This window comes from Scyliorhinus torazame, chromosome 2 (assembly GCF_047496885.1).
Source record: "Scyliorhinus torazame isolate Kashiwa2021f chromosome 2, sScyTor2.1, whole genome shotgun sequence".
NCBI classification, from domain to species: Eukaryota; Metazoa; Chordata; class Chondrichthyes; order Carcharhiniformes; family Scyliorhinidae; genus Scyliorhinus; species Scyliorhinus torazame.
Genome location: NC_092708.1, coordinates 80,322,909 through 80,394,997, shown reverse-complemented (window position 1 = coordinate 80,394,997; position 72,089 = coordinate 80,322,909). Strand labels below are relative to the sequence as shown.

At 43.6% G+C, this 72,089-nt stretch overlaps 1 protein-coding gene across 1 annotated transcript; it reads left to right on the top strand.

Moving 5' to 3' along the window:
- The first annotated feature begins 65,044 nt into the window (after window positions 1–65,044).
- LOC140388616 (homeobox protein engrailed-1-B-like) lies at window positions 65,045–69,372 on the top strand. Its single transcript, XM_072473063.1, has 2 exons — window positions 65,045–65,915; window positions 68,641–69,372. Exons 1-2 carry the CDS (start codon window positions 65,411–65,413, stop codon window positions 68,958–68,960), a joined length of 825 nt encoding a protein of 274 aa, XP_072329164.1. The 5' UTR covers window positions 65,045–65,410; the 3' UTR covers window positions 68,961–69,372.
- Window positions 69,373–72,089: the final 2,717 nt, after the last annotated feature.

The window sequence follows — 72,089 nt, the reverse complement described above, 5'->3', positions numbered from 1 at the left end:
ATAAAACATGCTGTCTTCAATCGAATCTCAGAGCGCAGTGCACTGGCTTTGCAGCTGGAACACTCTCTCTCCGCAAATATATTTGTGTAAATAAATTTCCTTAAATCGAACCTCGAGGAATTTGTCTTTATTATGATTTCCACGACAGGGTCGGCATTGGCGATGTTTGATCTTGGACCACTATGACCGGGGAACAGGGTGTGGGCATGCAGGCAGGCCCGCTATGCAGATGAAGGTGATAGAGGCTTCACATGTATCAGGTGAAACATGATTTAATAGTGCACATTTGACATTTCCATTGCGACAGGCTGTGACCCCCACCCATCCATGCCCACTCAATTTTCTTGATCTTACGTGGTCTCCTGTTATGTCTAGGTATGTCCCCAGGATGCACCTCAGAGGTGGAGCTAGTCTGCTGCTTCCCATGTCCTGTGGCCTTTGATGCTCTTGGCGGACGTCCTCTGGCGAACCTGGAGTCGGACAGCCCTGGCTGACTTACCGGTGTCTCTGGCGTTGCCATGCCACCCTGTTCTACTCACTGCCCTTGAGATGTGCCAGTGTCAGAAGGGGGGGAAATGGAGGAACTGGAGAGCACTTTCGTCTCCCTGGTGGCAGGCACCGGGTTGCCCTCCAGCCCTTCTCTGGTACTCCGCAGCCTGTCTCGGTCCTTTCACTCCTGTTATGGGCCAATTTATTCTGCGGGGACAGAGTGAGGGTATTGTGAGCCGCACGCTTGATGGATCAGTTCGGTCTACGGCAGGTGGCATGTGTGGGTACCTCAACTGGACATGAAGGGGTTGTGCTGGTGGGTGCCAGGGGGTGCTGAGGAACAAGCGCCAAGATCGGAAGTGGTGAAGTGTCAGCCAGTGATTTGTGTGTGTGTGGGGGTAGTTGGGAATTTGACGAGTGGCAGGCGGAACTGATGCCAGGAGAGAGATGGTAACTTACCCTTGCAGCTCTATAGAGGTCATTGGTCTTAATCATAGAATCTCTACAGTGTAGAAGCAGGCCATTCAGACCATCAAGTCTGCACTGACCCTCTGAAAGAGCACTCTACCTAAGCCTGTCCTCATAATCCCACCTAACTTGTGCATTCTTGGGCACTAAGAGGCAATTTAGTAAGACTAGTCTACCTAACGTGTGTAATGATCTGTACATCTGTACATACATCTGCACATACACCAGGGACTGCAGCACAGATGTAACAGTCACAGCACCACTAGAGGGCAGCATCAGAGACGGGTATAAAGAGTCGAGCCCAAGGTAGGATCCGCCTCTTTGGGAAGCACAGAGCTAGGGAGCAGCAGCACACAGAGACAGCTCAGCATAGGCAGTTTACCTTAGTTTCACTGGTCATATCTCTTGACTGTTGGACATCTAGTTGAGCTCTGGAAGCAGAACGAACGCTTTGAATAAAGAGCTTGTGTTAACTGCAAGTCTTCAGTCTTCATTCAGACTTAGAGAATAACATATGGTACCATATGTTTATGATTTCAGCAAGCTAGCTAGACAACAGCAAGAGAAGAGGACTTAAACCAGACATTCGACCACGGAAGGCCTCACAGCATTCGGACCCTTCAGATACCAATCGGCACGATGGACCCAATCCAACCTCCACTCCTGCTCCAGACCACTGGTAATATGCATTCCAATTGGAAACTTTTTATACAACAGTTCAAAATATATCTAGAAGCTAAGGATCTAACCTCAGCGTCTGATGCCAGGAATATAGCCTTGCTCTTATCCCTGGCTGGACCGCAGGCACTAGAAATATATAATTCCTTTACCTACCTGGAAGGGGAGGACAAGGGCAAGCTGGAAATAATCATCAAAAAATTTGAAACCCACTGTCAATCTGAAGTCAATGAGATATTTGAAAGATTCAAGTTCACCAGGCGTTTGCAAAAACCGGGAGAATCTTTCAGCAGTTTTGTAACTGATTTAAAATTACTAGCTCAATCCTGCAACTTCGAAAACCTCTGTGACTCCCTCATCAGAGACCAGATAGTCAATGGTATATCTGATGAGGGACTTAGAAAATCCTGACTTAAAAGAAAAGACCTAACCCTAGAAACAGCCATGCAAAGATGCTCTACTTATGAAAAAAGTAAAGAAGAATATGAGGAGTTTACTTACCGGGACCAAGGCCTTCACCACGAGGTCGAGCCCGTCAAAATGGTGGCCCAGGCGTCCAGAAGGCGCTCCTCTAGCAGCAATCCCGCGCGCGCGAACCTGGATGCAGGCCATACACATGCGCAGTTCTCCCGAAGATTTGACTCAGAAGAAAGGGCTACTGCGCATGCGCGAGTGTGGAGGGACAGCGTCATCACGTGTCCCTGCTGCAGACATGCCCACTTAAAAGGGCAATGTCCAGCTTCTGGAAAACGATGTTTAAAGTGTGGCAAATGCAATCACTTTGCCTCACAGTGCAGAGCTGCACTGCTAATGAAGACAACTAGACAGAAACACATGAACTTCAATGTAAAAAGCATAGATTCAATGGAGCACAAAAAACCCAATGATGAGTATTCCTCGGATGAGGACAACCTCGCTTGCGACAACTCGTTTGTCGTGGAAACGATCGAGACAATTGAGGAACATGACGCAACAATCGCCAGGCCTCACCCGGTCAACAGCATTGATTCCAGCAGTGAGTGGACTGCGACTGTGCAAGTCAATGACTTTCCATTCGTCTTCAAGCTTGACACTGGGGCCTCAGCTAATCTCCTCACTAGCAAGGATCTCCATTCGATTCCAGGAGACCATGAAATAATACCCGCTGCATGTCGGCTGAAGGACTACAACGGCAATCAGATCGCCTCAAAGGGATCGAGCCATCTGCGGGTGGACAGCAAGACGATACCCAAGCAGCTACGATTCGAGATTGTAGACGACAACAAATCATCACTGTTAGGCGCTCAGGCCTGCAAAGACCTGCGGCTGGTACAATGCATCTACATGCACGCCCAGGATCCATCAAGCCTGGAAGCTAAAATCTATAGCATGCTACAAGAATACCCCGACGTATTTAAAGGCACGGGCACCCTACACTGCCAACACAAAATCATGCTGAAGACAGACGCCACACCCGTCATTCAGCCGCTCAGGAGGGTTCCAACTCCACTGCGGGAGAAGTTGAAAGCGGAACTCAACAGACTGCAGTCACAAGGCGTCATATCATGAGTCACACAGCCGACTGACTGGGTTAGCTCCATTGTCTGTGTTAAGAAACCTTCTGGAGATCTTCACATATGCATAGACCCGAAGGACCTGAACCAGAACATTCGCCGGGAACACTACCCCATCGCCAAGCGTGAAGTGATCACGTCTGAGATGGCGAATGCTCGTATCTTCACCAAGCTCAACGCCTCGCAGGGGTTTTGGCAGATACAGCTCGATGAATCGAGCAGATTACTGTGCAAGTTCAACACGCCATTTGGACGTTTCTGCTACAATCGCATGCCCTTTGGCATTTTCTCTGAATCAGAGATCTTCCACAGGATAATGGAACAAATGACCGAGGGCATCGAGGGTGTCAGAGTCTATGTGGATGACATCATCGTATGGTCCACCACTGAAGAAGAACACCTCTGTCGTCTGAAGAAGGTATTTTAGAGGATTCATAAATATGGTTTGGAACTGAACCAGGCAAAATGCACATTTGCGAAGGAGTCTGAAACGTTTTTGGGTGACACCATATCATCTCAGGGTGTCAGCCCTGATGAGGCAAAAATCGCTGCAATTCGGACCATGAAGACGCTACATGACAAGAAGGCGGTGCTACGATTTCTGGGCTTTGTAAACTTCCTTGGCAGGTTCTTCCCAAACCTGTCTGCGCGGACGGCAGCTTTACGCAATCTCCTACGAAAGACCACTGCGTTTGAGTGGACACAACGTCACCAAAACGAATGGGTGGATCTCAAACAGCAACTAACGAGGGCACCGACCCTTGCTTTCTTTGACGCAACCATAAGACCACAAGACCATAAAACATAGGATTGGAAGTAAGGCCATTCTGCCCATCAAGTCCACTCCACCATTCAATCATGGCTGATTTCAACTCCTTTTACCCGCTCTCTCTCCATAGCCCTTAATTCCTCGAGAAATCAAGAATTTATCAACTTCTGTCTTAAAGACACTCAACGTCCCGGCCTCCACCGCCCTCTGTGGCAATGAATTCCACAGACCCACCACTCTCTGGCTGAAGAAATTTCTCCTCATCTCTGTTCTAAAGTGACTCCGTTTTATTCTAAGGCTGTGCCCCCGGGTCCTAGTCTCCCCTGCTAATGGAAACAACTTCCCTACGTCCACCCTATCTAAGCCATTCATTATCTTGTAAGTTTCTATTAGGTCTCCCCTCAACCTCCTAAACTCCAATGAATATAATCCCAGGATCCTCAGACGTTCATCGTATGTTAGGCCTACCATTCCTGGGATCATCCGTATGAATCTGTGTGAACCAGACCCACCAAGATCTCCACTGACGCCAGCCAGGACGGGATTGGCGCCGTTCTCCTCCAACAGGACGACCAGTCCGACTGGGTCCCGGTGGCATACGCGTCCAGGGCCATGATCCCAACTGAGTGCAGATATGCACAGATCGAAAAAGAATGTCTCGACTTTTCACTGGGATTCTGAAGTTCCATGACTATGTGTACGGCCTACCCACGTTCATAGTGGAAACCGACCACAGACCGTTGGTCCATAACATAGACAAGGATCTAAATGACATGACACCTCGTCTGCAGCGCATCATGATGAAGCTGCAAAGGTATGATTTTGCCCTAATATACACCCCGGGAGAGACCTTGCCATTGCCGACGCACTGTCCTGATCCATTGGCACTGACAATGCACCATCAGCCTCTATCAGAGAAATTGAGGACCAAATACAGTTATGCATGGAGAATGTGCCTGCTTCGGATGAGAAGCTTTGCCTAATCCGACAGGAGATGCAGAAAGATGTAACCTTACGGAGGGTGCTGCACCTACTCCAGCACGGTTGGACGAGGGGACAATGTCCACAATTTCAGAATGTCAAGTCAGAACTGATTGAAGTTGACGGCCTCCTGCTATGCAATGCGCAGATTGTGATTCCGGCCACACTCCGCGCTGAGATGCTACGTAAGATTCATGAAGGCCACCTAGGCATTGAGAAATGCAAAAGGCGAGCACGACAGGCTGTGTACTGGCCCGGCATGAATCAAGACATAATGGACCTGGTCATGACATGTGACACCTGTCAAAGACATCAACGCGCACAGTGTAAAGAACCACTGCAGCAACACAAACTCACAAAAGTGGGCATTGACGTATTTCATGTCACAGGGCGTGATTACGTCTTGATCATGGACTATTACTCAAACTATGCGGAGGTAATGAAACTCCATGATCTCACGTCGTCATCTGTCATCAAGGCGTGTCAGGAGACATGGAATCCCGTGAGAGGTAATGTCAGATAATTGTTCCTGCTTCGCGAGCTGGGAGTGGAAAGAGTTCTCAGACCGATACAGCTTTCAGCATGTAACGTCCATCCGCGCTACCCACAGTCAAATGGGAAAGTGGAAAAGGGTGTCCACATCGTTAAACGGCTTATTAGCAGGGCAACAGATTCACGCTCGGACATCAACCTAGCACTGTTATTCCTACCGAGCAACCCCATTGAGCTCAGGACTGTCGCCAGCGCAGATGCTCTTTGGCAGGAACATCCGGACAACCCTACCGGCGATTGAATTCCGAGACCCCGATAACGCTCTGGTACTCGACAAAATGCGGGACTACGGTCCAAACAAAAACAATACTACAATCAACATGTGATCCCACTCAAACCACTGAACATGGGCGACATTGTCAGGATTAGGGACCCAGATGGCGGATGGTCTGAGCCAGCCACGGTGATCAGGCAGGAGGCACCGCGATCCTACATTGTCACGTCGTCGGTAGGAGTACTCTTTCGCCGCAACCGCCGGGATCTGCTAATGCTTTGGCCTATGACGCCGGTGTTTCCCACACTGGACTTGACCAAATCCATTAGTCCACAGGACGTTCCTCGCCACACAACGCCAGACAGTACTCTTGATGACATCAAACCGTCATCCCCACCTCCACAGTTACGACGCTCCAGCAGAAGCCTTAAGGCAACCGACCGGCTAGATTTGTAACAACACTTCAACACACCCACAAGACGAATATGATCATTTCTCACGATGGACTCATAACACTGTAAATTGTTTCTGTATTACGTTATCATTTTCGCAGTGTGCTGATTTACATATTCTCACCACTTGTTATGTACAGTTTTCTTGCGGTCAGTTTAAGAAACATATCAACTCAAAAGGTGGGGGGTGTAGTGATCTATACATCTGTACATACATCTGCACATACACCAGGGACTGCAGCACAGATGTAACAGTCACAGCACCACTAGAGGGCAGCATCAGAGACGGGTATAAAGGGTCCAGCCCAAGGTAGGATCCGCCTCTTTGAGAAGCACAGAGCTAGGGAGCAGCAGCAGACAGAGACAGCTCAGCATAGGCAGTTTACCTTAGTTTCACTGGTCATACCTCTTGACTGTTGTACATCTAGTTGAGCTCTGGAAGCAGAACGAACCCTTTGAATAAAGAGCTTGTGTTAATTGTAAGTCTTCAGTCTTCATTCAGACTTAGAGAATAACATAACGTGCACATCTTTGCCCTGTCTTCTTCCGATAGTGTACTGTGGTCCTCCTAGGCATGCTGCTGACCATTGCTCCTGCCTCCCAGGTGGCCCTGCTTCTCGGTCCTCCAACCCCCTACTGGGAACAGGATGTCCCATCTCACATCCACTGCATCCAGAAGCCTGGCCAGGTTGGTGTCGCCAAAGTGAGGAGCAGCTCTACACAGCCATGCTTGTGTGTTGGTTGGGAGTCTGTGTTGCGTGAGTGTTTAAACGCAGCTCCCTGTTGTTAGTGGGGAGCCGCTGAGGCACAGGTCTGGTGAATCAGACTATGAGAGAGCCAGTAATGGCTGAGCCTGACATCAGTTGCGGGAAGCTTTTAGAAAAGATACTGAGGGACAGGAAAATGCACATTTGTAGGAAAATGTTCCCGTAACAGCCTCCCCGAACAGGCGCCGGAATGTGGCGACTAGGGGCTTTTCACAGTAACTTCATTTTGAAGCCCACTTGTGACAATCAGCGATTTTCATTTCATTTTCATTTTCATTTCATTTCATTTCAAAATGGACTAGTTAGTGACATGCAGCATGGTATTGTATGGGGAAGGTCATGTCTCACCAACTTGATTGAGTTTTTTGAAGAGGTGACAAAGAAATTACATGAGGGAAAGGTTGTGGATGTAGTTTATATGGACTTTAGTAAGGCGTTTGACAAGGTCCCACATGGCAGACTGGTACAAAAACTAAAATCACATGGGATTCGGGGTAGGCTGGCTAGATGGATACAGACCTGGCTTGGTTACAGAAGACAGAGTGTAACGGTGGAAGGGTGTTTTTCTGAATGGAGATCTGTGGTTAGGGCTGTTCCGCAGGGATCAGTGCTGGGACCTCTGTTGTTTGTAGTATATATAAATGATCTGGAGGAAAATATGGGTGGTCTGCTTAGTAAATTTGCGGATGACGCAAAGATTGGCGGAGTTGCCGATAGTGCCGAGGATTGTCAAAGGATACAACAGGATATAGATAGATTGAAGACTTGGGCACAGAAATGGTAGGTGGAGTTTAATCCGGACAAATGCGAGGTGATGCATTTTGGACGATCAAATCTAAGAATGGATTTTACTGTAAATGGCAGAACCCTTAGGAAAATTAAAATACAGAGGGATCTGGGCGTGCAGGTCCACAGTTCCCTAAAGGTGGAACACAGGTGGCCACGGTGATTAAGAAGGCATACGGCCTTCATCAGCTGGGACACTGAGTACAGGGGTTGGGAAATCATGTTGAGCTGTATAAAACCTTGGTTAGGCCGCATTTGGAGTATTGCCTGCAGTTCTGTTCACCACATTATCAGAAGGACATGGCAGCTTTGGAGAGAGTGCAAAGAAGGTTCACCAGGATGTTACCTGGTCTCAAGGGTGTTGGCTATGAGGAGAGGTTTAATAAACTAGGATTGTTTTCATTAGAAAGATGGAGGCTGCGGCGAGACCTAATAGAGGTCGACAAAATTATGAGAGGCACAGACAGGGTGGACAGTCAGAGTTTTTTTCCAAGGGTGGAAGTGTTAATTGCAAGGGGGCAGAGGTTCAAGGTGAGTGGGGGAAAGTTTAAGGGAGATGTGCGGGGTAGGTTTTTCACACAGAGAGTGGTGGGAACCTGGAAAGTGCTGCCAGAGGATGTGGTGGAATCAGGCACATTAGCAACAATTAAGAGGCATCTGGATGTATATATAAATAGAGAGGAAATAGAGGGCTACATACCGAGTAAGGCAGAAGGTTTATTTTAGTTAGGGCAGCATGGTCGGCACTGGCTTGGAGGGCCAAAGGGCCTGTTCCTGTGCTGTACTTTTTTTTGTTCTTTGTTCTCGTGGAGCTCATTTCGGCATTAAGTGTCGTTAGATACAGGCTGCGATCTCACCAACACGTCCGTCGGGAAGTACCTCACCAATAGGGCCCAAAATGACACTTCAAACTTTTTCTGTTTAATCGCGCCCAAGGTTTTGATCAAGCAATGATGAAGGAATGGTGATATGTGTCCAAGTCAGAATGGTGTGAGACATGGAGGGGAAATTGGGGGTGGTGGTAATCCCATGAGACTGTTGTCCTAGCCTTTCTGGGTGCTGTGGGTCAGGGGTGTTGCTGTTCAGGAAGGTTTGGAGATTTGCTGCAATGCATCCTGTGGATAGTGCATACTGCAGACACAGTGAACCAATAGTGGAGAAGTAGACACCTCGGCAAGCAAGATGTGACACTTGATTAAGATCCTTGATAAAAGTACTGGAAGAGAAAGAAAAGCGTGCTTAGTCATGAAAAATGTAAATTCAGTTTTAAAAAACAGAGTATTTATCACCAGGCCTAAAAGAAAAGCAAAGAAAGAACTTGCATGTATATAGTGCTTTGCGTGACATCAGGATGTCCTGAAGCACTTCATCAGCAGCCAATAAAATACTTTTGAATTGTAATCACCATTGTAAAGTAGGGAAACAGTAGTAGAAACTGTAATAACATGTATATACGTAGACAAGTAAAGGGTTAATTATTACATCTCAGTGTACACAACCCCAGAGGACAGCACAAGTTCCCAGTATAAATATAAGAACTCAGGGGATCTTGAGTACTTCTAACCAGGAGAGTCTGGACAGTAGAGTGTAAGAGAGATAGATCACAGCATAGTTAAAGCAGCACATGTAGTTTAAATTAGTTATTACTTAAATATAGATTATTTGATTCCCAGTTACAATTCTGTGGAGTATGCAAACTCAATATTAATCAATTGTTATTCAAGATATCAGTTTTGCTTTAAGTTAGAGATTTGTGGTTTATTTATAATCGCACCATCAGACCATTCTGGATTGCGAAGGTAAAAGTAACAATATATTACCAAAGCGGAATATAACAGAAACGACATGGAACATAGCCAGAATAACATTCACCACAAAGCATCATTGAGATGGGTAGCTTATTAGGGATGGTCATGGACAACAGTCTCTATTGGCTTGCTGCACTCACAGTGCTAGCAGTGAAGGCAGTGCTTTTTCCATGACAAGTTAAGTATGGCAACAAGAGGTTGTACAGTTGGGTTAGCCCATGCATAAATGAGAAAGAAATTTGAACACGAGAATCAGAATTTGAAATTGGAGGTATTGTGGAACAGGGCTCATGCATAAGGTACAGGAAGGAGAGGTCTGTACGAGCTGAGGTTTATAGAGGGTGGAAGACAGAAGACGAGTCAGAGGGACATCAGAATGTACTTAGTATTTCCAAAAATTGAATTTCTGAACTGAACATCTGCTCTACATTGGTTGGATAAGATCTTTGCTGTTCATGGAATGCCTAAAGCTGTTAAGATTCAAAAAGTGCATTACTTAACAATATAGAATCATAACAACTAATTTACAATACACTGAATTTCACCACAGAAGATAACACCACATTGGCAGGAGGCAATGGAAAAGGGGATATATTCATTGAAATGTTAAATAAAGGCAACGCTCGCAGCACACGCTGAAAGGAAAAGATAAAATGAGGAAACTTAATAGAAGCTATTGTGTTATGTCAACTCACACATGAGCATGGGTGAAGCATTTACTGTAACCGTATGCAATCAAACATGAGAATTACTTCTCTGTTATTGGTCAAAATAAAATATAATGAGGCAATTCTGAAAGATAATGCATAATTGAAGAGTAATGTAAAAGAATATGAAGACGGAGGTCAAGCCTCAGAGGACGGCACGGTGGCACAGGGGCGGAACCGTGGCACAGTGGTTAGCACTGCTGCCTCACAGCACCAGGGGCCCGAGTTCAATTCTGGTCTCAGGTGACTGTGTGGAGTTTGCACTTTCTCCCTGTGTCTGCATGTGTTTCCTCCGGATGCTCTGGTTTCCTCCCACGATCCAAAGATGTGCAGATTAAGTGAATTAGTCATCCTAAATTACCCTTAGTATCGAAAAGGTTAGGTGGGATCATTGTATTATAGGGATGGGGTAGGGTTCTTTCAGAGGGTCGGTGTAGACTCGATGGGCCGAATTGCCTCCTTCTGCACTGGAGAGATTTTAGAAGGATGGAAACAAAGGACCAGAATTTCCTGGGGATTTTCAGTGTCACTACAGTGTAATGGATTTAACCCTTTTTATGTCAAAACATCGCTCATGTGAGCCACTCTCAGTTTTTGTCCATTGAAACCCTCTGGTTCTCACTAATATAGTCCCACTCCCCAACTAAAGACCCACAAAAGGATGTTTTTTGCATTTGCACAGTTTCTGATTGAGTGCACATTTTCTCATTAGTTTTGAGAATTATTTTTAAATTTAATTTGGGCTGCGAGGGCTACAAAGAACATTACAGCACAGGAACAGGCCCTTCGGCCCATCAAGCTTGCACCGATCCAGATTCCTTGTTTAGACCTAATACTTATTGCCGAAACAACCTGCATCCCTCCATTCCCCACCCGTTCATCCGTCTACCAAGATACATCTTAAATATTGCTATTGTGCATGCCTCTACCACGTCCACTGGCAACACCCTCTACTTAACAAACCTACCTGCACATCTCCCCTAAACTTTCCCCCTTTCACCTTGATCTTCTGCCCCTTGTAGTTTAATCTTCCACCATGGGAAATAACTTCTGATTATTCACACGGTCTATACCTTTTGTAATTTTGTAGACCTCAATCAGATCTCCCTTCAGCCTCCATCTTTCCAACAAAAACAATCTGAGTATATTCAATCTCTTCTCATAGCTGCACTCTCCAGACCAGGCAACATCATGGTAAAACTTCTTTTCACTCTCTCCAAAACATTCACCCCTTTCTGGTAGTGTGGCGGCCAGAAATGCATCATAGAATCATAGAATTTACAGTGCAGAAGGAGGCCATTCAGCCCATCGAGTCTGCACCGGCCCTCGGAAAGAGCACCCTACTTAAGTCCACGCATCCACCCTGTGATGTTCTTTGTGTTGCTAAATTCAGGATGGTTGACAAAGTGTTCACAAAGACCACAAAATAGCTTGAACTTGAACAAAGCTATACATTTATTAACACTACTAATTTGGATTCTACACGTACTCCTAAAGAAACACAGTTGATTATTAACATATAAACTACACTCATCCATAACTAATCTCTATACTGTTATAAACCAAGATCTGCTCTTACTCGCACTATCTTTACTTCTGTCTGTCTTGAGCTAACTCCTGCAATTCTCTCTCCTCACAAGGCTTAGCATCAATGCCTTATATACTTGTAACTGTAGCTACTTCTAGTGGCTATTCTAGACATTTCATTAACCCTGCAGTTCTTACATTTATGATAATACCACACACCCTATCTCCAGAACCCAGTATCCCCACCAAACCTTTTGGAAACTAAGGGGCAATTTATCATGACCAATCCACCTAACCTGATCATCCTTGGGCTGTGGGACGAATTCAGAGCACCCGGAGGAAATCCACGCAGACACGGGTGGAACTGCAAACTCCGCACAGTCACCCGAAGCCAGACTTGAGCCCGGGTCCCTGGAGCTGTGAGGCAACAGCGCTAACCACTTTGCCACCGTGCAATATCCCAAATGTGGCCTCACTAAGGTTTTAGTAACATGACCTGCAAACTCTTGTACTTAATGCCCTAGCTGATGAAGTCAAGCATGCGGTATGCCTTCTTGACCAGCTTATCCACGTGCATTGCCACTTTCATTGAACTACAGACCTGAACGTCTCAATCACTCTGTATGTCAATGCTCCTTAGGGTTCTGCCATTTACTGTATAATTCACACCTGAATTTGATCTTCCAAAATGCATCACCTCGCATTTGTCCGGATTGAACTCCATCTGCCATTTCTTTGTCCAACTCTCCAATCTATCTATATTCTGCTGTATTCTCTGACAGTCCCCTTCACTATCTGCAACTCTTCCTAAGATTAGTGTTACCTGCAAACTTGCTAATTAGACCATCTACATTTTCCTCCAGATCATTTCTATATATTACGAACAACAGTGTTCCGAGCACTGATCCCTGTGGAACACCACTAGTTACAGATCTCCATTCTGAAAAACTTCCTTCCACTGCTACTCTCTGTCTCCTGTTGCCAAGCCAGTTCTTTGTTCCTACTTTCCCTATATTCTTCAAATGTTTTGTCTGTTTTTAGATGCCTAGACCTCACGAATGCGTCCTTGTTCTTTTTGACAAGTCTCACAAATTCCCCTGTCGGGGCAGCACAGTGGTGCAGTGGTTAACACTGCTGCCTCACAGCGCTGAGGCCCCAGTTTGATCCTGGCCCTAGGTCACTGTCCACGTGGAGTTTGCACATTCTCCCCATGTATGTGTGGGTCTCACCCCCAAAACCAAAAGATATGCAGGCTAGGTGGATTGATCACGCTAAATTGCCCCATAATTGGAAAGCAAGGAATTGGGTACTCTAAATTTATTTTTTAAAGAACAATTTCACCTGTCATCCATGGTTCCCTATTCCTGCCATTTCTGTTCTTCATTTTCACAGGGATATGCCTATCCTGCACTCTTATTCAACTGGTGATTAAAAGACTCCACATGTCAAATGTGGATTTAACCTCAAACAGTCGCTCCCAATCCACATTCTCCAGCTCTTGCCAAATTCTATAGTCGTTGGCTTTTCCCCAATTTATTGCTGCCTCACAGCTCCAAGGACCCGGGTTCAATCCCAGCCTCGGGTCACTGTCTCTGTGGAGTTTGCATTTTCTCACCGTGTTTGAATGGATTTCCTCCGAGTGTTCCAGTTTCCTCCCACAGTGCAAAGATGTGCAGGTTAGATGCATTGACCATGCTAAATTGTCCCTTAGTGTCCAAAAGTTTAGGTGGGGTTGCAGAGTTATGGGGATAGGGTGGAGGCGTGGGCTTAAATAACGTGCTTTTTCCAAGACCAGTGCAGACTCAATGGACCGAATGGCCTCCTTCTGCATTGTAGGGATTCTATGATTCTATGATCACTATTGTCCTTATCCATGAGTATTCGAAAATTTATGGAATTATGATCATTATTCCCAAAATGTTCCCCTACTGAAACTTTGGTTGCCTAGCCAGGCTAGTTCCCCAATACCAGGTCCAGTGAGGCCCCCTCCCTGGTTGGACTATCAACATACTGTTTCAAAAACCCCTCCTGGATGCACCGAACAAGTTGTTTTCCATCCAAACCCCTGGCACTAAGGGAGTCCCAGTCAATTTGGGGGAAATTAAAATCACCCACCACAACAACCCTGCAATTTTCACATCTTTCCAGAATCTGACTATATATCTGTTCCTCTGTATCACACTGGCTGTTGGGAGGCCTATAGTACAACCCCAACATTGTGATTGCACCTTTCCTATTTTTTGTAATATTTCCATGAAACTTACTCCTTCTATTGATTTCTGCCAATACGGTGTTATCTTCTGTCATGAAATTTAGGATATTGTAAGTATTGCTGTTGTAACCCCCCTGTTCAAGAAGGGAACAAGGAAAAAGATGGAAAATTATAGGCCAATTAACCTAACCTCGGTTGTTGGCAAGATTCTAGAATCCATTGTTAAGGATGAGATTTCTAAATTCTTGGAAGTGCAGGGTCGGATTAGGACAAGTCAGCATGGATTCAGTAAGGGGAGGTCGTACCTGACAAACCTGTTAGAGTTCTTTGAAGAGATAACAAATAGGTTAGACCAAGGAGAGCCAATGGATGTTATCTATCTTGACTTCCAAAAGGCCTTTGATAAGGTGCCTCACGGGAGACTGCTGAGTAAAATAAGGGCCCATGGTATTCGAGGTAAGGTACTAACATGGATTGATGATTGGCTGTCAGGCAGAAGGCAGAGAGTTGGGATAAAAGGTTCTTTTTCGGAATGGCAACTGGTGACGAGTGGTGTCCCACAGGGTTCAGTGTTGGGGCCACAGCTGTTCTCTTTATATATTAACAATCTAGATGACGGGACTGGGGGCATTCTGGCTAAGTTTGCCGATGATACAAAGATAGGTGGAGGGGCAGGTAGTATTGAGGAGGTGGAGAGGCTGCAGAAAGATTTAGACAGTTTAGGAGAGTGGTCCAAGAAATGGCTGATGAAATTCACCGTGGGCAAGTGCGAGGTCTTGCACTTTGAAAAAAAGAATAGAGGCATGGACTATTTTCTAAACGGTGACAAAATTCATAATGCTGAAGTGCAAAGGGACTTGGGAGTCCTAGTCCAGGATTCTCTAAAGGTAAACTTGCAGGTTGAGTCCGTAATTAAGAAAGCAAATGCAATGTTGTCATTTATCTCAAGAGGCTTGGAATATAAAAGCAGGGATGTACTTCTGAAGCTTTATAAAGCATTAGTTAGGCCCCATTTAGAATACTGTGAACAATTTTGGGCCCCACACCTCAGGAAGGACATACTGGCACTGGGGCGGGTCCAGCAGAGATTCACACGAATGATTCCAGGAATGGTAGGCCTAACATACGATGAACGTCTGAGGATCCTGGGATTATATTCATTGGAGTTCAGGAGGTTGAGGGGAGATGTAATAGAAACTTACAAGATAATGAATGGCTTAGATAGGGTGGACGTAGGGAAGTTGTTTCCATTAGCAGGGGAGACAAGGACCTGGGGGCACAGCCTTAGAATAAAAGGGAGTCACTTTAGAACAGAGATGAGGAGAAATTTCTTCAGCCAGAGAGTGGTGGGTCTGTGGAATTCATTGCCAAAGAGGGCGGTGGAGGCTGGGACGTTGAGTATCTTTAAGACAGAAGCTGATAAATTCTTGATTTCTCGAGGAATTAAGGGCTATGGAGAGAGAGCGGGTAAATGGAGTTGAAATCAGCCATGATTGAATGGTGGAGTGGACTCGATGGGCCAAATGGCCTTACTTCCGCTCCTATGTCTTATGGTCTTATGGTCTTATTGTTTCAATTGTGCACAGGTAAATAATGTGCTTTTATCAATCCTAACAACTTCAGAAATTCCAACTGCAAAGAATTTATCCAGAAAATGGGCAACAGGTAGAATAGATGTTGGGAACAGAAATTTGTTTTTTATGCAGTGTAAAACTCAAAATTTCTCTTTCTGATTTAAACAATTGTAGCGATTTTATTTAATTTCTTCTTACTGAGACCTCCACTGTATCTTTAATATCTTTAGCAATTATTGGGGCAACAGAATCTGTTAAACTATAAAGAAAAAAGCTTCCACAATTTTATTTGCTTAAACTAAACATGCTGGGTGAAAAATTGCAATTGTTTATGTACATTTCTGGAGCATTATGAGTGCCCTTAGAGATCCAAAATGATGTCCGAGACAAGTGTCTCACCTTTGGGGTGAATCACACTGGATTTGGCAAGGTAGTTTGCATGCGCAATCGACGGCTGTCAAAAATATGCAAAAGTGATAATTCATATCATCAATTGACGTGCAATGTTGATTTGATGTCAGCTGTGCCATCTTGTAATTTGTGTGTGCTTCAGCTAATACTCTCTTAATATCACACATGCTGATTCAGTGGCAAGCAGAATGCTTCCACCAGTGCGACTAAAAGGATCAGCAACTATTAGCATGTTAGTTGTTGGCAGATTTCCTCTGATTGCTGCTTTGATTCCAGAAATGCTTGATACTTTCCATTGTTTAAAGTTTCAAAATTCAACAGAGAACATGGCAGGTGATGAAGGGGTTTTTGCTGACTTCAAGCATTCTATGCAAACCAGCAACTTTCAGACATTGGTGCACTTGTAAGCATTCCCTTTAACTTCAGCATGACTTTGTGAATCAACAGAGGCCACAAGAGCAGGACAGGCCGCTGTAAGAGGGAGGAGCAGGGGAGGGAGTAAAACTGTAGTGCAAGGCTTTATGAGGGGGGTTCAGGAGGCAATCCTCCTGCTTCAACTTTAGTGAGGCTAATATGTGAGATGCCTGCACCTCAGTAAGGATTTCCTCACTGAAACCTTCCACTTGCTACAACCTCAGAGCAAAGGCGAGGACACACAGCTAGGAGCTCTGAAGGTGACTGTGTAAACTGGTTCTTTAACACAGTATGTTTTTATTTGAACACCTTCCATTGATTTGCAGTGGTTCTAGTCATTAGCAGATTTCCAAGTTTAATATGGATAGCCTCTATCCCATTGCATTAAATCTAGAATCCCAGTAGCTATTTCCATGTTCTTGCTTTTAAAATGTTATGTCGAACTTGATTAGATAAATGTCCATATGCCATTTGGCTGTTAATTAAATAGGGCTTGTTACTCATTACTAAATCTAATATGATCATGTTAGTTCTAGGATATATTGTACCAGAAAACTATCCCAAGCATGCTCAAGAAATTCACTGATCTACTTATTTAAATTGTTATATATGTTAAAATTAAAATAATTTAAATGATTAAAATTAAAATCCATTAAAACCACACAGCCTCTACTACATGCTTGTCTCATTCCTGCATTAATCCAATCTACCACTCTACGGCTGCTGTTGGGCTTCCTATGCACAACATCTATTACAATCCTTAAATCCTTTTTCTATTTTTTACTTCTAACCATAGAGTTTTCAATGCTTGCTTATCTCTTTACACCCTTTCTGACCACTGAAGTCACTTCATCATTAATCACTAACGTTACTCCATCCGCCCTGTCATTTTCGCTATCTTTCCTGTTAAACATTATAACCTGGTTTATTTATTTCCCAGTCCATCTTGCAGCCATGTCTCAGTAATGGCTATCTTGTCACAACCTCCAAGTTGACGTTCACTGAATTTGTTTTGTGCACTCCCTTAATTTATATAACAATCACTTATTTGGGCCATACAACCTAATCTGTCATTTTGTTCTCATGTTTCACTCATGAATTTCTTAATTTCCTCCCCTGGTTTAAGTAATTTACAGATTTTAGTTTCCCTTTATCTGTGGTGCCTAAAGCAGCAGATTTTCATTGCACTAGCTTCATTGAGCCACCAGACAAACCAAAGGTTGACTACGGGGCAACAAGGGCTACCTCCACTGAACATATGGCTGATGACTTTGGTGCATAATCTATCTGCATACACTAAAAACCATTCTGGAGGAAACCTCAATACTTGGCAGAGCAAGTGTAAAGATTCCTAGTGTCATGTGAATGTCCCTTTAAGAAGGGTTTTTTGTCTTATCACATGGCTTCAGTGATGTCATTGTATGGGTGGAGCTGGGTTGTGGCTCTATGTGCTGTTTTTGGTTTCGTTTTCACATTTTGGTTGTGGTGGACTCAGACAGCTACCTGCTGTTTGGTAACTTAAAAGATATAATTTGCTTTCCGGGAGGGTTTAAACCTGCTGATAAGACGGCGTCAGAATCTCAGGAAAAGCCAGTCTTATTCAAGTGAGAATGCTGAGTGCTGGGTCACACCCTTAAAAAGGGGGTTTTGGTTTATGGGATTTTGTTTTTGAATTGGAAGAGTTAAGGGGAATTCATTAAGAGTTATACATAGATTACTGTAGCTGTGTGGGGGTTTTATGTTTGGAATTGATAAAAATTCTTGCTGTGTGTATTTATACAAATGTTAACTAAATTCTTTGAATAAAGCTTGTTTTTGATTAAAGTGTCTAGGGAGACTGTTGAATAACACCTGAAGGGTAGGCTCTTGTGCTCACCCTAGCCAAATTCAATATCAAATGGTATAGGTCAGGTGAACTCCATAATACACTTTGGAGTTCTTTAAACCCTGGCCCATAACACTTGTGATCTGTTGCATGCTGCAAAACATCACCATCATGAAGGGAGAGGCATTCCCACCAGCTATATGGCAAGCAGGTGAAGATCAGGAGCATGAAGAGAGGAGGTGGAAGAAGATGAATTGAGGAGACAACTTTGTCAACCCATTTCTAGCTGGGCTGTCCATGAAGAACTCATCAAAATGCAAGGAGAGTAATTGTAAATCTAATTTCCCCATTCGACAACAACTCCCACACCGTACCCATCTTTTTTCACTTGCCATCACACTTGGCCATCTTGCAAAAATAAAAGCCACCACAAAATAAACATTCCAAAATGAATTTACAAGTTATATCATTCCATATTGTGTATGAAAGTCAACATCACCCTTGTGCTTTACCTTCGTTCCTATTTTCCATGAACCTGTACAAGTACTAGTGCTCCTATACAGTGCCCAGTGATTGCAGTCTAGCTGGTGAATTTCAGTAGAAAAATTGACATTGGAGAATGACCTCGAATATCTCTGAGTTTAGAAACACAACTGCAGACAGGTAAGGTATTGACATAAATAGAAGATTGACTTGCGCATCGGAAACAAAGAGTAGGCATTAAAAGTGTCTGGTTGATGGGATGTAACAAGTAGTGTGCCACAAGGATCAATACTGAGGCCTCAACTTCTCAAACATTTATATGAATAACTTGGATGGAGGTTACAGAAGGTACGGTTGCTAAATTTGCCAATGCTGCAAAGATAGGTCGGAAAGTACGTTGTGAAGAGGAGATAATGAGACTGCAAGCGGCCAAAGATTAAGTGAGTGGGCAAAGATCTGGCAAAATGGAGTATAATGTCAGAAAATGTGAAATAGTCCATTTTAATATGAAGAATAAAATAAGCATATTATTTAAATAATGAGTGATTGCAGAACTCTGAAATGCAGAGGAATGTCCCAGTGCATGAATCGCAAATTGTTAGTGTGGGTACAGCAAGTAATTAGGAAAGTTAATAGAATGTGATAATTTATTGTGAGTGAATTCAATACAAAAGTAGAGGAGTTATGTTTCAGTTGTACAGGGCATTGGTGCGACCACACCTGGTCACTCTGTCCAGTATTTAAGGAAGGCTGTAAATGCTTTGAAAGCATTTCAGAGGTTTACTAGACTATTACATGGAATGGGTGGGTTGTCTTATGAGGAAAGATTGGATAGGGTAGGCTTGAGTTTAAAAGAGTAAGAGGTGACTTGATTGAAACATATAAGATCCTTATGGATATTGACAGGGTGAATGTGGAAAGGATGTTTATCTTATGGGAAAATTTAGACATAGGAGTCACTGTTTAAAAATAAGGAGTTGCCCATTAAAGACAGAGATGTGGGGAATCTTTTCTCTCAGAAGATTGTGCGTCTTTGGAACTCTCTTCCTCAAAAGACAGTGGAAGCAGAGTCTTTGAATATTTTTAAGGCAGAAATGGATAGTTTCTTGATTAACTAGAAGGTGAAAGATTATGGGGGATAGGCAGAAATGTGGGGTTGAGATTACAATCAGATCAGCCATGATGTAATTGAATGGTGGAGCAGGCTCGAGTGGTCGAGTGGCCGACTCCTGCTCATAATATATATGTTCATAATATTTCAGTTACGTGGCTAATTGGAGCACATTCTGGGGAAGGTGGGACCTGTACAGACAAGACGGTTTGCACCTGAACCAGAGGGGCACCAATATCCTGGGAGGGCTCTTCGGGGGAGGGGGGTTTAAACTAATTTGTCAGGGGGGTGGGAAAACGAGATGTAGTCCAGAAGCCAGTGTTGAGAGTAGCGAGTACTGAGGAGGGTATCAAGGTCACAGGAGTGTACCGGCAGACAGAAAGGTGTGTTGAAGTGTGTCTACTTCAATGCAAGGAGCATCCGGAATAAGGTAGGTGAACTTGGAGCGTGGATTGGTACTTGGGACTATGATGTTGTGGCCATTACGGAGGCATGGTTAGAACAGGGACAGGAATGGTTGTTGGAAGTTCTGGGGTATAGATGTTTCAGTAAGAGTAGGGAAGGTGGTGAAAGAGGTGGAGGAGTAGCATTATTAATCAAGGATAGTTCACCGGCTGCAGAAAGGCAGTTCGAAGGGGATCTGCCTACTGAGGTAATATGGGCCGAAGTTAGAAATAGGAAAGGAGCGGTCATGTTGTTAGAAGATTTCTATCAGCCCCCAAATAGTAATAGAGATGTGGAGGAAGAAATTACAAAACAGATTATGGATAGGTGTGGAAGTCTCAGGGTAGTTGTCATGGGTGACTTTAACTTTCCAAATACTGATTGGAACCTCTATATGTCGAACAGTTTGGATGGGGCAGTTTTTGTACAGTGTGTGCAGGAGGGTTTCCTGACACAATATGTGGATAGGCCGACAAGTGGGGGGGCCACATTGGATTTGGTACTGGGTAATGAACCGGGCCAAGTGTTAGATTTGTTTGTGGGAGAGCACTTTGGAGATAGTGACCACAATTCGGTGTCTTTCACCATTGCAATGGAGAGGGATAGGGCCATACGGCAGGGCAAGGTTTATAATTGGGGGAGGGGTAATTATGATGCGATTAGGCAAGAATTAGGGAGCATAAGATGGGAACAGAAACTGTCAGGGAAAGGCACAAATGAAAAGTGGAGCTTCTTCAAGGAACAGATACTGCATGTCCTTGATAGGTATGTCCCTGTCAGGCAGGGAGGAAATGGCCATGTGAGGGAACCATGGTTCACAAAAGAGGTTGAATGTCTTGTCAAGAGGAAAAAGGAGGCGTATGTAAGGATGAGAAAACAAGGTTCAGTTGGGTCGCTTGAGGGTTACAAGGTAGCAAGGAATGAGCTATAAAAAAAGGGCTTAGGAGAGCCACGAGGGGGCATGAGAAGTCCTTGGCGGGTCGGATCAAGGAAAACCCCAAGGCTTTTTACTCTTATGTGAGAAATAAAAGAATTACCAGGGTGAGGTTAGGGCCGGTCAAGGACAGTAGTGGGAACTTGTGCATGGAGTCAGAAGAAATAGGACAGGCGTTGAATTAATACTTTTCTTCAATGTTCACCAAGGAGCAGGGCCATGTTTTTGAGGATGAGAGTGTGATACAGATGGGTAGGCTGAAGGAGGTAGATGTTCTGAGGAAGGATGTATTAGCAATTTTGAAAAACCTTAGGGTCGACAAGTCCCCTGGGCCAGATGGAATATATCCAAGGATTCTTTGGGAGGCAAGGGATGAGATTGCAGAGCCTTTGGCTTTGATCTTTGGGTCCTCACTGTCCACGGGGATAGTGCCAGAGGACTGGAGAGTGGCGCATGTTGTTCCTCTGTTCAAGAAAGGGAATAGGAATGACCCTGGTAATTATAGGCCGGTTAGACTTACTTCGGTGGTCGATAAGTTAATGGAAAAGATCCTGAAGGATAGGATTTATGACCATTTGGAAAGATGCAGCTTAATCCAGGATAATCAACATGGATTCGTGAAGGGTAAGTCTTGCCTCTCAAATTTGATTGAATTCTTTGAGGAGGTAACTAAGTGTGTAGATGAAGGTAGAGCAGTTGATGTCGTATACATGGATTTTAGTAAGGCGATTGATAAGGTCCCCCATGGTCGGTTTACGAAGAAAGTGAGGTGTGGGATAGAGGGAAATTTGACCAATTGGATAAGTAACTGGCTATCATATTGAAGAGGGTGGTGGTGGATGGAAAATTTTCAGACTGGAGACCAGTTACCAGCGGTGTACCACAGGGATCAGTGCTGGGTCCTCTGTTATTTGTGATTTTTATCAATGACTTGGAGGAGGGGGCTGAAGGGTGGGTCAGTAAATTTGCTGATGACACCAAGATTGGTGGAGTAGTGGATGGCTGTTGTAGGCTGCAAAGAGACATTGATAGGATGCAGAGCTGCGCCGAAAAAGGGCAGATGGAGTTTAACCCTGATAAGTGCGAGGTGATTCATTTTGGTAGAAAAAATTTGAATGCGGATTACAGGGTTCTGAGGAATGTGGAGGACAGGAGGGATCTTGGGGTTTATGTCCACAGATCTCTGAAGGTTGCCACTCAAGTGGATAGAGCTGTGAAGAAGGCCTATAGTGTGTTAGCGTTTAGTAACAGGGGGCTTGGTTTAAGAGCAGCTGGGTTATGATACAACTGTACATGACCCTGGTGAGACCACATTTGGAGTATTGTGTGCAGTTCTGGTCACCTCACTATAGGAAGGATGTGGAAGCATTGGAAAGGGTGCAAAGGAGATTTACCAGGATGCTGCCTGGTTTGCAGGATAGGCCTTATGAGGAAAGGTTGAGGGAGCTAGGGCTTTTCTCTTTGGAGCGGAGGAGGATGAGAGGCGACTTAATAGAGATTTATAAGATGATGAGGGGGATAGATAGAGTGGACGTTCAGAGACTATTTCCTCGGGTGGATGTAGCTGTTACAAGGGGGCATAACTATAAGGTTCAGGGTGGGAGATATAGGAGGGATGTCCGAGATAGGTTCTTTACTCAGAGAGTGGTTAGGGTGTGGAATGGACTGCCTGCTGTGAGAGTGGAGTTGGACACTTTAGGAAGCTTCAAGCGGTTATTGGATAGGCACATGGAGCACAGAATGACAGGGAGTGGGATAGCTTGATCTTGGTTTCGGACAATGCTCGGCACAACATCGAGGGCCGAAGGGCTTGTTCTGTGCTGTACTGTTCTATGTTAATAATGGCCAACACCTTCTGCTCTATCGTGGTTCGCACAAGCAGGTGCTCCTGTCTCCTCTGGTTATCTCCCACTGCCTTCAGTTGCCTGCGATCTTGTCCTGCAAGGCAGAAGGAAACATGAGAAAGTGTGTGATGGTGTCATGGTAAATTGAGCAGTATCGAAAGTTGGTATGATATGACATTTGGAGATACATTCTTTGACTTTGACCATTTATATGAGGTATTGGACGGCTTGCAGCACTGCATCCGGGTTCTTGGGCCTTGACTCCTGATGACAGGGTAAATGATGAGAAGATGTCTCCTTGTGTGGAGGATGTAGTGTAAGGGTGTTCGGCATAGCCAGGGTTAATGTAGGACTGGAGAACGGTACCACCCACAGGATGATGTAGAGAGGCACATGATAGTAGACAGGAGACAGAGTTGTATGGAGAAACTTGAGTAGAAGTCAGCATTAAGTTAATTCCTAGTTTAGGCTATGGTTTATACATACCTAAGTAGTTATGTATTACCAATAAATACTACTGGTCAACCTTACAAGCCTCTGGGGCTCTTCATGAGACCTACTGAACGAATGCTTATAACAGGGGAATCCAGTATGAGGGGCACAGTTTAAAAATAAGGGGTCTCCTATTTAAGATTGATATGAGGATGAATTCCTTCTCTCTGGTTCATCAGTGTTTTGAGATAATTTCCACAGAGAGCACTGAAAGCTGGGTCGTTGAATATATTCAAGGCTGAGAGTTAGACACATTTTGGATCAACAAGGTTACAGGAGACTGGCAGGAAAGTAGAGTTAAAACTCTGTACATTTATTCATTTATATGAATTGTATTTCTTTAATAAATTGGGTAGCCTTGTTGAATTATATCTAGAAGAGATGAGAAGAGCTATAACACTGATGTCGAGTGTTAGGGCTCTGAGCTATGAGGAAAATCCAAAGATGATTAGGCTATTTAACACGGAAAGGAGATGCCTGAGGCGACCTTAAAGAATTTGTTTTTTATAAATTAAGAGTACCCAAATCCTTTTTCCCCAATTAACGGGCAACTTAGTGTGGCCAATTCACCTACCCAGCTCATCTTTTTGGGTTGTGGGAATGATATTCATGCAGACACGGGGAGAATGTGCAAACTCCTCACGGACAGTGACCCAGGGCCGGGATCGAACCGGGGTCCTCGTGCTAACCACTGCCCCACCATGCCGCCTGAGCTTATAGAAATATATATGCTAGCAAATAGTATGGAAAAGGTTAATCCTGATTGCTATTTTTAAATTAAATAGTGGAAGTAGGACCAACAGACACAGGTTCCAATTAGTTAAAGGATACTTTATGATTAATGTTGGTGGTTTCTTTGTCGCACATATAATGATCACTGTCTGGGAATGGCATTCTTAGCTGAACTACATTTATTTTTAAAGAATCAAATCATACAGTAATGGGGTGGGCGAGAGGAAATGTAGGGATATTCAAGATTAATTAATTAAGTTGGGCTGACAGTCCTTCCTCATCTCTGGGTATCTTCTGATCTTTCTATTGAGGTCGACTGATAGCCATGATGTGGAGATGCTGGCGTTGGACTGGGGTGGGCACAGTAAGAAGTCTTACGACACCAGACTAAAGTCCAACAGGTTTGTTTGGAATCACTAGCTTTCGGAGCACAGCTCCTTCATCAGGTGAGTTCCTGATGTAGGAGCTACGCTTCGAAAGCTAGTGATTCCAAACAAACCTGTTGGACTTTAACCTGGTGTGAGACATTTTACCGGGTCTACTGGGTACTCCCTTCACTGTGAAAAAAGCAGAAGACACACTGTTGGAATATAGCTACATTCATGTAAATGTGTACTGTATTGTCATGTACTATTATGGATTGTACTTAATCAGTAGGTACAGACACCTATACTTCTCACATCAGCACTGTCTTAATGCTTTCTGAATTTTTCAATGGATAATTTTAACTTTCAGAAATGGAGTAAAAGAGGCAATATTGGATCAGTTGCCCATTACACATCCCAAACAATTTAATTTCCGCATGTGGTATAAACTGCTGACTGATCTGACATTTCCCATTTGACACTATCGTCAAAAATTTAAATAATTTTCCTTCCTTCCATAAAAATCAAAGATAGTTTCCTTCTGTGGAGTAAGTTGAATGTTACAGAGTCTGTCGCCTGATCCACACTACACCATTCCTGCTATGCCTGAGTTTTATCTTAAAGGTGTTTGTATGCCTGCAGATTCCTTAGAAATATTAACACTGTGGTGTGGATCCTTGTGAAAATTGACATTATTCTGGAGGCTTGAGGCTCTAACAATACCAATGAGCCAAAATGAAACTTAAAATCACAGAATAATACAACACAGAAGGAGCCTATTCCAGCTATCAAGTGTGTGCCGGCTGTTTCAGAGATCAATCTGGTTAATCCCACTTCCTTAATTGAATTTATATCTAACGCCTTATCATTCCAAATCCTGCTCACTTATTGCATAAAATAACTTTTCCTCATGCTGCCTCTAGTTCTTTTTCTGATCATTTTAAATCTGTACCCTCTAAATATCAACCCTTAAGCTACATGGGCTGGTTTAGCTCAGTGGGCTAGACAGCTGGTTTGTTATGCAGAGCAAGTCTAGCAGCGTGGGTTAAATTCCCGTACCAGCTGAGAATTCTGAATTCTCCCTCTGTGTACCCGAACAGGTGCTGGAATGTAGCGACTAGGGGCCTTTCACACTAACTTCATACTTGTGACAAAAAAAGGTTATTATAATTATATTGAAAGCATTTATTTACTTGACTTAAATCCTTCATGATTTTAGCGAAACATGGGGAAAGGTTTGCTTCAGGGAAGGCAACATTTTGTGACTGAATTGTCTTCCTCAAAGCCCCTATTACCTCTCCAGGTCTGGTATTTTCTGACTGCGTGGATCTCAATCACATTCTTCTACAGTTTCCAGGACATCATTTGTTCTGGATGCTCCTGTCTCCTCTGGCAAACTGTCCATCAGTCACATTCTAGCATGTGCCAAAGCCACCGTGATTCCTTGCTGCTACTACCCTACACATTTAACTATAATCTGGGGTAGGTGTTGTTCTACTGTAAATCTGGTGATGGAGACCTCGGTTCCTCAGGTACTCCCTTCCTCTTTTCCTGACTGCATTCTATCCCTGCCCATCTCTGTCCAGTTTGTTCTTGAACCTGCCCGGATCCTATCAACTTGTTTTCATGTGGTATCTTTTTAGGGCTCTGATCTATTTGTGTGGCTTCAACTAGACACAGCTAGCCAGCATAGCTTCGGCTACCGTCTTTCCTGACTGCAGTCCACCTGCACGGCTTCAACTAGACACGGCACACCAGCATAGCTTCGGCTACTGTCTTTCCTGACTGCAGTCCACCTGCACGGCTTCAACTAGACACGGCACACCAGCATAGCTTCGGCTACCGTCTTTCCCGATTGTAGCCTGCTTGCGGGGCTGCAACTGCTTTAGCCCGCCAGCACAGCTCTGTCTCCCACGCCAGCGCCTCCTGCCCTGAGTCCTCCTTCCAGATTATTTTTATCCTCGACTGGACCTCCATAAGCAGGCTTGCTGCGCTAACTATGGGTGATAAATACAATATACTCATTCTGTTTGGAGAGCCAATCTGATGATCTGATACAAGTATCCTGCTGACTCTGCCAAATTCTTGCGGTGAACTTTTTCCAACTAACAACAGGAGACTCAGGTTGTTCATTCATGATTCAAGCATGGAGAGCACTACCCCAGGGAAACCTCCGAAGCAGCAGTCTCCTCTAATATAGCACTCAGCTCAAACATAGCCTTCACAGGGAGAGCCACATACCACATTCTGTTGGAAGTCACAGATGCACCGTGTTTATATAGTTAGGCAGTACACAGGACATCATTTTAAATTCCAATTTTGTCTACATAGGTTTAGTGACTTGGAGGGCAACCTGCAGATGAGGGTTTTCCCATGTTTCTATTCTTCTTGTTCTTCTAGGTGCTAGAGATCATGAGATTTGGAGAAGCTACCAAAAGAGCTTTTTTGAGTTGTTGCTTGTAGATGTATACTGTTGCCATTGTACATTAGGGTTGAGGGAGTAAAAGTTTGAGGCGACCGATGGGGTGCCAACCAAGCGGTAGCTTAGACCTGGATGGTGTCAAGCTTCTTGACTATTGTTGGAGCTACATTCACCCAGGCAAGTGAAAAGTATTAAAAACAGGAAGTTCTGGAAATACTCAGCAGATCTGCCAGCATCTGTGGAGAGAGAAACAGAGTTTTGAGGCCAATATGATTCTTCTGTGGAATGGAAGTGGGAAGTACTGCATCACTCTCTTGACTTGTGTCTTGTCAGTGATAAAAAGATTGGGATTCAGGAGTCACTCGCCATGGAATATCCAATCTCTGACCTCCTCTTGAAAGAATAAGGATGCAATAAGAAACAATAAGGAAACAATAAGGATGCATATTTTGAACTGTTGTCAATCACTGGCACCTCAACAAGATGTGGTCTAATAGACTCATGATTTTCTATTCAGTCTACAAGCAGCAAAAGTCAGATGGACTATGTTTAATCTCCTAACTAACTCTGGATATAGTTTTATCTTGAATCAATGGACCCTTGCGGCATGGTGGCGCGGTAGCACTGATGCCTCATGGCGCTGAGGTCCCCGGTTTAATCCCGGCACCGGGTCACTGTCCGTGTGGAGTTTGCACATTCTCCCCAAGTCTGGCTGGGTCTCCCCCACAACACAAAGATGCGCCGAGTAGATGGATTGGCCAGGCTAAATTGTCCCTTAATTGGAAAGAAAAAAAATTGGGTACTCTAAATATTGTTTTTTAAAATTGAATTAAAGGACCCATATTATTCCCCAGAATGGCTGATCTCTGGGCCAGGAGTGGGAGGGGGATGCGCGGTTGTCGTACCCGAGGGGTACCCCAGAAGATGCTCTGGGATAATCCCCAGAAATACTCATGTAAGGACTGTATGGGAATTGCCTGGGAAGTTTAAACGTCTGGTGGAAAATTAGCCAATATGAATTGGAGATTTCAGATGGTTCTGACTCTCTTACCAGAATAGTTAGCCAGGAAAAGGTGAATGAATTAAAACCAATTCTAATTCCTGCTAACCATAGCACTGAACCCCATGCCTCCCACCCACAAACCACCACCCCCAATTTTGATGGACCTCCCGACTACACCATGACCCCAAACTATCCCCTGATCCACTCCTTTGAATTGGATTGGATTTGTTTATTGTCACTTGTACCGAGGTACAGTGGAAAGTATTTTTCTGTGTGCAGCTCAAACAGATCATTTACATACATAAGAACATAAGAACATAAGAACTAGGAGCAGGAGTAGGCCATATTGCCCCTCGAGCCTGCTCCGCCATTCAATGAGATCATTGCTGATCTTTTGTGGACTCAGCTCCACTTTCCGGCCCGAACACCATAACCCTTAATCCCTTTATTCTTCAAAAAACTATCTTTATCTTAAAAACATTTAATGAAGGAGCCTCTACTGCTTCACTGGGCAATGAATTCCATAGATTCACAACACTTTGGGTGAAGAAATTCCTCCTAAACTCAGTCCTAAATCTACTTCCCCTTATTTTGAGGCTATGCACCCTAGTTCTGCTTTCACCCGCCAGTGGAAACATCTTGCCCGCATCTAACCTATCTATTCCCTTCATAATTTTATATATTTATATAAGGTCCCCCCTCATCCTTCTAAATTCCATCAAGTACAGTTCCAGTCTACTCAACCTCTCCTCGTAATCCAACCCCATCAGCTCTGGGATTAACGTAGTGAATCTCCTCTGCACACCCTCCAGTGCCAGTATGTCCTTTCTCAAGGAAGGAGACCAAAACTGAACACAATACTCCAGGCGTGGCCTCACTAACACCTTATACTATTGCAGCATAACCTCCCTAGTCTTAAACTCCATCCCTCTAGCAATGAAGGACAAAATTCCATTTGCCTTCTAAATCACCTGTTGCACCTGTAAACCAGCTTTTTGCGACTCATGCACTAGCACACCCAGGTCTCTCTGCACAGCAGCATGTTTTAATATTTTAACATTTAAATAACAATCCCTTTTGCTGTTATTCCGACCAAAATGGATAACCTGACATTTGTCAACATTGTATTCCATCTGCCAGACCCTAGCCCATTCACTTAGCCTATCCAAATCCCTCTGCAGACTTCCAGTAACTTCTGCACTTTTTGCTTTACCACTCATCTTAGTGTTGTTTGCAAACTTGGACACATTGCCCTTGGTCCCCAACTCCAAATCATCTATGTAAATTGTGAACAATTGCGGGCCCACACTGATCCCTGAGGGACACCACTAGCTACTGATTGCCAACCAGAGAAACACCCATTAATCCCCACTCTTTGCTTTCTATCAATTAACCAATCCTCTATCCATGCTACTACTTTACCCTTAAGGCCTTATCTTATGCAGCAACCTTTTGTGTGGCACCTTGTCAAAGGCTTTCTGGAAATCCAGATATACCACATCCATTGGCTCCCCGTTATCTAGCGCACTGGCAATGTCCTCAAAAAATTCCACTAAATTAGTTAGGCACGATCTGCCCTTTATGAACCCATGCTGCGTCTGCCCAATGGGACAATTTCTATCCAGATGCCTCGCTATTTCTTCCTTGATGATAGATTCCAGCATCTTCCCTACTACCGAAGTTAAGCTCACTGGCCTATAATTACCCGCTTTCTGCCGACCTCCTTTTTTAAACAGTGGTGTCACGTTTGCTAATTTCCAATCCGCCAGGGCCAGGTAGATGAGCTTGTGGCCCAGATTGTGGCTGGCAGGTATGATGTGGTAGGCATCACAGAGACATGGTTGCAGGGGGTTCAGGACTGGCATTTAAACATCCAGGGATTCACAACCTATCGAAAAGACAGAGAGGTGGGCAGAGGGGGCGGGGTTGCCTTGTTAATTAGGAATGAAATTAAATCAATAGCACTAAACGACATAGGGTCAGATGATGTGGAGACTGTGTGGGTAGAGTTGAGAAACCACAAAGGCAAAAAAACCATAATGGGAGTTATGTACAGGCCTCCTAACAGTGGTCAGGACCAGGGGCACAAAATGCACCACAAAATAGAAAGTGCATGTCAGAAAGGCAAGGTCACAGTGATCATGAGGGACTTTAATATGCAGGTGGACTGGGTAAATAATACTGTCAGTGGACCCAAGGAAAGGGAATTCATTGAATGTTTACAGGAGGGCTTTTTGGAACAGCTTGTGATGGAGCCCACGAGGGAACAGGCCATTCTGGACTTAGTGTTATGTAATGAGCCAGACTTGATTAACGATCTTAAAGTAAGGGAGCACTTAGGAGGCAGTGATCATAATATGGTAGAATTCAATCTCCAATTTGAAAGAAAGAAGGTAGAATCAGATGTAAAGGTGTTACAGTTAAATAAAGGTAACTACAGGGGCATGAGGGAGGAACTGACAAAAATTGACTGGGAGCAGAGCCTAGTGGGAAAGACAGTAGAACAGCAATGGCAGGAGTTTCTGGGAGTAATTGAGGAGACAGTACAGAGGTTCATCCCAAAGAAAAGAAAGGTTATCAGAGGGGGGATTAGGCAGCCATGGCTGACAAAGGAAATTAGGGAATGCATCAAAGCAAAAGAGAAAGCCTATAATGTGGCAAAGAGTAGTTGGGGAGGCTGCAAAAACAAACAGAGGATAACAAAGAGAGAGATAAGGAAAGAGAGGATCAAATTTGAAGGTAGGCTAGCCAGTAACATTAGGAATGATAGTAAAAGTTTTTTTAAATACATTAAAAACAAACGGGAGGCAAAAGTTGACATTGGGCCGCTCCAAAATGACGCTGGTAATTTTGTGATGGGAGACAAGGAAACAGCTGAGGAACTGAATAAGTACTTTGCGTCAGTCTTCACAGTAGAAGACATGAGTAATATCCCAACAATTCCGGAGAGTCAGGGGGCAGAGTTGAATATGGTAGCCATCACAAAGGAGAAAGTGCTAGAGAAACTAAGAGGTCTAAAAATTGATAAATCTCCGGGCCCAGATGGGCTTCATCCTAGAGTTCTAAAGGAGATAGCTGAAGAAATAGTGGAGGCATTAGTTATGATCTTTCAAAAGTCACTGGAGTCAGGGAAAGTCCCAGAGGATTGGAAAATCGCTGTTGTAACCCCCCTGTTCAAGAAGGGAGCAAGGAAAAAGATGGAAAATTATAGGCCAATTAGCCTAACCTCGGTTGTTGGCAAGATTCTAGAATCCATTGTTAAGTATGAGATTTCTAAATTCTTGGAAGTGCAGGGTCAGATTAGGACAAGTCAGCATGGATTTAGTAAGGGGAGGTCGTGCCTGACAAAAATGTTAGAGTTCTTTGAAGAGATAACAAATAGGTTAGACCAAGGAGAGCCAATGGATGTTATCTATCTTGACTTCCAAAAGGCCTTTGATAAGGTGCCTCACGGGAGACTGCTGAGTAAAATAAGGGCCCATGGCATTCGAGGCAAGGTACGAACATGGATTGATGATTGGCTGTCAGGCAGAAGGCAGACAGTTGGGATAAAAGGTTCTTTTTCGGAATGGCAACCGGTGACGAGTGGTGTCCCGCAGGGTTCAGTGTTGGGGCCACAGCTGTTCTCTTTATATATTAACGATCTAGATGACGGGACTGAGGGCATTCTGGCTAAGTTTGCCGATGATACAAAGATAGGTGGAGGGGCAGGTAGTATGGAGGAGGTGGGGAGGCTACAGAAAGATTTAGACAGTTTAGGAGAGTGGTCCAAGAAATGGCTGATGAAATTCAACGTGGGCAAGTGCGAGGTCTTGCACTTTGAAAAAAAGAATAGAGGCGTGGACTATTTTCTAAACGGTGACAAAATTCATAATGCTGAAGTGCAAAGGGACTTGGGAGTCCTAGTCCAGGATTCTCTAAAGGTAAACCTGCAGGTTGAGTCCGTAATTAAGAAAGCAAATGCAATGTTGTCATTCATCTCAAGAGGCTTGGAATATAAAAGCAGGGATGTACTTCTGAAGCTTTATAAAGCATTAGTTAGGCCCCATTTAGAATACTGTGAACAATTTTGGGCCCCACACCTCAGGAAGGACATACTGGCACTGGAGCGGGTCCAGCGGAGATTCACACGGATGATCCCAGGAATGGTAGGCCTAACATATGATGAACGTCTGAGGATGCTGGGATTATATTCATTGGAGTTTAGGAGGTTGAGGGGAGATCTAATAGAAACTTACAAGATAATGAATGGCTTAGATAGGGTGGATGTAGGGAAGTTGTTTCCATTAGCAGGGGAGACAAGGACCTGGGGGCACAGCCTTAGAATAAAAGGGAGTCACTTTAGAACAGAGATGAGGAGAAATTTCTTCAGCCAGAGAGTGGTGGGTCTGTGGAATTCATTGCCACAGAGGGTGGTGGAGGCCGGGACGTTGAGTGTCTTTAAGACAGAAGTTGATAAATTCTTGATTTCTCGAGGAATTAAGGGCTATGGAGAGAGAGCGGGTAAATCAGCCATGATTGAATGGTGGAGTGGACTCGATGGGCCGAATGGCCTTACTTCCACTCCTATGTCTTATGGTCTTATGGTCTTATGGACCACCCCAGAGTCTAGTGAATTTTGGTAAATTATCACAAGTGCATTTGCAATTTCCCGAGCCATTTCTTTTAGCACTCTGGGATGCATTCCATCAGGGTCAGGAGACTTGTATACCTTTAGCCCCATTAGCTTGCCCATCACTACCTCCTTAGTGATAACAATCCTCTCAAGGTCCTTATCTGTCATCGCCTCATTTTTATCAGCCACTGGCATGTTATTTGTGTCTTCCACTGTGAAGACCGACCCAAAACACCTGTTCAGTTCCTCAGCCATTTCCTCATCTCCCATTATTAAATCTCCCTTCTCATCCTCTAAAGGACCAATATTTACCTTAGCCACTCTTTTTTGTTTTATATATTTGTATATATCTGTTATCTGTTTTTATATTCTGAGCAGGTTTACTCTCATAATCTATCTTACTCTTCTTTATAGCTTTTTTAGTAGCTTTCTGTTGCCCCCTAAAGATTTCCAGTCCTCTAGTCTCCCACTAATCTTTGCCACTTGTATGCTTTTCCCTTCAATTTGATACTCTCCCTTACTTCCTTAGATATCCATGGTCGATTTTCCCTCTTTCTACCATCCTTCCTTTTTGTTGGTATAAACCTTTGCTGAGCACTGTGAAAAATCGCTTCGAAGGTTCTCCACTGCTCCTCAACTGTTTGACCATAAAGTCTTTGCTCCCAGTCTACCTTAGCTAGTTCTTCTTTCATCCCATTGTAATCTCCTTTGTTTCAGCACAAAACAGTCGTGTTTGATTTTACCTTCTCACCCTCCATCTGTATTTTAAATTCCACCATATTGTGATCGCTCCTTCCGAGAGGATCCTAACTATGAGATCATGAATCAATTTTGTCTCATTACACAGGACCAGATCTAGGACCGCTTATTCCCTCGTAGGTTCCATTACATACTGTTCTAGGAAACTATCGCGGATACATTCTATAAATTCCTCCTCAAGGCTGCCTTGACCAGCCTGGTTAAACCAATCGAGATGTAGATTAAAATCCCCCTGATAAGTGCTGTACCATTTCTACATGCATCCGTTATTTCCTTGTTTATTGCCTGCCCCACCATAATGTTACTATTTGGTGGCCAAGAGACTACTCCTACCAGTGACTTTTTCGCCTTACTATTCCTGATTTCCAACCAAATGGATTCAACCTTATCCTCCATAGCACCAATGTCATCCCTTACTCTTGCCCGGATTTCATCCTTAAATAACAGAGCTACACCACCTCCCTTACCAACCACTCTGTCCTTCCGAATAGTTTGATACCCTCGGATATTTAACTCCCATTTGTGACCATCCTTTAACCATGTTTCAGTTATGGCCACTAAATCATAGTCATTCACGATGATTTGCGCCATCAACTCATTTACCTTATTCCGAATACTACGAGCATTCAGGTAAAGTACACTTAGTATTTTGGTACATGAAAAGCAAACCACAACCTCTTCCGCAAACCCCTCCCATTCCCCTGACTTCCCGCCCAAACCCTAATTACTTGTCCCACCACTGATTATCCTCTCAACCCCTAACTACCCCCAAAACTACACGCTCACTCCCCTGACTACCCTCCCAACACCTGACTAACCTCCATCTCCCAACCACCTGACCAGCCCCCAACTACCTGCGCAACACTGCGATTATGCCCCAGCTCCCCAATTAACCCTGACTAACTGCTAAGTGTCAATTTCTCCCCCAACAGCATGACTAAGCCCTGCCACCCACCAACTGCCATCTTAACTGCCCAACTACCCCTCCAAACTCCAGACTCCCTTATTATCCCCAAACTAAGACTACCTTCCTGACTACTCCCTTACTTTCTTCCACCGCTGCTACCTTCCTAACACCCACACCCCGACTACCCTCCTGACCTCCAACTACTTCCGACAGCCCACCACCCTTCCAACCACACTCCTGATAACCCTTCTGCTACCTGATTACCCTCCCAACCCCTCAACTACACCCCCACATATTCTCCTGACCTCCCAACTACCAGTCCTACTCCCCCGACTACTCTCCTGACACCCCAACTACCTCCTGACAACCCACACCCCTGACTTACCATCTGATTGCCCCCCTCCATGACTACCGCCCCACATCTGTTGGTCACACTCTCGATTACCCCCATCCTTCACTTCCCTCCCAATGCCCCAACTACCCCCACAACTACCCCCTGGCCCATCCTACCCCCAACTCATCCTACCCCTCCCACTTAACTACTGACCTATCAAAATCCCCTGACTTATCCTACCCTACCCCATCTTACACCGATCTATCCTATTTCCCAACCCATTCTGCACCCCCATCTCACCAAATCTCCCCCCCCTCCCCCCAATCACCCACTTCCCTTCATATCCACTTCCCTTCTTCCTGGCTTCTCAAAGTGGCTGAGACCTTTAAAGTTCTCTGTTTTACATCAGCTTGTGTGCTACAATTGGGGCATGTCTTCACTTGCCCCGGCGCTGCTGTACCAGACTGAGAGGATTCCTGAACAGCTACACTGCACTTTTTGCACCTGGCTCGAGTTGGAGGCTTGGGCGAGAAATGTGTAGCTCCATTTCAATGGAAGTATAAAGGAGTGGAGTGGTAATCCGATTGTCATTGCCACTCCTCCGAACTTCTGGCTCATTATTTCACCAATCCTTGTTATGAGATTAGTATGTTTATGTCAAACAGAATAACTTAATACGTTAACAGCATGGTTTTGAAGATTAGAATGAGAAATATACAAGCCTCCAGCCCTCCCATGCAGCAAAAGGGAAGAACTGGTGTGAAAGTGAAACAGCTATCTAGTCTCACCATGTGTAAGTGATTCTGTAGCTCTTTCAGAAGTTGATACACTGTGCCTTTGCTCTGGGATCATATCCTGATCCAAGCAGTAGGCTTCAGGTCCTGGTAAGATTGTTCAAATTTGCAATAGCTGAATCAGTATAGGTTTAAACAGGAACAAGGATTAAATAGCTGGTTCTGGAAAGTCTAACCTGAGCAGAATGCACAAACAAGAAAGGCCCCAGTTGCTTACTTTCCATACGGGTAGCCTGCAGACTGGGCTGGGGAGAAACATCCATCCGTAAGAAGCCTGTAAATAAGCTGTTTTCACTGTTTAGTTTTACTTTTGAAGTCTTAAATCACTGTTTTGTGGGTGGAGCTAGAGTTACTCTGGGAAAAATCAGAAAGAGCTCATCAGTGCCACAATTGCAGCCAAGCAATAGTGGGTCACCAGACTGGGTCGGATTTCAAACAATGACGAGACAGAGTACAGGAATGAGATAGAGAATCTGGTGAATTGGTGCGATGACAATAATCTCTCCCTCAATGTCAACAAAATGAAGGAGATTGTCATCGACTTCAGGACAAATAATGGAGAACATGCCCCTGTCTACATCAATGGGAACGAAGTAGAAAGGGTCGAGAGCTTCAAGTTTTTAGGTGTCCAGCTCACCAACAGCCTGTCCTGGCCTCCCCCATGCCGACACTATAGTTAAGAAAGCCCACCAATGACTCTACTTTCTCAGAAGACTGAGGAAATTTGGCATGTCAGCAACGACTCTCATCAACTTCTACAGCTGCACCATAGAAAGCATTCTTTCTGGTTGTATCACAGCTTGGTATGGAGCCTACTCTGCCCAGCACCGCAGGAAACTACAAAAGGTTGTGAATATAGCCCATTCCATCATGCAAACCAGCCTCCCATCCATTGACTCTATCTATAATTCCCACTGCCTCAGAAAGGCAGACCAGCATAATTAAGGACCCCACACACCCCGGACATACTCTCTTCCAACTTCATCCGTCAGGAAAAAGATACCAAAGTTTGAGGTCTCGTACCAACGGACTCAAGAGCAGCTTCTTCCCTACTGCCATCAGACTTCTGAATGGACCTACCTCGTATTAAGTTGATCTTTTCGCTACACCTTGCTATAACTGTAACATTATATTCTGCAGTCTCTCCTTCCTTCCCTATGTACGATACGCATTGTTTATACAGCATGCAAGAAACAATACTTTTCACTGTATTAATACAGGTAACAATAATAAATCAAATCAAAACAAAGCAGTGACCTCTGACTCGCTAAGACAGTGGCCACTAAAGGTATTGCAACTTAGAGATAAATTAATTTTGAAAGAGCTGTGGAAACAGTTTGAACGGCTGTCAGCTGTTCCAGATAGCCGTACAAAATCCTGCAAAAAGCTGAAAGATTACCACAAAATTTTCCAGCACTCAGCGGGAAGGCAACGTACCTCCTCTCTGCGTTTACTTTGTTCTGACAACAGTGCGTAGAACTATGTTTTCTGGAGCTCAATATTTCCGAGTCAGACAGGTAAGCAATTAAAATGAAAAGTGCAATGGGAAATGAAGGCCCCACAGATCAAACACATCAGGTCTGTCTGAAGACCGTCTTAAAAATCCAGATAAAATATAGTTAACACATGAAGGTCAATTCTGAGTGAAGTTCAACTTCCAAATACACCACTTGGAATTCATGTATTTAAAGAACAACCATTGATCAATTCATTAGTAAATGCACAGACAAGAGGTTTGACAGCAGTGGAGTCTGCCAACAAAACAATTTAGCTCAAGTTAGCATCTACTCCAATGGAAGTGTTCCAAAAAGACCCCTTCGACCAAGCCAAAGATTCCACTGCGGAAAGCAGATACAAGTATGAAACCGTCCTACTGGGCAGACAGGGCCTACAGGCTATGCATAATTTGTCCACCATTTGCACTATAGTCAGCGCAGGCACTGGCTATATGCACTGTCTAGTTGCATACATTGTATGTAAAGCAGCTGGTATCAGAGGATATTGGAAGTGCCAATGCCGAAATCGAAGGCTGGAACAAGTAGTTTAATATCATGAGAAGCCAAAACTATAATCCAAACATGTACAGTTTTCCAACAAACAAAAGTATGTGCCAAACAGTGACATGGCAAGATTCAAAAAGTGACTAGCCATTCTAGTGTTGCTCCAAAAACTCATCTTCGTCATCCTAGATATTTTATATTGCGAGCAACATGGTTCCAGCAATCACAGGCCTACCCACCTACCTTTGATCACCATTCATGATATTGTCAAGGCAGTTGGTTTGGATTTGTTTATTGTCACGTGTACCGGGGTACAGTGAAAAGTATTTTTCAGCAAGCAGCTCAAACAGGTCATTTAAATTAAATAAAAAGAAAATACATAATAGGCAACACAAGTGTAGAAGGAAAGTAATGTGAGGCATTATTAATTGCTTTGGACCGTTTAGAGAATATATTAATATTAATTGCTACTATTTTTAAAACGTATTTGCTAAAGCATGCTGGGATTGCTTTACTATATTTTAACACTGTTTTTAACCACAGCTTCGAATGATGGGTAAAGTTCAAAGCACTGGTAAACACCTTTTAGATTAATCCTATTGTGCTGACGAGTTGTTCTGGCCAAGGACGCCAGAACATACTGCAAAATGTTGTCAGTTAAGAGATAATAAACCCAAGAGCACTCCCAAGGTTGTTTAATATAAACATGGCCAGACCAGAGCTGATCAATGGTCATTAACCAACCATTGCAGCCTCTCCACGATATCGTGTTAATAAATTCTTGAAACGAAGCTCGAAGTCTGTGTCTAATATTATTTCCACGGCAATTGGTGTAGACTCGGCAGGATCCCGAATTTAATGGGCTCCGAACAGACAGAAAAAGTAAGACTAAAAAGGCCTCTTTCAGCTGAAAGGGAGAGAGCCACCGGCTCTATTTACTGAATACGAACTCATCGGTTGCTAAATATAATAAATTCGGAGGCTGCTGCGCCTGATCATTCTGTGCTTGTGTTGTATTGCTGGCAGCTGAATGAAAACCCCTATGTCAACATTGTTAAGGAAATGCAGGAAATCCTACAAAAGGTTAATGACCCTTGGGCGCAACTGTTAAAACACCTGATAGAGTCCAACCGAGAGAATATAATGACTCATTGCACGGCTTGGTATGCTTGTAAGGATGAGCAAGCATACAAGGAACAGGCACAATGTCACTTGGGAAAGCAGACTTCATTGCAAGTCACTCCCTATTTATTTTTTGGTGCTGTGGGATTAGGAATGTTAGTACAATTACCATAGTCAGAGGGACCTGTTTAGGATGGGTTTGACTTCAGAACCCCATTTATCATTGGCCGTAAGACATCCCGCTCAGGAAAAGCAAACAGGAGAAATGATCAAAGAAGCCAAAGGCAAACAGTAGCCCATGAGCTTTATACTGAAATAGACGGAAAAAATTGCCTGATAGAATTTTATAGTAAAAAGAACAGACAAGTGACCTGGAAAGGGGAACAATGGCGCGCTATATTTGAAAGACAACAGCCGTCCCGAAAGAACCGCCATTTGCTCCCTTCAGTCCTGGCCCAGGTACCAGCACATTTATGGGCCCAACATAAAAATCATGTTGGAAAAGTACATTCTGCCCCAGCGGTTACAGAAGAATGTTGCCCTGCTTAAAACAATACAGGTTGGCGCCAGAAGCAGATAAAAGGGATAGAGGGAGTGATCAGTGCACTATTACAGCAAGGGGTACTAAAGAAAACACAAAGCCCCTGTAATACCCCAATACTCCCCGTTCCAAAATGGCTCCTCACTCGTCAACTGGATCCTCGACTTTCTGACCCACAGACCACAATCAATAAGAATAAACAGCACTTCCTCCACAAAAGTCCTCAATACCAGGGCCCCGCAAGGCTGCGTACTTAGCTCCCTACTATATTCCCTGTACACACACGACTGCGTGACAAAATTTGGTTCCAACTCCATCTATAAGTTTGCTGACGATAGACCATAGTGGGCCGGATCTCGAATAACGACGAGTCAGAATACAGGAGGGAGACAGAGAGCCTAGTGGAGTGTTGCAGCAACAACAATCTATCCCTTAATGCCAGCAAAACTAAAGAGCTGGTCATTGACTTCAGGAAGCAAAGCACTGTACACACCCCTGTGAGCATCAACAGGGCCGAGGTGGAGATGGTTAACAGCTTCAAATTCCTAGGGGTACACATCTCCAAAAATGTGTCCTGGTTCACCCACGTCGACACTACCACCAAGAAGGCACAACAGCGCCTATACTTCCTCAGGAAACTAAGAAAATTTGGCATGTCCACATTAACGCTTACTAACATTTACAGATGCATCATAGAAAGCATCCTATCGGGCTGCATCACAGCCTAGTATGGCAACTGCTTGGCTCAAGACTGCAAGAGTCGTGTACACAGTCCAGTCCATCACACAAACCCGCCACCCATCCATTGACTCCATCTACACCTCCCGCTGCCTGGGGAAATTGGGCAGCATAATCAAAGACCCCTCCCACCCGGCTTACTCACTCTTCCAACTTCTTCCATCGGGCAGGAGATACAAAAGTCTGAGAACACGCACTAACAGACTCAAAAACAGCTTCTTCCCCGCTGTTACCAGAGTCCTAAACGACCCTCTTATGGACTGACCTGATTAACACTACACCCTGTATGCTTCACCCGATGCCGGTGTCTATGTAATTACATTGTGCACCTTGTGTTGCCCGATTGTGTATTTTCTTTTATTTTCATGTACTTAATGATCTGTTGAGCTGCTCGCAGAAAAATACTTTTCACTGTATCTCGGTACACGTGACATTAAACAAATCCAATCCAAATCCAAAAGTAGGAAGACCCAACAAGTGGTGGTTTGTGCAAGATCTCAGAGTCATCAATAAAATAGTCATCCCTATTGCTCCGTTGGTGCCTGACACAAATGTCACTTTGTCATCTATACCAGCAACAGTGGATACTTTCTCCGTCATAAATTTATGTTCAGCCTTTTTCTCCGTACCATTGCACCCGGACAGTCAATATCTATTTGCTTTTACATGTCGGAATCAACAGTACACCTGGACACGCCTGCCACAGGGCTATGTGGAAAGCCCAGCAGTGTATGCTGCAGCAGTTAAAAGAGACTTGGATGAGTGCCAGTTGTCTGAGGGATCAACACTTCTTCAGTATGCTGATGATTTATTGATAGCCTCAGAGGGGGGGCTAGTTTGTCAACAGGATACCCTTGTTATTATTGCATCTGGCAGAGAGAGGCATAGTGTCTCAATGGAAAAATTGCAATACTGTCAGGAGATAGATCAGTATTTGGGATTTCAGCTGCAGCAAGGACAGCGGAAGCTTGGCTCTGAAAGAATACAGGCTGTAGCAAAGGTTCCAATTCCGCGCACGAAAGAGTAAATCCTTACCTTACTTGGGCCAAGCAGTTGCCATACCAGGCTGTGATGCAGCCAGATAGGATGCTTTCTATGGTGCATCTGTAAAACTTGGTAAGAGCTAATGTGGACATGCTGAATTTCCTTAGTTTTGGCATGTCCACACTGACTACAGCACCATAGAAAGCATCCTATCTGGCTACATCATAGTCTGGCATGGCAACTGCTCGGCCCTAGACCGCAAGAGACTTCAGAGAGTCGTGAGCACAGCCCAGTCCATGACACAAACCTGCCTCCCTTATTACCTTATGAAGGAGGGAAAGTCATTGATGCAACTGCTGATGATCATTCAGTCATGGACACTGTCCTAAGGAAGTCTTGTCATGATGTTCTGGGACTGAGATCAACAACTACTCTGTGTTTCCTCTTCGCTCGTCAATCTTCAATCCATGCTAATATGTTACCCCCAATTCCATTTACTTCAATTTTGATTGGGCTCGTAGATACCACACTTAGTCAAATGTTGATGTCAAGGGCAGTTACTCTCAGCTTACCTCTGATATTCAGTTAATTTGTTTATGTTTAGACCAAGGGTAAGAAGAGGTCTGGAGATAGATGGTCCTCACAGAATGCAAAACTGACCAGTGATGAGCAGGTTATCAGTGATTAAATGCTGCTTGACAGCACAGTGTCTTGACCTACTTTGCTGATGAAGTATCAATTGGATGGACTGGATTTGCCATGCATTTTATGAACAGAGTACGAAGTCTTACAACACCAGGTTAAAGTCCAACAGGTTTGTTTTGATGTCACTAGCTTTCGGAGCGCTGCTCCTTCCTCAGGTGAATGAAGAGGTCTGTTCCAGAAACACATATATAGACAAATTCAAAGATGCCAAACAATGCTAGGAATGCGAGCATTAGCAGGTGATTAAATCTTTACAGATCCAGAGATGGGGTAACCCCAGGTTAAAGAGGTGCGAATTATCTCAAGCCAGGACAGTTGGTAGGATTTCGCAGGCCAGATGGTGGGGGATGAATGTAATGTGACATGAATCCCAGGTCCCGGTTGAGGCCGCACTCATGTGTGCGGAACTTGGCTATAAGTTTCTGCTCAGCGATTCTGCGTTGTCGCGGGTCCTGAAGGCCGCCTTGGAGAACGCTTACCCGGAGATCAGAGGCTGAATGCCCTTGACTGCTGAAGTGTTCCCCGACTGGAAGGGAACATTCCTGCCTGGTGATTGTTGCGCGATGTCCGTTCATTCGTTGTCGCAGCGTCTGCATGGTCTCGCCAATGTACCACGCTTCGGGTCATCCTTTCCTGCAGCGTATGAGGTAGACAACGTTGGCCGAGTCGCACGAGTATGTACCGCGTACCTGGTGGGTGGTGTTCTCACGTGTAATAGTGGTATCCATGTCGATGATCTGGCACGTCTTGCAGAGATTGTCATGACAGGGTTGTGTGGTGTCGTGGTCACTGTTCTGAAGACTGGGTAGTTTACTGCACACAATGGTTCATTTGAGGTTGCGCGGTTGTTTGAAGGCAAGTAGTGGGGGTGTGGGGATGACCTTGGCAAGATGTTCATCGTCATCAATGACGTGTTGAAGGCTGTGAAGAAGATGACGTAGTTTCTCCGCTCCGGGGAAGTACTGGACGACGAAGGGTATTCTGTTGGTTGTGTCCCATGTTTGTCTTCTGAGGAGGTCGGTCCGGTTTTTCGCTGTGGCGCGTTGGAACTGTCGATCGATGAGTCGAGTGCCATATCCCGTTCGTACGAGGGTATCTTTCAACGTCTGTAGATGTCTGTTACGCTCCTCCTCGTCTGAGCAGATCCTGTGTATACGGAGCGCTTGTCCATAGGGGATGGCTTCTTTAATGTGTTTAGGGTGGAAGCTGGAGAAGTGGAGCATCATGAGGTTATCCGTGGGTTTGCGGTAAAGCGAAGTGCTGAGGCGACCGTCCTTGATGGAGACGAGTGTGTCCAAGAATGCAACTGATTTTGGAGAGTAGTCCGTGGTGAGTCTGATGGTTGGATGGAACTTATTAATGTTATCGTGTAGTCGTTTCAGTGATTCTTCGCCGTGGGTTTTTATGAACTTTTATGAACAGCACCGACCTGGGCAGTTTTCTCTGTGCTGGAGCTGCACTTAACAGCTTGGCAAGGGGAGCAGCTGGATCTGGAGCACAACTTTCAGCACTACATTGTCGGATTCATAACCTTTCCTGTGTCCAGTATACAGAAGTGTTATTTGATATCACGTAGAATGAATCAAATTGGCTAATGACTGGTATTTGAAATAGTAGTAATGTCAGAAGGAGGCCAAGATAGATCAGACACTTGACACTTCAGGCTGATTAATTTGCACTCACTTGTTTGATTCCACCTTCCTTGAGAATGGGGAAATTCATAGAGTCTTGTCATCCCTTTCCTTGTTTACTTATCCAAGGACATAATTGACTGGATGTGGCAGGACAGCAGAGCTTTGATCGGGATATGGATTCACTTAACTTTGCCCGTGTCATGCATGCTGATTCCACATGTAGTCCTGTCGTAACTTCACTAGGTTGGCATTTCATTTTGAGGTATATCTGATGTTGCTCCTTGTATGTTTTTCTATATTCATTGATGGTACGGCACAGTGGCACAGTGGTTACCACTGCTGCCTCACGGGACCCGGGTTTGATACCTGCCTTGGGTGACTGTCTGTGTAGAATTTACACATTCTCCCTTTGTCAGTGTAGGTTTCCTCCAGTACAAAGATGTGCAGGTTAGGTGGATTGGCCATGCTAAATTGCCCCTTAGTATCCAAAGGTGTGCAGGTTAGGTGGGGCTGCGGAGATAAGGCGGGAGAGTGGGATGCTATTTTGGAGGGTGGGTGCAGACCCAATGGGCTGCACTGTAGGGATTCTATGAATTTTAATGGCAGAATGAGGGATTGGCTGTAATCAATTGTAATCCCGTATCCCCGAAACATCTCAAGTAAATCAATTCTGTATAGTCTCCAAAATCTTCACATCCCTTTCAAAGTTTGGTGCCCAGAATTGGATGCAATATTCCCGTTGACGTTAAACATAGAATTCTGACCCATCTATTTTCACATCTGTATACTTACCCAACTCCACTGCCTCTGCCTCAGCACCCCTGCTGCTGAAATGTTCATCTGTGCCTTCGCCACCTGGAGACTAAACTGTTCCAAATTTGACAGCTTCTTGTCAGCCTTTCATATTCTATAAACTTGAGGTCATCCAGACCTTTGCTGTCCACCCAAACTTGCCCAATGACATATTCACCCATCAGCTCTCAGTTAAGCAAAACGTTGATTTTAAAATGATCATCCTTGTTTTCAAATCCTTCCATGACCTCTGTCATAATATACACACAAGTATATGATGGTGCACAGACAGACAGTGAGTGACACAAAGGATGACCAATGAACATACAGAACACAGCAGCCAATCACCAGACAGGACACGGCCACTATATAACCAGGGGGCACTAGTTTTCCCGCTCTCTTGGGATGCAGCCTCTGAGACAGTCAGAGCCTGCGAGCAACAACTAGAACATCCACCATGTGGCAGTAAGATAGTCTGGTCAGGTTAGCCTCAGGTCTCCAGTCAACTCAGCATAGTGTCAACCCACAGTTCAAGCATGTTTAGTAGTTAAGAGTTTAATAAAATAGAGTTGCATTTCTTCAAGTGTTGGAAGCCTGTCTCTTTCTCTGCTACAGTAAACACAGTCCTCGCAGACCCAGCTTACCCAACACATCAACCTCAATCCTTTCTACCTTTGTAACCTTCTCAAGCCCTACAACTCTCTGAAATAACTGCACTCCTCCTATTCTGATCCCTTGAGCATTCCCAATTTTAATCACTCCAACATTGACATTGTACCTTCAGCTGCCAAGACCCTAAGCTCTGAATGCCTCTTCCTAAACCATTACGGTGCTAGACCTCTCTTTCCACATTCAAGACACTCCTTAAAACTGAACTCTTTAATTAATTTACTCAAACGTCTCCTTACTTGTTTCAGTGTCAGATTTTAGTTGATAATATTCCTTTGAAAAGTCTTGGGAAATGTGAAAGGCATGACATAAATTTGTTGGTTGTTATTGCTGCTGCTGGTTGCTGTTGTGACATAATTGTGGACGTAGTAGATCTTCATGGCGTTTGTCATCTCTGCCTCTCTAAAACTCAGGATCTTATTTGCTCCACTTGCAATGATTTGTGTAAAAACATCCCTAGGTCTCTCTCTTCTTGCAGCCCCCTTCACATTGGATTGTTCAGCATGCATTGTCTCTCCTCTATCTTCTTACCAGTTTATCACCTCACATTTTAGTGTGTGGCATTTCAACTGCTACGTGTCGCACATTCCATCAGCCTGTCTAAGCATTCTTGAAGAGGGTTGGATTTTCCAGTTCTGCCCATCGTTGGACTGGTAATTCCCATCCGAAGCCAATGGACCTTCTGCTGGTCCTTCAGATTTTCCTTCCCGCTAGCAATGATTCCCACAGGATCTGAAAATCTCACCCTATTAATATCTCCCTCACCATTTACTACGTTTCCAAGTTTTGTATTATTTGCAAATTTCAAAGTTATGCCCCAAATCATAGAGTCATGGAATGGTTATGACAATAGACGGAGGCCATTATGCCTGTAATGTCTGTGCCAGATCCCTGCAAGAACATCTAACATAGTCCCATTCCCCTGCGTTATCCCCATTGCCCTGCAATTGTTATTCTTCAGTAATTGTCCAATAGCTGTTTGAAAGCCATGATTGAATCTGGCTCCACCATGCTCTCAGGCAGTGCATTCCAGATCCTGTCCACTTACAGCATTAACAATTTTTTTCTTCAAGTTGTCATTGCTTCTTTTGCCAATCACCTTAAATCAGTGATGGCTTGTGATCCTTCCACTACTCTATCCAGACTTCTCATGACTTTGAAGACCTCTATCAAATCTTCTCTTAATCCAAGGAAAACAGCCGCAGCATCTCCAATCACCCCATTGAAGTTCCTCGTCCCTGGAACGTTTCTTCAAATCTTTTATAAACTCTCTCTATTGCCTTCAAATCTTTCCTAAGCTGTGGTGCCCAGAACAGAACAGAATACTCTGGTTGAAGCCAAAGAAATGTGTTTTAATACAGGTTTATCATAACATCCTTTCTATTCTACTTGTGCCCTATTTATAATGCTCGGAGCCTGTATGGCTCATGAACCACTTTTTCCACCTGCCTTGCCTTCCTTGATTTGTGCACATATTCCCTCATGTCCCTCTGATCCAGCATTCCCTTTAGAATTTTATCCTTTATTTCATATTACCTCTCCTCATTCTTCCTATCAAAATGAACAACTTCACAATACTCTGCACTAAATTTCATGTCCTCTTGAAGTTTATCACTATCCTCCACAATGCTCTCTGTAATTCCAAGTTTTCTCTCATTCGCAAATTTTGAAATTATATCCCATGCACCGCATTCTAGACAAATATATCAAGAAAAGCAGTCCTAACACTGACCCCCTGCGGAAATCCCACTCTAAACGTTCCTCCAATCCAAAAAGCAACCTTTCAGTACTGTTGTTGATTTACTGTCAATCAGGCAACTTCCTATTAATGCTGCTGCTGACAGACCTGTTGTGTGGCACCTTATCAAATGCCTTTTGGACATCTATGTCATTCGTCTCATCAGCCCTTTCTGTTACCTCATCAAATATTCAAACAAGATAGTTAAACGCATTTGACATTAATAAATCCATGATGGCTCTCCTTAATTCATCCAAATGTGTTCAAGTGACTGTGAATATTGTCCTAAATTATCATTTCGGAAAACTTTCCCATTGGTTAGATTAAACTGACTGGTCTTTAGTTACTGGGCTTATCCTTAAAAACTGTTTGTTTTAGAAGAGTACAACAATTGTAATTCTCCAGTCCTCTGGCACTACCCCTGCACCACGGTAGCATAGTCGTTAGCACAATTGCTTCACAGCTTCAGGGTCCCAGGTTCGATTCCCGGCTTGGCTCACTGTTTGTGCAGAGTCTGCATGTTCTCCCTGTGTTTGCATGGGTTTCCTCCGGATGCTCCTCCCACAGTCCAAATATGTGCAGGTTAGGTGGATTGGCTGTACTAAATTGCCCTTAATGTCCAAATAGGTTAGGTGGGGTTCCTGGATTTATGGGGGTAGGTTGGAAGTGTGGGCTTAAGTGGAGTGCTCTTTCCAAGGGCCGGTGCAGACTCGATGGGCCAAATGGCCGCCTTCTGCATTGCAAATTCTATGATTCTATGATCTAAGGGGGATTGAAAAGGTCTGACTAGTGTCTCTGCAATTTCCATACGTACTGCACTCAGTATCCTTGAATGCATTTCATCTGGTTCTGGTGACTTAGCAAATTAAGTGTAGTTAGCCTTTCTAAATACTCCCTCTTTGTCAATATTCAGTCCATCCAGTAGAGAAACTATATTTTCTTTTGTTATGACTTGGGCGACATTTTCTCCCTTGGTAAAGACAGATGCAAAGTCTTCATTTTGGACCTCAGCTATGCCCCTTGCCTCTATGTGTAAATGCTGTTTTAGAAGTCTAATCAGACCTACTCCTGTCTACTCACTTTTACTGCTTCTATACCAATAAACGACTGCTGGTATCCCTTTTATGTTAGCTGCCAGTCTCTACTCATTTTGTCTCTTTGCTTCTCACATATATTTTTTTCACTCTCCCTCTGCACTTTCTACATTCAGCCTAGTGATCAATTGTTGGGCAGCACGGTAGCACAAATGGATAGCACTGTGGCTTCACAGCGCCAAGGTCCCAGGTTCAATTCCCCGCTGGGTCACTGTCTATGCGGAGTCTGGACGTTCTCCCCGTGTCTGCGTGAGTTTCCTCCGGGTGCTCCGGTTTCCTCCCACAGTCCAAAGGTTAGGTGGATTGGCCATGATAGATTGCCCTTAGTGACCTGGGTTATTGGGTTAAGGGGATAGGGTGGAAATGAGGGCTTAAGTGGGTCGATGCAGACTCGATGGGCCAAATGGCCTCCTTCTGCACTGTATGTTCTATGTTCTATATATTAGTCACTTGACATATGTCATTTTCATCTTTTATCAGCTTTAGCTTGCTCTCTATCTCTTCAGTCACCCAGTGAGCTCTGAATTTGTTTGGCCTTCTTACCCCTCTCTTGAGAATGTATCTTGACTGTACCCAAACACTGCCGTCTAAATATAGACCATTGTTCCATCACAGTTTCTCTGGCAAATCTTTAATGTATATCAAAAGCAGCAATGCCTAGCAGTACTCTACCCCAGGGAACTCTACTGCATACCTCTCCAGTCTGAAAAACCACACAATCAGTGCAAAAATAATTTTATTGATATATAGCAACATATTTAATATTCTGGTAAGTAAGCAAATACAGAAATCAGAAGATGACTGACAGAAATCTAATAATGTTGCAGATTCTTCAAGAATCCCTGTTGTCAACTAAAGGCCAGGGTCCCCATTTGAGAGCAAGTAGTTTAATCCTAAGAACAGTAAATATGGAGATGCAGTCATCTATTCCATGCAATTTCTTTTGCATACCAGATTCTCTCTCTTGCTGATATGTATTACGTCATTGGCAAAAGCCTCTTATTTTAATGTTTAATAACTTACTTGCGACATGTGTGACATCATTTATCTTTGTCAGTACATCAGATATTTAGTTATTCATTCTATCCATATTTTCATATCCATATACTTTAATATCAGTGCTGTATCTTTGTGCTCTTTTAAAAATGTAAGCAATGTTTTTCTGGATTTCCTGCCAGGCCTTGTGTGGAGTATAGGCAGAATTTTGGGGGGGCAATTTTGGAGCCCTTACTCTCCGACCATGAGAAACTCGATGTGGGTTCAAAATGCGGAGAGAATCGAAAAACGTGATTCTCTCCGGCGTGATGACATGTTGGGATTTGGAATTTTCACACCCCCCTCCCCCCCCACCGCCCACCCCCGCCCCCAGTGGAGTGTGCGGCTCATGCCGCAGAAGCCTAGGAATCTTATTGTAGTACATTGGCACGTCATGAGCGAGGCACTCGCTTCAGACCTCTGTGACATCACACCGGTGTCACTTACAACAGGTCTACAAAAGCGTGAATCAGGCGGCCTCACATCCGAGGCAGAAATCAGAGGTAAGCTCTCAGGCAGCCATGGTTTGCCAGGCTCTCCGCTGCTCAAGGTGCACCAGAGAAGACACGGGGGACACAGATAACTTTAACTCGGGCGGGGCAGGGGTTCAGTCACTCAATCTCAGGGGGAGTGGTCACAGGAGGCCTTATCTTCTATTCATGGAAATATATCACCGTTCCTTCTCTCCTTCACTGTTGCAGGGGCAACGTTCTGGAACTCCCTCCCTAACATTGGAGTCATTGGGGACTCCACAGTTAGGGGGACAGATAGGAGATTCTGTGGGAACGAGAGAGACTCGCGGTTGGTGTGTTGCCTCCCAGGTGCCAGGGTCCGTGATGTCTCGGGTCGTGTTTTCGGGATCCTTAAGGAGGAGGCGGAGCAACCCAGTCGTGGTCCACATAGGCACCAACGATATAGGTAGGAAAGGGGATGGGGATGTAAGGCAGGTATTCAGTGAGCTAGGGTGGAATCTTAGAGCTAGAACAAACAGAGTTATTATCTCTGGGTTGTTACCCGTGCCACGTGCTAGCGAGACGAGGAATAGGGAGAGAGAACAGTGGAACACGTGGCTACAGGGATGGTGCAGGAGGGAAGGATTCAGATTCCTGGATAATTGGGGCTCATTCTGGGGAAGGTGGGACCTCTACAAACGGGATGGGCTACACCTGAACCGGAGGGGTACCAATATCCTGGGGGGGAAATTTGCTAATGCTCTTCTGGAGGGTTTAAACTAATTCAGCAGAGGGATGGGAACCTGAATTGTAGCTCCAGTGTACAGGAGGTTGAGAGTAGTCATGAGTAAGGTTTCAAGGTTGCATGAGTGTATTGGCAGGCAGGAAGGTGGTTTGAAGTATGTCTACTTGAATGCCAGGAGCATCCGGAATAAGGCGGGTGAACTTGCAGCATGGGTTGGTGCCTGGGACTTCGATGTTGTGGCAATTTCGGAGACATGGATAGAGCAGGGACAGGAATGGTTGTTGCAGGTTCCGGGGTTTAGATGTTTCAGTAAGCTCAGGGAAGGTGGTAAACATAGAACATAGAACATTACAGCGCAGTACAGGCCATTCGGCCCTCGATGTTGCGCCGACCTGTGAAACCGCTCTAAAGCCCATCTACACTATTCCCTTATCGTCCATATCTCTATCCAATGACCATTTGATAGAACATAGCACAAAAGAGGGGGAGGTGTGGTATTGTTAGTCAAGGACAGTATTACGGTGGCAGAAAGGACGTCTACTGAGGTAGTATGGGCTGAGGTTAGAAACAGGAAAGGAGAGGTCACCCTGTTGGGAGTTTTCTATAGGCCTCCGAAAAGTTCCAGAGATGTAGAGGAGAGGATTGCAAAGATGATTCTGGATAGGTAGTTGTTATGGGGGACTTTAACTTTCCAAATATTGACTGGAAACACTATAGTTCGAGTACTTTAGATGGGTCAGTTTTTGTCCAATGTGTGCAGGAGGGTTTCCTGACACAATATGTAGATAGGCCAACGAGAGGCGAGGCCACATTGGATTTGGTACTGGGTAATGAACCAGGACAGGTGTTAGATTTGGTTGTGGAAGAGCACTTTGGTGATAGTGACCACAATTCGGTTATGTTTACTTTCGCGATGGAAAGGGATAGGTATATACCGCAGGGCAAGAGTTATAGCTGGGGGAAAGGCAATTATGATGCGATTAGGCAAGACTTTTTAAAAAAAACTTTTTAAAAAAATTTAGAATACCCAATTTATTTTTTCCAATTAAGGGGCAATTTTAGTGTGTCCAATTCACCTAACCTGCATGCCTTTTGGATTGTGGGGGCGAAACCCACGCAAACACGGGGAGAATGTACAAACTCCACACAGACAGTGATCCAGAGCCGGGACCGAAGCTGGGACCTCGGCGCCATGAGGCAGCCGGGCTAACCCAATGCGCCACCGTGCTTCCAGCGATTAGGCAAGACTTAGGATGCATAGGATAGGGACGGAAACTGCAGGGGATGGGCATAATTGAAATGTGGAGCTTGTTCAAGGAACAGCTACTGCGTGTCCTTGATAAGTATGTACCTGTCAGGCAGGGAGGAAGTGGTCGAGTGAGGGAACCGTGGTTTACTAAAGTAGTTGAATCACTTGAAAGGGGAAGAAGGAGGCTTATGTAAAGGTAAGAAGTGAAGGTTCAGTTAGGGCGCTTGAGAGTTACAAGTCAGCCAGGAAGGACCTAAAGAGAGAGCTAAGAAGAGCCAGGAGGGGACATGAGAAGTCTTTGGCAGGTAGGATCAAGGAAAACCCTGAAGCTTTCTATAGGTATGTCAGGAATAAAAGAATGACTAGGGTAAGAGTAGGGCCAGTCAAGGACAGTAATGGGAAGTTGTGCGTGGAGTCCGAGGAGGTAGGAGAGGCGCTAAATGAATATTTTTCATCAGTATTCACACAGGAAAAAGGCAATGTTGTCGAGGAGAATACGGAGATACAGGTTACTCGACTAGACGGGATTGAGGTTAATAAGTAGGAGGTGTTAGCAATTCTGGAAAGTGTGAAAATAGATAAGCCCCCTGGGCCAGATGGGATTTATCCTAGGATTCTCTGGGAAGCTAGGGAGGAGATTGCTGAGCCTTTGGCTTTGATCTTTATGTTGTCATTGTCTACAGGAATAGTGCCAGAAGACTGGAGGATAGCAAATGTTGTCCCCTTGTTCAAGAAGGGGAGTCGAGACAACCCTGGTAACTATAGACCAGTGAGCCTTACTTCTGTTGTGGGCAAAGTCTTGGAAAGGATTTTAAGAGATAGGATTTATAATCATTTAGAAAGGAATAATTTGATTAGGGATAGTCAACACGGTTTTGTGAAGGGTAGGTGGTGCCTCACAAACCTTATTGAGTTCTTTGAGAAGGTGACCAAATAGGTGGACGAGGGTAAAGCAGTTGATGTGGTGTATATGGATTTCAGTAAAGCGTTAGATAAGGTTCCCCACGGTAGACTATTGCAGAAAATACAGTGGCATGGGATTGAGGGTGATTTAGTGGTTTGGATCAGAAATTGGCTAGCTGTAAGAAGACAGAGGGTGGTGGTTGATGGGAAATGTTCAGCCTGGAGTTCAGTTACTAGTGGTGTACCACAAGGATCTGTTTTGGGGCCACTGCTGTTTGTCATTTTTATAAATGACCTAGAGGAGGGCGTAGAAGGGTGGGTGAGTAAATTTACGATGACACTAAAGTCGGTGGACTTGTGGACAGTGCAGAAGGATGTTGCAGGTTACAGAGGGACATAGATAAGCTGCAGAGCTGGGCTGAGAAGTGGCAAATGGAGTTTAATGCAGAAAAGTGTGAGGTAATTCATTTTCGAAGGAGGAACAGGAATACAGAGTACTGGGCTAATTGTAAGATACTTGGTAGTGTGGATGAGCATAGAGATCTCGGTGTCCATGTACATAGATCCCTGAAAGTTGCCACCCAGGTTGATAGGGTTGTTAAGAAGGCGTACGATGTGTTAGCTTTTATTGGTAGAGGGATTGAGTTTCGGAGCCATGAGGTCATGTTGCAGCTGTATAAAACTCTGGTGCGGCCGCATTTGGAGTATTGCGTGCAGTTGTGGTCCCTGCATTATAGGAAGGATGTGGAAGCATTGGAAAGGGTGCAGAGGAGATTTACCAGGATATTGCCTAGTATGGAGGGATTGGATTGGATTGGATTGGATTGAATTTGTTTATTGTCACGTGTACTGAGGTACAGTAGAAAGTATTTTTCTGCGAGCAGCTCAACAGATCATTAAGTACATGGGAAGAAAAGGGAATAAAAGAAAATACATAATAGGGAAAGAGAGAGGTTAGTAATAATGTTAGACTTAGAATTAAATTTTAAAAGATTAGAACAAGTATAAGTTAAGTAAAAAGTGGATCTGTTGGGGAGAGCTCGCAGAGAGTCGCCTCGCTCCGGCGCCATCTTCTGGACAAGATCTTATGAGGAAAGGCTGAGGGACTTGAGGCTGTTTTTGTTGAAGAGAAGAAGGTTAAGAGATGACTTAATAGAGGCATACAAGATGATCAGAGGATTAGATAAGGTGGACAGTGAGAGCCTTTTCCCTCGGATGGTGATGTCTAGCACGAGGGGACATAGCTTTAAATTGAGGGGGGATAGATATAGGACGGATGTCAGAGGTAGATTCTTTACTCAGCGAGTAGCAAGGGCGTGGAATGCCCTGCCTGCAACAGTAGTGGACTCGCCAACATTAAGGGCATTCAAATGGTCGTTGGATAAACATATGGATGATAATGGAATAGTGTAGATGGGCTTTAGATTGGTTTCACAGGTCGGCGCAACATCGAGGGCCGAAGGGCCTGTACTGCGCTGTAATGTTCTAATGTTCTAACACCACTCACGAACTGCAGCAGTTCAAGAAGGCAACTCACCACCACCTTCTGAAGGGCAACTAAGGATGGTCAGGGCAGCACGGTGGCACAGTGGTTAGCATTGCTGCCTCACGCCGCCGAGGTCCCAGGTTCGATCCCAGCTCTGGGTCACTGTCCGTGTGGAGTTTGCACTTTCTCCCCGTGTTTGCATGGGTTTCGCCCCCACAACCTAAAAATGTGCAGGGTAGGTGAATTGGCCATGCTAAATTGCCCCTTAATTAGAAAAAATGAATTGGGTACTCTAAATTTATAAAAGAAAAACTAGGGGTGGGCGATAAATGCTGGCCTAACCAGTGATGCCCACATCCCGTAAAATTAATTTTTTAAAGTTTGCTTCAGGGATCTCCTTGCTTTAAGGGGGTCTGGAGTCAGGAATGCAGGCATAACTTCCTTTGTCCTCCTTGCTGGACTTGTGGCCAAATCACCACTGAGAGAGTGCCTGTCATTAGTGTGAGCTGGAAAGCAGGTGGGGGGAAGTGAATACTGAGGGTCAGCACAGGGGGCGACTGTGAAATTCCTAGGTGGGGTTCCATTAGAAGCAAGACTGCAAGGACCGAGTGAAGTCCTCAGGAATGGGTTACATCACTGCCTCATGAGGAATGAAGACCCTCTCACTTGGGAAAGCACAATTGAACTGAGTAGAATCCAACATTCAGGCGGAATTCTGAGGACCAAAGGTTTAAGCTTTACTGAATATCAATTTCACATGTCTGGGACGTTTGACTCCCAGGAATAAGTGTGTAGGGCTGCGAAATGGGAGGTCGAGGGTACCATCTAGATTTGTGCTTTTCAAGCTAATTGCAGGCTTCCCTTTAATCAGCTGAGCCTCAGCTGTCTCAAGAGGCATTCATAATAATAATCTTTATTGTCACAAGTAGCAGCCGGAGGAAACCCACACAGACACAAGGAGAAAGTGCAGGCTCTGCACAGGCAGTGACCCATGCCGGGAATCGAACCTGGGACCCTGGTGCTGTGAAGCAACAGTGCGAACCATTGTGTTACCGTGCCACCCACATTCATTAGCTATATATGCAATTTCACCCTTCATTGACAGGTCAATTGTGCCAATGAAATATGCAGAGCTAACATTCCCTGCCACTTACTGGAGTCCCAAGCATTAAATCCCAATGTTCATACAGGATACACTGATGTAAACCCCATTGCATTTCTCCATGGTGAAGTCTATCATCACTCACCCCGTTACAGGTCATGATGGAGGGCATCTTTGAGGGTAGCACGGTAGCACAGTGATTAACACTGTTACTTCAATTCCTGTCACTGTCTGTGTGGAGTCTACACGTTCTCCCCGTGTCTACATGGATTTCGTCCCGATGCTCCAGTTTTCTCCCACAAGTTCCGAAAGATGTGCGGTTAAGTGAACATTCTGAGTTCTCCTTTTGTGCACCCGAACAGGCGTCGGAGTGTGGCGACTCGGGAATTTTCACGGTAACATCATTGCAGTGTTAATGTAAGCCTACTTGTGACACTAATAAAGATTATTATTATATTATATTATTATTAGGTGCCCTGTGAGGATGCAGACACAGGGACCATCCATCCATTCAATAGCCTTGTCACCTAATGCAAGGATTGGGAGTATGGGGATGGGAAATGGAAAGGAAAAATGTGCTGGGGAAGCATTTAAATTGAGCCCCTCGGTGATTGTAGTGATTAAGTTTCCCTGGGGCAAGCAAATCAGTGGGAGGCTGCCAAGACGCAGTGGAGAAAGAAACTTTTCTTTTAGAGACTCAAAATTGTGTGAGAAATCCCATCCACGTTTCACAGCATTTTTCTCACTGGAAATGACACTTTGCCCTTTTTTGGCAAGATTGTACCATTCTCTCAGAAATATACCGTCCATTTTGACAGTGCCCATGGATTTTGGGGTTGCACTCTATACACAAAAAATATGATTCTTTCAGAAATTGCCAGCATTCCCAGTACCCTGCCATTAAATCAGGATCTTCTCACATGTCATTAGGTCATTCCCATGAAACTAGATTCATGAACTTTTCAGCATTTCTACTGGCTCATTGTTCCTCATTAGAGGAAAATGTTGCAGGTATGAACTGATTAGCTTCCACTGCCACTAGCAAGAAACTTATATTTCTACAGCAACTTCCGTGATCTCAATACCTCCCAGAACAATGAATAGGCCTTTGAGGACTTTTGAAGTCGAGTTGGTGTTCTAATGCAGACAGAGCTGCAGATGCCAACTTGTGTGCAGCCAGGTATCACGGGCAGCAATGGAAACGAATGTACCAGCGCTTTTGGCTGAAGAATACATTTTGACCAGGGCACCTTTTCTGTTTTTTGTTTCAGATTTTACCACAGAACGATTCATCTGACAGGGCAGGCAGGATTTCACTTTTAAATCTAAAGGTGTGCGGGTTAGGTGGATTGGTCATGCTCAATTGCCCCTTAGTGTCCAAAAATGTACGGGTTAGGTGGGGTTAGGGGGATGGAAGAGTGGGGACCTGGTTAGGTGTTCTTTCAGAGGGGCGATGCAGACTCGATGGGCCGAACGGCCTTCTTCTGCACTCCTTCGGAATTGCAATGCCTCAAGATTCTAGGGTGGGTTCCAGCCAACCTCTTCTGCCTCAAACTGAGCTAAGGCGGGACTAAATTGCATTGCCAGAAATTACACCTGTTGGAGTCGCAGATTCCTCTAATTTCATTCATGCTCCTTAATTATGTTTTCAATTTGCATAAACTATTCCATATTTTTCTGAAAGAGGAATTTGACCACGATAGAGGCCAAAGGGGGGTCTTAAAATGTGCTCGATATTAAGAAAGAGACTGTTGACGGAAATTACAGAGGGATGCCGGAGACAGAATGCAAGTACGATTGCAGACTCAGTTATAGGCTTTGAAAAGTGGCGTACGGAAGTAAGGCTATAATAACCCAGGTTGAAGGAGTGGGGGGGGGGGGGGGGGGGGGGAACTTAACTGGTAAATAATGTTTTTACATCAAAACGATGTAGTGTCGGTTCGCAGTGCGAGAGGGCGGTTGTGTATTCATAAAGACTTGACACCCGGGAGTCGTCAGTCCCATTATATTTATAATAAATCAGAACGCTGGTTACTCCTAATTCACGTCCACGTGGAACGATTCAGCATATATTTATGAAATGATTCAACAACAGGAGTGTAGACTCTTTAGTGTGTCCCCGGTTGGCTGTAAAAGCCGCCTAGAAACAACTTGACAGCTGTGCAACCGCTTCAAGCAAGTCCCAGCGATTTCAGTGACCATTGATCTCCTGCCCATCTTCAATCTGTAACTATATGAAATTAAGCCCTTTTTTACATTTGATATGCGGATTCCGCATTGTTTTCCGAAAGGCGGGAATCTTCAGGCAGGGAAGAACAGCTTCTTCCCTACTGCCATCAGACTTTTGAATGGACCTACCTTGTATTAAGTTGATCTTTTCTCTACACCGTGCTATAACTGTAACATTATATTCTGCAGTCTCTCCTTCCTTCCCTATGTACGGTACGCATTGTTTGTACAGCATGCAAGAAACACTACATTTCACTGTATACCAATACATGTGACAATAATTAATCAAATCAAGTCAAATCTAAGTTATTTTACCCTCCATCGTTTTCACAAAAAATAACCATTGACTCTGTTAAGATAGTTACAGCGTCTGGGTAAAGACCTTCAGGTCAAATGAAGTAGAGAATTTCCGCACCTTTACTGTCAGCTCGATCACCGTACTCATCAAATTAGTGAATGAAAAAGGGTGGACCTTTATACTCAAATGTTGCTCCGAAAGTATCTCACTCGAAACTGCTAAGCATTCACTAGGCGTTTAATACTGCGCCCTAAACCTGCACAGTGTATTCTCAACCCGATTGCCAACGGTGAGCCGAAATGTTCAGTTTAACAGTCAGTGGCATCGGCGTTATTCAGAATGTCCAGAAATGACGATTTCAGTCAATTGCTTCAAATAGTTACAGTGAAACGAAACGGCCCATTGCGGGCCATTCTGTTCCAGAACCAGCTGATCATGGCAGACTAGGCAGCGAGGAATGAACTAATTCATCAGAATCATACAGAGGAAACCCCTTTCAATCTTCCCCCATTTCCTGTAATCCTCGTTCCCAGACACTAGGAATTCAATCCAGATACGGATCACTCTCTATGTGCAGTTAGTCGGTTGATGTGTTATTACCGTTGGACGGGCAGACATTTATTGTGCATTTTAATGATGTTGAAAATAAAATAATCCAAATGTGCTCTGACTTCAGATGAAATTGTAAAGCTGCAGAAAGCTACCCAGACGCAAACGCGCGCCTCTGTAAACTGTGAAGCTGACATCATGTGGTAATAATAAGATAGCTCTTGGGGAAAAGAAAATATGAGAACGGGTCTGCTGAACATATCAAACATTAGATCGAACTGACTCTCAAAGGTCGTGTTTCGACAGATCTCGGTGTGAGGCTCGAGTTTAAATATAGTCCTGACCTCTTGAGTGTTTCCACCTAGAATCAGTTACTCAGCTCTGCTGTTTAAAATAACTGCCAAGGATAATAACTCATATGTAAAATAAAACATAATTAGGGTCGAATGCATATTAAGAATCGGCATTAAAATAATGCAACCGTGTAGATAGTCGGATATATTCAAATTATTGATGCACCCATATACTTGACTTTGCTTTCTATTCTTGGGGAAATTATTGCATTAACACACTTCCATCTTTGAGAAGCGAATCGTCTTCTGTTCATTCCTTGGAGTGTAGTTCGAACATATTGAAAATTATGAATGTCAGAAAAGAAAGTTCTCCTGTGAATATTGATCACTTTGGTCACTGGCAGTTGGGTATCTAATCACCAAGCACATTGCTGAGGGGGAAAATGCACGCCCCCTTAGTGTTTAGTTCTAGCATTACATAATATCATGGCCTATCCAGGATCAATTGCTAATTAATGCATATTATTATGGATTAGACATGTTCACTATCGTTATCACCTAAGGTTTCGTGTTTCTCTAAACGTTGAAATGCATATGAGAAGGTGTTTCAAATATTTGATCGCAAATTATTTCCCAATTTAAAAAAAGGAGCTGGTAAACATGTTTTGCTTTCGCGACAGATGTTGGTCATTCATTTAATTCGCAAGTTTGCTTTAATGGGGGAAAACATATCCGTTTACTATTATACTCACTTGGTAAAACGAATCCACCACATCACCAATTTGAAGGGGCTGATAGTGAACATTTTGGGTGAGTGAAAAAGCAACTGTCTTATTTCTGAAGTTGCTGTTTACAGGAAAGAGCGAAAGGCGTTGGTTAACATTAATCCGATACAATTTGATCATGAACTGCATTAAAAAAAACTGTTCAGCAACCCTGCCATGAAATTTATATTATTCTAATTGTGGACGAATTTAATTGAAGAAAAATTGTACATGTTTGCAACTTATTATTCGCATTACTGTCTTATTACTGCCACGTGGGGATGTTTACAGGGGCTTCAGAGCTGTTTGCAAAGTGCTCAATGTGCAACGAGGGCACAGTTGCCACAGTGGAACTTCTTCTGACAAGAGTAACGTTCAGCTCCTGCAGCAAAAACAATAAATATTCGCGTCAATTAAACATTCGCAGTTCTTTACTTCAAAGTCAATTTTAAATTTACTTCAATTTTGTATTGGTCCAAACCAAAAAACTTGCGAACTATTTAACTCCAAGAGCGCCAACAGAGTGATTTGATTTAATCAAAACCTTATCGTATTTTGTTTTTGTCTGAATAATTGAATTATTGCAAAAATAAATTAAGTTTGTAGCTCGATTCTGGGCCGGACATATCCAGATTTCAAATAGAAAACAGCACGAAAGCGACATTATGACCACAATACTGTACCCAGTAATGTGGATTCTGCTCACGCACAAATAATGCAACAGTGCAAGCAATGTGACGGGATCATTACCCCACTTTGCTTGAATTGTAGTTACATATTATATGTCCGTTAAACTTCTGTCAAATAATCATATCAAATTATTTGAATGGATTGGACTAACGCAGACCAAATCAATTGCGCTAGGTGGCGCTTCCGGTCTTCATTCTGCACGAGTAGGTGTGATAAAGCGGCTAAACTTAGTTCATCTGGATCAAAACATACACTTTTGTTCGGTTACATCCTGGAACACAGTCGAATAAGGAATTGTAGAAGCTCGTGCAGCACTAGATAAATTTGACATTTGTCAGAGTAGCTTTACGCCGCGTCTATGACAGCCAAAACGAGCGATGCACACGGTCTAACGAAATCGTAATTTAATGCATTCACTAGGTTATAATCGTCGGCGTTCTTCTGAAGAATTGCAACTGCAATAACTTATGCTGCATTTGCAAATTCAGAAACAATTCGGAGATCCCCCTTAAGATTTCTGTTCTGTTCACATAAATCTGCCTTGTCTTTAACTGAAAATGCATTGTCACAAGATGCCCCGGGCGGACAGATACGGTGAAGAATTTCATTTTTTCTAAACGTGCGGTTGGAATTCCGCGCGCCTCGCTTAAAACACAGGAAAGGGTGTGTGTTGATAAAACAAAAAAGCCCTGTTATTAAAGCATCAAAGCTTTAAGCGATTGAGGAAAATGCTTTCCGATTGTAAATTATCCGACAAGACAAATTGAAACTGAATCACTGTCTATTTCATTTCCCTATGCCTCCCTCCAAGTCTGACTTTTCACTCGGTTACTGCAACCACCTTTGAAGCACGACCCGATTTCAGTGAATTCTTACAAATAGGCCTCCAACACTTTGACAATTGTTTGTTTTATAAAAAAGAAAGCGAGAGCGTTGGCCTGCAGCTATTTGCGAAATGTTCTTCATGTACCAATAACTGGGATGATTAATTCCCTGAGCTACCACTGGGCCGCAGCAGAATTACATCATGAAAAAAGTCTGCACCGACACAGGCTTTCTTCATTCATCAACGAAGGACTTCTGGGTTTTTTTTTTGTTTCTTAGAAGTAGCGCATTTAGCAATTTACCAAAGTTTGAAGGTTTGCTGGCCGAGGAATTTAAACGAAAAGGGGGTCATTTGTTAAACGCGATGGCAGTTTAAAATACCATAGGCTGTGAATATTATGGTGATTCTCCCCTTCCGCCCATTTGTCTTTCATTCCGCTCGCTTTATCCTGTGGACTCGGTCGTAATTTTTGGTTAAGCATTCTCAATATAAACTATCTCAATGCAAAGTGCGTGGAGCACATTCGAAACGGCCAACATCAGAACTTATCTCCCCGAGTCACTGCGGGCGGCTCGACTTGGTGTTCAGGAAAAGTGTTAATCAAAACAAAACTAGTTCTAAATCACTGATGTATTTCTCCAGTTGATTGCGGCAGATCAGCAAACATGTGGCCTGTGATCAGTATAATAATAATGCATCATCAAAACAAAACCATTGCACTAACGGGGCACGTTTTGACCGTCCCGCATTCCACAGTATGACTGCTGGGTTACACAAATGCAAGCGAATCGCGCTATTTGGCGATTTTGTTTTCTGTGAAATTATAGTATTTGTTTTGTCCCGTCCCCTGCATGTTTATTTTGCATTCACGTCTATGCATATTAACTCCGCCAAGGGGCGGATATCCCAACTTGAAATGGACAAGCGGGGATCACCATCTACTGTTAATAACCGCTGCATTGTTTTATAACCTTTCCTCTGAAACGTCTTTCTATTTATTCCCTTGCCGTCCGGAGTGCATTATCCCCTGAAAACGTGGTGCGGGTGGCAAGTTGGATATTTGAATGCACAAAGTGAGGGTTTCCCGGGATTTAAGGTTGGCCTGTTTTGTGCCTAGACGTGCAGTTAAGCATTAAATGATTTGTTAGCTGCACATTGTGGAGCCGGGTCCACAGCCAGCACATTCACAACCCATGACACGTGACACTAGGATGTCCAGAGCGACATCACTTCACTTTCCACTGAAAAGCGCCCGGACCTCAGCTCGTGGCAAAGGTTCAAGTTATACCCAGTCCTAATAAAGGCTTTTTGACGCACTTTCCGTAGGTTGAAATTTAAAGCGATAGGAATCAACCAGTCAGCATAATAATACATTTTAAATGTTACCGAACTCTCTATAAGAAAACTCCTTTATGGACCGCAGAGGCTCTTTTTTTAAATTTGCAGGCTGGAAAGTAAAAATGGCGACTTTATTGTTGTGACCCTAATCTATTTCAAATGTGGCACATTTAGTGGTGCAGCTTGAGTATATAATTGCAATATGACAACAATTTGCTGGCCTCGACAAACCGATGGTTCTACCAAAGAATGCCAGCACAGCGCACGATGATATTTAAAGATATCAACATTATTTCAAAAATGTGTTGCTATTTCCTCGAAGGTGCAATGCAATTTGATTGCATGGACGCGTTATTCTACTTTCTTAAACTAACGGGGTCTCTAAGGCTCCTTTACAAATTGGTACTAAATCATTTGATCAGTGCTGAATTACTACAATGAAAGGATCGGCAGGTAATGACTTGCTGCCCCACACATTTCCGATGTCTAGCGTTCGGGACATAGAATGTGTACAGTTTGACCTTACAGCTCCTCATTAGAATGGTGCATTTGTGGAAGAAATCTATTCGCATTCACTACAGACAAAACCCCTGGTCACCGATTCGCTGTAGGAGCGATGAAATCCATTGTATGGGAACAACTCATTTACGTCCTTCAAGGAGCAACCGAAAGTGATTTGATCACGACCTTTAGATATGTTGGACATAGAAGTTGTATATTGCAGTGTCACAACAGACTGTTTAATAAGAAGGAAACACTGGTGAGGAATCAAATTGGGGGGGAAAAAATAAAGACGTTAGCACAATTTTAGGATTTAACAAGTGATTTGATTTGCGTGCCTTGCACAACCCATAGTTTTTATTGCAAAGCATGTTCAACTTTATCACACAGACAGACGGCTTGGAAGCGATCATTTTGCATTTAATATTTTTCGTATTTAAGAGTAAATCACCTGACAAATCTCTGAGGCTTTATGTTATGATACAAAACTGGAGGTTTTCCCTCTGAGACGCCACTCTGTATAAATTGCCTCAGTTCGAGGATGTATATAGAGGATTTGCAATGGGTGTGTGCACCATATTCAATAATAAAAGCTATACGCCACCAGTGCATTTATCATCCCATTACTGTAACAAATCAAAGCTCCAATACATGAAAGGTAAAATGAATTACCGACGTTAAGCCGTCAATAAAGTCATTTCTGTAAATGGTGTCTCAAAAGGCTAGAGCATTATTCAACCAGCTTTATCAGCAGCTTCTAAATTACGTTTAGGATCTCTCAGCGTGTAATATCGCCCTGCTTACTTTGATTAAGCGTCTTGCCAGGGAATACTGACAGTGCTTTTGACCAGATTTTATTCACTCACATGTGATGAACGCCAAGCTGATCAGGCGGAATGAAGAGTAATTAAAACCTATAAATTATCTTTTGCAGTGCTTCTCAAGGCGTCTCCTGCAGTCGAGATAAGCCGCCGATACTCCATTTACTGCATGAAAAGGACTGAATCCAACAATGACTACGTGGCTAAATGGGATATTGATAGTGTCGTAATTAGAATTTAATTAAGTACCCAGGCTCGCTTTTGGGATAAAGATTTCAATTTTCCTAACTTAAATATAAATAAACCTTTGGTTCCAAAGGAATCTTTTTTTTTGCTAAAAGAGCACCATGTCTAATTTTCTTCCAAACAACAGTATCCTTATTTTCCAGTTCTCAAAGAATTCGTGCGCGGTTTCAGGGGGGTGTTTTGCATTTTAACTTTTTTCTTTGCATAATAAAGAAACTTTCGAATGGCAGAAATTAATATTTCGCCGTTACATCAATTTCAAATTGTTCTTTTTCCTTAGAATGGTGGGTTTTTGCAAAATTTCTTTAAACTTCATGGGTTTTGCAACTAACCCAGATAGATTTAATCAAACGAAGGAAGGGTACTTTCAGCATGATATATTTCATTTATCATTGAAACCAACTAACAGAGAAACAATGTACAAACGATTTAGTCGAATTTTTCTTTTGGCCCTTCAACAAATAAGATTATTGGAATTTTCCACCAAGCATTTTTAATGAACGGAAATATAACTTATAACAAGAATAAATTTGTAGGGGACACTTCAATTGCTAGCTGCTGTTTTATTAGAATTGGTCTCACAGACGATCATTTACACAATAATATCAGACTTAATGTAATCAAAACGCGCGTAACGTTAATCGCAGTTTATTTCTTACATGCTCCAGAACAAAAACTGAAATTTCCATTGGCAACATTATTTTCTAAATTATGTGTACACATTTTAAAATGCCTGACAATTCTCTGTCACTGAGATTACACTCCTTGTCGTAATGACACTGGGGACAACGATTGGACCATTGTTTAGGTGAAGGTATTTCGTCCATCCAAAACAAACACGGCAGTGTGTTTAGTATTTGTGAAGGATCATTGTCTCTGAGTCTTGCTTACTTTTTGAAAAATTTAACTGAAGATTTGTACAGTTTTTTTTAAAGAGCCGAAAGCTATGCTGAAGAAAATAAATATATATATATATATAAAGCCATTAGAAAAATGGAGAACGTACCCACTACCAATATTTATATTCTTGCGCGAACAGTTGCAGAACTTTGTCAGATAATTAACTACAACTTTGGAAATATTAATTCATTCTAGAATTCTCCCTCGGTAAAACTAATGTAATGTTTTAAAAAAAACCAGAGGGTCTATATTGCTTTGTATCATTGGTATCTTGTGTGAAATTATTCATTTTGGCTCGGTAGACAAAGCGTCATTCTTTTTAAATGAAACACGCATTATCTTAAATCTGTTTCTCACGATCCAGTGGCACAGTTTAGAAGGAGCACACCATGTTTTGGGTTTGTAGCTCATCTGCATCCAAAACTTGACGAAACCCAATTTCTCTGCATTTGCTAGCAGCGCATTAATAATCTACTGGAAGCCTTAACTAATAAGACGAATGGAAAGAGTAGAGCGGATATATGAAAATAAGATGCAAAGTTTCATCATAAATAAAAAGTAAAGTGTAACTATTTGTGCCTGGAGTTACACAGCTATATCGACAGAAATATGCACATTGATATATACACATGTAAAATACAACTGCCGCTGCATCACTGAAGTATGTGCATTTTAATAGCATTCATGTACAGGCTGACAGTACTTCGCGCTGAAATTCGCAGCAATTTTGTACTCACTGTTTGTTTTAACAATAAAGAGTTCTGCTTCTGTTGTGTTAATATATTAACTATATCCCAGTTATTTGAAACCCCGCGAAACCACCTGCTTTGTTTTAAATGTTTCATAATAAACTTTGTTTTAAATTGCAACCGAGAGGGATTTCACAAAAGTTTGGGCTCTGGCTAAATCTGAAATCTGGGTGTTCATTTTCCGCGTGGGCCCTTTTTCGGGGTTGCTTATTGCAAAAAGACACTGGGAGCTGCAGACACAGCGGTGAATCCCCTCATTGCCATTTCATCTGGCTTTTATTTATTTGCCTAAAGCGGTGGCTGCCATTGGCCCGCGTCAGCGCTGTCACCAGGCGATCACCCCGGGGGCCTGACGCTACGCTCGCCCATTGGTGGATCGCACGTGCCTACTATTCACGTGCTTCCGGTTCGCTGAAAAAAGTGCCTGAGAGAGGCTGCTATTGAGGAGTTTGCAAAGCCCGCACTGTCAGAGCGAGAGAGAGAATCGGCACCGACTCCAAACAAAGATCAATGCAGTGCCAGCCCGATATGGCACAGTAAGTATGTAATGTGGAGGTTTAAAAAAAAAGCCCCAGCCAGACACCCACCATGCCAAGCACATAGGAGAACTGTCGTTGCAAAGTGAAGCTGGGAGAAGCTTGTCGAAAGTGATCGAGTGAAGGTGCTGGGGCTTCCCTCCTTTCCAACACGCTCGCCTCTCGAGTGGGGAAGTCGGCGAAACATTGACAGTTCCCCCCCTCCCCCCCTACCTCCCCCACCCCCACCCCCTCCCCAGCCCCCACCCCTGAAATATGGAAGAGCAAAAGGATCAAAACAATCGAGTGGAAAGTCGAGAATCGAGCGAGGCTGAAAGCGTTTCTCTCTCTCCACCTTTTCACTCTCCCCAAATACAGCCCCATCCAGCGGCACAGCCGCCGCACAGAAACACCAACTTTTTTATTGATAATATCCTGAGGCCGGACTTTGGGTGCAAGAAGGACAGGGATCGGGCGCAGACGTCCGGCAGAGAGAACGTCAATCCGCTCACCAGGCCGTTGGGCGCCTCGAGTGTGAGCCCGAGTTTAGACTGTACTGACAACTCCTCGCAGCCCTCCAAACAGCCCCAACCAAAGCAGAACGAAGGCAATGGAACTAACCCGGCAAAGTATGCAGAAAACACTGGCTCGGCGCTCATGCTTGTGGGCTCCAATGCTGAACCCAAATCTAACAGTGATGGAAACAAATCAGCATCAGCAGCGAATCTCATGTGGCCTGCCTGGGTTTATTGCACTAGATATTCAGACAGACCCTCTTCTGGTAAGAAATTTCACGGTTCTTTTCACACAAGCAAGAAAATAGCACACGTGAACATCAAAAAAATCCAACTAATTGACTCGTTTTTTTTTGTGTTGTTGTTCAAAGCTATAAAATTGTAAATCTATAAAAGGCGGAATGGCTGCTGTATTTTAACGAGAAAACAAAAAGTCCCTTCGAAGCTGAAGGCTCTGCGTGTAGCTATTTCCAAGCCGGCCAACTGCTTCCTGCGAGCGATATCTCCGTGCCGCTTGTTCGTTTATTAATCTAACCGAAATGTGGCATCGAAAAGGCGCCGATAGTCGGCTGTAAGATGAATAGGGAAGATTGTGTCAACAATTAAAATTTTAGCTGTTTCAGATCAATAGTAATGAAGTTATACGGTTTAAACAGTTGGGCAAAACACCACGGTGAAACAGCAACACGAAGCAAGACTTGGAAGTTTTGGGCCTTGATGTTGATCAAAGCATTACAGGCCTCAAGGCCAGGGATTGAAGGTATACCAGACTGTGAGTCCAGCTACCGTTTCACTGTGTTCATTCTAAAACTAAACTGTTGCGATCTAGAAAATCTTAAGCTTTTTTTTTGTTTACAAAACACAGGATTCTTATTACTTCGAGCTGTCTAAATGTTTGAGCAGATAGTTTGATAATGCAGATATAATTAATTCAGTCTCGTACATAATCTTCGATTAAAACTACATTACAATTTAATAGATATAAAATTATCATCTTAACTATATTCAATAAACCAGGCGAAAACAATATTTACCCATGTATTCCTAACGTACTCTGTCAGCAATAACCTAAGTTAATACTTGTTCTTGTGGCGTTAGGGTCCACCCAGTTTCAGCAAAGCCGAACATTTAATTCGTTCATGCCTCTTGTACCGATGCAAAATTACTGTTAAGTTCATTAATTCTTATTCATTAATTTAGGCCTAATATTAGTTTGCTCGGGTCTCTCGCAAACAAAGGAAAACGGGTTCTGTAAATAACAGACTGTCGAATTTCACATGTTCGGTGTAACACTGAGAGCGCACTTCCGGATATAAATAGTACAGCTAGTCAGAAATAACACTCCTGTGAGGCAGAAGAATCAGAAAGCATCGGTTGAGCAAGTGTTTGGTGACTGCTTGCGTGCACAAGTTTACCGAAGATCTCGGCGGGTGGTGTGTGAATCGGTGTGTGTGTATGCCGGGCCCTGGCTGCCTTGCTGACTCTGGTGAGCTTTGCCGAGAGATTCGGACTGGAATGAAAGCGATCCTGTAAACGTCTCAGTCCACGCCGTGCGAATCGAGCTATTCATGCACTGGGCTCTTCAAACTAAGAAAAGGCAGCTTGATTGACGAGTTGATTGATTGATTGAGCTGTCAGGCTAAACATTTAGCAAAACGTCACTTTATAGCTTTTCAATCAAGTAGTAAAATGGTTTTATTAACATTTCCAAGCACAGTTTGGGCGCGTTTCTCACTTGATGCAGATTCTCTTTTTTTTAAACTTTAAAAGTTTATTCCAACACAGAGTGTAATGACGAGGAGGGGCGTTCTGATGACCAGTTATTCCATTAAAAGTAGTCACAATATTCAGGACAGGGTTAGATTCTTGCTGTCCTTGATAAGGTGTTTATATATTGACGTGCTTGTTGCTTTATGGCCTCTGTCTTACTCACACTTGAGTTGATCAGTCTCATGTTACTCTCGAAAGGTTATGTAATACACAAGTTGCTGTGACAGGATTATCCAAGATAAATTTGCTGTAAATCAGAGATTTACCCGAAATCTGGGGTTTATCTGGAACTTGAATGGAAACACGCACACACGGAATAACACAGTCTCCCATTTTACACAGGCCCGGTGCTATTTCCTGCACAATCAACCAAACTGGGACGTTACCTCGGCGTATACCCTTCTGTGCTGAGTTTGACAATCCGCAGTCTGAATTTTCCATGATCGTTTTAGCAGAAACTTTTGTCAAGTTGAAAGCAGAAACTAGTCCGCCGAATAAACACTCAAATGGGTTAATTGAAAATTGAAACACATGTCATCTTAGAAGTTGGACTACCTCACGCTCTATGTCATGCCCTGTCCCAATTCACACTGAGGATGTTGTTGCCATTAAAAAGGCGGCGTTTTACCCGTGTAGTGTTGGGGGGCGGGGTAGACTTTTAGACAGGTTGCCCATTAGCAGAGACATAGGTTTGAAAGTAAGGAATGCGGAGGGAGTCCCTTTCCTGACTGCAATTGTTTGCGCTTCTGCGGAACAGTAATATATCGCTTTTCGTTGTCCTTTTGAAGAAGGTGTGCAATATTATGGCCGGATTTACATTACATTTTACAGCCGGTTACCACTGACGAGCTAATCAGACCAAAAAAAGTGTGTAAATCTTGATAACATGAATGAACTTTAACACTGGGAACGACCTATTGAAATAAACATGAAACATACAGCCCCGGCAAGATAAAAGGAGACTATGCAATATGGAATCAAACATCAAGAAAAACCCTCTGACAGCATTGCGCAGTCCTGGGGCATGCACTTTGCGCCATTTTGTTAATTTTAAAACTATAAATCTAGCCGCCTATTTAAAGGCCGACTGTGCATTTTGTTACATTTATTTCACTGCCTGGCCCTCTGAAGGCTTTGAACGCTTTCAGTGTGGAGGAGGAATATGAAAGCGTGACCATTTGTGTTTTTTTCTCCTCTCTCTGTCTGTCGCGGTTTCCACAGGTCCCCGCACTAGAAAACTGAAAAAGAAGAAGAGTGAGAAAGAGGACAAGCGGCCGCGGACAGCGTTCACAGCCGAGCAGCTGCAGAGGCTCAAGGCCGAATTCCAGACCAACCGTTACATCACAGAGCAGCGGCGGCAAACTTTAGCACAAGAACTCAGTCTGAACGAGTCCCAGATCAAAATCTGGTTCCAGAACAAGCGGGCCAAGATCAAGAAAGCCAGCGGTCTGAAGAACAGCTTGGCTCTCCATCTCATGGCGCAGGGACTTTACAATCATTCCACCACGACAGTACAAGACGAGAAGGAGGACAGTGAATGAAATTGTTCCGTTTTATCCAATTGAAATAAAGGACTGTGACAGGTGCTATTTAAATTCGATCTGCGTGTATCTATATGGACTGAAGTATAATTGAAGCATTTTAAAATTATATATAACCAAACACATTATGGCGTTGTATATATTTAATTTCAGGTAAGGAGATGTCTAGCGATCCCTACTTGACGGAGATTTTATCATTTCGTTCTCAATGTTGTCGCTAATTGTTTTAGTCAATTGTCAGTCTGGTCTAGAGATTTTATGTGAACCCCGTCTTTTTTTTCTGAACTTGTTCAGAAATGATAGAGAGACTAGGTAATGAATCGCCGCTACATGCCAAAGATTTTACTATGTTCCGAAATGATGTAGCTTCAAATAAAATGTAGACTGTGCTCGGTGCACACTCTGACTAATAGTTTGGTATCGCACTTGTTCTTTTCCTGCTGAACTCTCGTCTTGATCTCAGGCACCCACTCAAGCGCCAAGGAAGGTGCACTAAATGGTGGCGGTAATTATTGAGCACGTCAGCTAGGATCCTTTGGCCCTCGTTTAAGTCGTCAACACCAATCTGGCATCTTTTAATAGGAGCAAATGTTACTGTGTAAAATGCACCCCAATTGGCTTTAAAAAAAAAGAAAGAAAAAAAATCTCCGACACAGTAATTATATGAGGAAGTGGGATCTTACACGTAGAAGTCTGTTAAGCACAATACGTCATCTTAACTGAAAAGTTTCGCTTCTCTTAAAAACATGTGATTGAACATGAAAGCACCTTCAGGCACTATTGCAAAAATAAAAGATAGAAGTTATATTACAACACCGGCCAATCAATATTTGAGTATTTGGCTGGGCGCCGAATTAACATCACTAATGTCTCTTTCGGAGGCGCGGTTTCCATTCGCTTTCCGCATTATCAGTAAAAGCGTGCAACTTCTAGAATTGAACTTTTCGACATTGTTTTGTGAGGTCTAAGACACATATTGATATTTACATAATATGTGAGTTATAAAAATATATATCTCGTGTATGTGTGTTACATAAAGATACAAAACGATTCCTCTTCATGTACTCTGCGGGCAAATTATTTATTAATTATATTTTAGTTCCTGAAGCAAAATGGTGAAGAATTAAAGGCAGACGTTTGTTTTATGTCCAACTTTATTTTGCCACGTTTGCTTTGCAAAAAGAGATGCCCGCAAGCGTTTCTCGCGATTGTTATTTCAAACAGAAAATCACAAACTTTAAAAAACTTTTCGCAACGTTGTTGTTTTGTCAGTTTACGTAAGCAGCAGTATTAGTGCCCATATCAGGAGCCGGGTGGTCATCCACACAAGGCCTAAAGTTAATTAATCCTCGGTAATGTTTGCAAAACCCGCTTTTGGGATAAATGAAGGTTGTTCTTTCAATCGTGGCGAGCTGCCTCTCCCATTTATTTTAAAAGGAGAAAGCATTTCGCAGAAACTTTTCGACTCTCCTTTCCAGGGAGATTCCTGACAGTAATTTGTTCTTTGAACTCTATTGTCTGATACTCGTTCCTTTATCGATAATCGTCTGATATCCGAGTCAACAGGCACTGTTTCTTCCCAGTCGTTGTGTGTTCGAACATTGTAAATATGAGACGATTTCCTATGTTTATTATCTGTAGTCAAGTTCTAAAAGGAACGTGGACTTAACATTTCGCTAAAAAAAATAGGGATCGGAGGAAATATTGCATCTACTCTAACACCCCCCCCCCCCCCCCCGCAGGAAGAACCCTTCGCTATAATTCTTATGCTTACCTTCACTAATCCCTAGTTAGTGATGGAAGATAAATTAAAGGCACCTTTAGCCAGAAAGAGGGACACATAAATCGGAAATACATTACCCAGTGGTTTGAAACATTTCTTGCCAAGATAACTGCCCAAACATACAGAAATGTGGAAATAATGCGATTTAGGGAACTCTGCGACGAAATGGCATCGGCTTTAGAAATTTTAAAACTATTCATCGCCTACAAGGGAGGCCTAAAGGATGAATTGAAAAATATTGATTTCACGAGGTAATTACACTTGAGAGAAAAAGCAAGAAGGCATAGACATGTAATTTCCCCGGTGCAGATCTGCAATCATTGTCCATCCGAAGCAAGAAAATACCCGCTGCTAAAAGATGTCTTAAAGCGGAAGTAAAAACGGCGGGTGGAACAAAGGTTGCCTTCTTCAACCGACCGTCTTAAGTATCGGTGCAAAAGTGGAAAGTTTATCAGTTTAAAATACAATTGAGTTAATCAGAGGAAAATTTCCACGATCATAGTTTTAATGGCGATTAGATGCCTACCTACAATTGTGGAGTTTCTTCCACGCCCGCATCAGAATCCTTTTCTCTTGATGTAAACATAATTGTTATCTCAAAATCCCATATATAATGATCCCATTATATTTTATTTTTTGTTGGTGCAAAGTGAACATATAACTGCTCCCAAAAGCCCAAATCTTCCCCCGAAAATGAAAATGGAACCAGGGGTCTGCACATGGATACACAGCACCCCTGTGACAACGAGATGATCCTTTACAGGCTCACGAGGTAACAGTGCAACATAGTACAATGGAATAGGATGAAAGAGCCAGGTATAACCTCACACCTGTGGAGTAGGGGGCAGACTGCTCTGTTGCCTGGAATGGAATTTTCTCCAACATTTGGGATCAAAATGAAAATAACAGGCAGCTCCCAATTCCCAGAGTTGTCTGAAGTTTATTTTTCGCTCTCAGCTGTTTTTACGCATGGACCAGGCATTTCTGTTCTTGGCTGCACTCTATCCTGGAGGGCAATAACATAAACCGTATCGTCATACTTCGTGCATCTCGTCAGATTTGCAGAGTACTTCCTTTGAAGCACTTCCAGCCAGCCTGTAACGCATTGGTAAATCTGAAACCTGTGCCCCCTTCAGCACAGCCCCTTAAATTGTAGCGAGGAATTGCCAAATATAGTTAATAAGCAGCTCAGTTCTAATTTAGAACTAGGGAGATTATCTGAGCCTTTGAACTCCCATAGTATGTGAATATTGGCCTAAAGATGGGGAATCTTTTGCACGAATTCAGATGTTGAGATACCGGAGCCAGAGAATTTAAATCAGCGCCCTCTAGCTTTGGCTTTCATC

What these genes read in the sequence shown, in the direction of transcription:
- LOC140388616 (XM_072473063.1), top strand. Translation starts at nt 65,411, where the DNA reads ATGGAAGAGCAAAAGGATCAAAACAATCGAGTGGAAAGTCGAGAATCG. An exon ending in TTCAGACAGACCCTCTTCTG is followed by an intron (nt 65,916 to 68,640) that starts GTAAGAAATTTC and finishes CGGTTTCCACAG; the next exon opens with GTCCCCGCACTAGAAAACTG.